The following is a 67,087-nucleotide window of genomic DNA, read 5'->3' as shown; positions in this document are numbered from 1 at the left end:
TGCGCAGTCACAAAAAAGGGCAGACATGCGCAGAAGTGACAATGGGCACCTCACTAACCCTCGTCAAAGTACACTACCCTGTCCCAATCATGACCCTAATCCGTACCCTAACCCTAACCCTGACCCTAACCCTGACCCAAACCCTGACCCTTACCCTAACCCTAACCCTGACCCTAACCCAAACACTAACCATGACCCTAACCCTAACCCTTACCCTAACCCTAACCCTAACCCTGACCTTAACCCAAACACTAACCCTAACCCCAACCCCAAATGTGTTAAAATTGTTGTTTTGGAGGCCTAGCTTTATCTCGGAAAGGATAAGTCTAGGAGGGTAACCGATTGGATTTTCGTATTAAGTTTTTTCACGAACTTCTCAAAAATCAGAGTTTTGGAGGGATGGGGGGTCAGGTTATGGTTTTTGGTACTTTTCATAGTCGATCTTTTCAATATTTCAACATGATCCTATGCTTCGTTCGGCTTGATGTTAAAAAATCGGCCCCATTAGGGGTAGTACTTTTCGACAATTAAGCCCCTGGTGAAGACCGCAAGTCTTTATCTTTTGTAGTTTGGGAGTTGGTGTTAATTTCGGGGTTAGGCTTTACTCTCGCACAAACGTTTCTTCAGTGAGGTCGGAAAGTGCGGTCGTACACTTCAGTGATACCAATAAGTTTTCATCCTTTAGATCGCCTTTCCATCTTTTAGGAACAGTTAACTTTATGAAAATATCTCTATTCAAATCCATTCTACATCTGTTTGAAGATTGAGGTCAAAGGCACTTTTCATACTCTGTACTTAGAAAAATTTTTTGAAATTTCTGACGCATGCGCAGTCACAAAAAAGGGCAGACATGCGCAGAAGTGACAATGGGCACCTCACTAACCCTCGTCAAAGTACACTACCCTGTCCCAATCATGACCCTAATCCGTACCCTAACCCTAAACCTGACCCTAACCCTGACCCAAACCCTGACCCTTACCCTAACCCTAACCCTGACCCTAACCCAAACACTAACCATGACCCTAACCCTAACCCTTACCCTAACCCTAACCCTAACCCTGACCTTAACCCAAACACTAACCCTAACCCCAACCCCAAATGTGTTAAAATTGTTGTTTTGGAGGCCTAGCTTTATCTCGGAAAGGATAAGTCTAGGAGGGTAACCGATTGGATTTTCGTATTAAGTTTTTTCACGAACTTCTCAAAAATCAGAGTTTTGGAGGGATGGGGGGTCAGGTTATGGTTTTTGGTACTTTTCATAGTCGATCTTTTCAATATTTTAACATGATCCTATGCTTCGTTCGGCTTGATGTTAAAAAATCGGCCCCGTTAGGGGTAGTACTTTTCGACAATTAAGCCCCTGGTGAAGACCGCAAGTCTTTATCTTTTGTAGTTTGGGAGTTGGTGTTAATTTCGGGGTTAGGCTTTACTCTCGCACAAACGTTTCTTCAGTGAGGTCGGAAAGTGCGGTCGTACACTTCAGTGATACCAATAAGTTTTCATCCTTTAGATCGCCTTTCCATCTTTTAGGAACAGTTAACTTTATGAAAATATCTCTATTCAAATCCATTCTACATCTGTTTGAAGATTGAGGTCAAAGGCACTTTTCATACTCTGTACTTAGAAATATTTTTTGAAATTTCTGACGCATGCGCAGTCACAAAAAAGGGCAGACATGCGCAGAAGTGACAATGGGCACCTCACTAACCCTCGTCAAAGTACACTACCCTGTCCCAATCATGACCCTAATCCGTACCCTAACCCTAACCCTGACCCTAACCCTGACCCAAACCCTGACCCTTACCCTAACCCTAACCCTGACCCTAACCCAAACACTAACCATGACCCTAACCCTAACCCTTACCCTAACCCTAACCCTAACCCTGACCTTAACCCAAACACTAACCCTAACCCCAACCCCAAATGTGTTAAAATTGTTGTTTTGGAGGCCTAGCTTTATCTCGGAAAGGATAAGTCTAGGAGGGTAACCGATTGGATTTTCGTATTAAGTTTTTTCACGAACTTCTCAAAAATCAGAGTTTTGGAGGGATGGGGGGTCAGGTTATGGTTTTTGGTACTTTTCATAGTCGATCTTTTCAATATTTTAACATGATCCTATGCTTCGTTCGGCTTGATGTTAAAAAATCGGCCCCGTTAGGGGTAGTACTTTTCGACAATTAAGCCCCTGGTGAAGACCGCAAGTCTTTATCTTTTGTAGTTTGGGAGTTGGTGTTAATTTCGGGGTTAGGCTTTACTCTCGCACAAACGTTTCTTCAGTGAGGTCGGAAAGTGCGGTCGTACACTTCAGTGATACCAATAAGTTTTCATCCTTTAGATCGCCTTTCCATCTTTTAGGAACAGTTAACTTTATGAAAATATCTCTATTCAAATCCATTCTACATCTGTTTGAAGATTGAGGTCAAAGGCACTTTTCATACTCTGTACTTAGAAATATTTTTTGAAATTTCTGACGCATGCGCAGTCACAAAAAAGGGCAGACATGCGCAGAAGTGACAATGGGCACCTCACTAACCCTCGTCAAAGTACACTACCCTGTCCCAATCATGACCCTAATCCGTACCCTAACCCTAACCCTGACCCTAACCCTGACCCAAACCCTGACCCTTACCCTAACCCTAACCCTGACCCTAACCCAAACACTAACCATGACCCTAACCCTAACCCTTACCCTAACCCTAACCCTAACCCTGACCTTAACCCAAACACTAACCCTAACCCCAACCCCAAATGTGTTAAAATTGTTGTTTTGGAGGCCTAGCTTTATCTCGGAAAGGATAAGTCTAGGAGGGTAACCGATTGGATTTTCGTATTAAGTTTTTTCACGAACTTCTCAAAAATCAGAGTTTTGGAGGGATGGGGGGTCAGGTTATGGTTTTTGGTACTTTTCATAGTCGATCTTTTCAATATTTCAACATGATCCTATGCTTCGTTCGGCTTGATGTTAAAAAATCGGCCCCGTTAGGGGTAGTACTTTTCGACAATTAAGCCCCTGGTGAAGACCGCAAGTCTTTATCTTTTGTAGTTTGGGAGTTGGTGTTAATTTCGGGGTTAGGCTTTACTCTCGCACAAACGTTTCTTCAGTGAGGTCGGAAAGTGCGGTCGTACACTTCAGTGATACCAATAAGTTTTCATCCTTTAGATCGCCTTTCCATCTTTTAGGAACAGTTAACTTTATGAAAATATCTCTATTCAAATCCATTCTACATCTGTTTGAAGATTGAGGTCAAAGGCACTTTTCATACTCTGTACTTAGAAATATTTTTTGAAATTTCTGACGCATGCGCAGTCACAAAAAAGGGCAGACATGCGCAGAAGTGACAATGGGCACCTCACTAACCCTCGTCAAAGTACACTACCCTGTCCCAATCATGACCCTAATCCGTACCCTAACCCTAACCCTGACCCTAACCCTGACCCAAACCCTGACCCTTACCCTAACCCTAACCCTGACCCTAACCCAAACACTAACCATGACCCTAACCCTAACCCTTACCCTAACCCTAACCCTAACCCTGACCTTAACCCAAACACTAACCCTAACCCCAACCCCAAATGTGTTAAAATTGTTGTTTTGGAGGCCTAGCTTTATCTCGGAAAGGATAAGTCTAGGAGGGTAACCGATTGGATTTTCGTATTAAGTTTTTTCACGAACTTCTCAAAAATCAGAGTTTTGGAGGGATGGGGGGTCAGGTTATGGTTTTTGGTACTTTTCATAGTCGATCTTTTCAATATTTCAACATGATCCTATGCTTCGTTCGGCTTGATGTTAAAAAATCGGCCCCGTTAGGGGTAGTACTTTTCGACAATTAAGCCCCTGGTGAAGACCGCAAGTCTTTATCTTTTGTAGTTTGGGAGTTGGTGTTAATTTCGGGGTTAGGCTTTACTCTCGCACAAACGTTTCTTCAGTGAGGTCGGAAAGTGCGGTCGTACACTTCGGTGATACCAATAAGTTTTCATCCTTTAGATCGCCTTTCCATCTTTTAGGAACAGTTAACTTTATGAAAATATCTCTATTCAAATCCATTCTACATCTGTTTGAAGATTGAGGTCAAAGGCACTTTTCATACTCTGTACTTAGAAATATTTTTTGAAATTTCTGACGCATGCGCAGTCACAAAAAAGGGCAGACATGCGCAGAAGTGACAATGGGCACCTCACTAACCCTCCTCAAAGTACACTACCCTAACCCTAACCCTAACCCTAACCCTAACCCTAACCCTAACCTAACCCTAACCCTAACCCTAACCCTAACCCTAACCCTAACCCTAAACCCTAACCCTAACCCTAACCCTAACCCTAACCCTAACCCTAACCCTAACCCTAACCCTAACCCTAACCCTAACCCTAACCCTAACCCTAACCCTAACCCTAACCCTAACCCTAACCCTAACCCTAACCCTAACCCTAACCCTAACCCTAACCCTAACCCTAACCCTAACCCTAACCCTAACCCTAACCCTAACCCTAACCCTAACCCTAACCCTAACCCTAACCCTAACCCTAACCCTAACCCTAACCCTAACCCTAACCCTAACCCTAAACCTAACCTAACCCTAACCCTAACCCTAACCCTAACCCTAACCCTAACCCTAACCCTTAAACCTATACTAACCCTAACCCTTAACTCTAACCCTAACCTTAAGAATTATCCTTAACCAGTGAATTGTCCTCAGATATCTACTTATCCTCAGACACAAAAAAAAATAACCCTTGATTTTTTTTAGAAATATACTTATCCTCAGATTTATACTTATCCTATGAATTGACGTCAGATATTTATTGATATAAATAAACTCATCATAGATACCAGGTTTGAAATTTTGTACGCCAGACGCGCGTTTCGTCTAAAAAAGACTCATCAGTGACGCTCGAATCAAAAAAGTAAAAAAGGCCAACAAAGTACGAAGTTGCAGAGCATTGAGGACCAAAAATTCCTAAAAATTTTGATATAATTCAATTATCCTCCGACTTATACCTAACTATTGTCCTCATACATATGTATGTTCAATTCAATTTTAATAGATTAGATTTCACTGCATAAAAATTGATCAAGATAATCGATTTCATAAGATGTTAAATGATGCCACTCCAATTATACATAACTGTCTTTCTTCTAAACGATTTGTACATTAATTTCTCTTTATGTAATTACATCATGCAGTACTCGTGGCTATAATATCTGTCAGGATCAAATAATTGAAAATAGTATATGAGGTCATTTTAAATGTATTTATTAATCAGTTTATTAATAAACTGGCAAGCATATCCTATCTCTATCACTTTTCTTAAACATATCCTTATATGCATTTTTTCGTATTTATTCTTATCCAACAGGTCTTAATTATCAAAAAAAAAAAAAGTATTTGAATTTTGTGTCATTTAGTCTAGGAAACATTTTTTGTACGTTTACTCACATCTCTAATCCTAACCAAATGATCTATACCAACTGAAATATCAATCTTGTCATCAAATCGTTTTAACATCTTATTTCCAAAATATGGATGTCCTAAAATTAGCTAACAATGAATCAATGCTGTAAGATTTTTTAATTTAACGTTTTTGAAAAAAGCGCCTACCTTCTTGCATCCTTTTCTTTGATATCCTAGATCAAAATGACTATGATCAACAAATACTCGTCCTTAAGTAGAGAATCCGCAGCTCCGCCTATTAAGAATCCTAGCAACGCCCCTTCTGGATCACATGACTATATTTTGACATTGACGAGTTGCAACTCAGTTGCAACTAGTAAAAACCCCCTAACCCTAGCCCTAACCCTAACCCTAACCCTAACCCTAACCCTTACCCTTTTTCTTACCTTATAACATATACAATACAAACAATATACCAAATCCCTAGACTAATACAAACAAATGGTCCTGAACAAAGCGATGGTTCACATACTGCATTACCAGAAAACTGGCAAAAAATCTATTATCCTATTTCGAAAACTTTAACTTCGGATTATGATATAAATCATATGATTTACCTTCTGTGTTGTTAATTTCCCTGCGCATTTGTTTTACAATAAGGATGAGATATTCCTAAATATATATATGGCACATCACGTCATCATTAAATGACATTCAAGTGAAGAGTAAGAAAATTTCTTTAACCCTAACTCTAACCTTAAACTCTAACTCTAATCCAAACTCGAACCTATATCCTAAACCTAACCCAAACCACGCCTTATTCTAATCACGTGACTATATTTTGACATTGACGAGTTGGCACAGCAAATGGCCTCGCAAATGTCTTATAACCCTAACCCTAACCCTAACCCTAACCCTAACCCTAACCCTAACCCCTAACCCTAACCCTAACCCTAACCCTAAACCCTAACCCTAACCCTAACCCTAACCATTCTTAACCCATGAATTGTCCTCGGATGTATACTTATCCTCAAACTAATATTAAACCTTTAAATTGTCCTCAGACATACTTATCGTTAGAATAATACTTAACCCTTCAATTATTTATCCTCAAAGTAACATCAAACCTTTTAATTGTTCGCAGACTTATACTTATCCTCGGATAAATGCTAAACCCATGAGTTGTCTTCAGACTTATACTTATCCTTAAACCTATACTAACCCTAACCCTTAACTCTAACCCTAACCTTAAGAATTATCCTTAACCAGTGAATTGTCCTCAGATATCTACTTATCCTCAGACACACAAAAAAATAACCCTTGATTTTTTTTAGAAATATACTTATCCTCAGATTTATACTTATCCTATGAATTGACGTCAGATATTTATTGATATAAATAAACTCATCATAGATACCAGGTTTGAAATTTTGTACGCCAGACGCGCGTTTCGTCTAAAAAAGACTCATCAGTGACGCTCGAATCAAAAAAGTAAAAAAGGCCAACAAAGTACGAAGTTGCAGAGCATTGAGGACCAAAAATTCCTAAAAATTTTGATATAATTCAATTATCCTCCGACTTATACCTAACTATTGTCCTCATACATATGTATGTTCAATTCAATTTTAATAGATTAGATTTCACTGCATAAAAATTGATCAAGATAATCGATTTCATAAGATGTTAAATGATGCCACTCCAATTATACATAACTGTCTTTCTTCTAAACGATTTGTACATTAATTTCTCTTTATGTAATTACATCATGCAGTACTCGTGGCTATAATATCTGTCAGGATCAAATAATTGAAAATAGTATATGAGGTCATTTTAAATGTATTTATTAATCAGTTTATTAATAAACTGGCAAGCATATCCTATCTCTATCACTTTTCTTAAACATATCCTTATATGCATTTTTTCGTATTTATTCTTATCCAACAGGTCTTAATTATCAAAAAAAAAAAGTATTTGAATTTTGTGTCATTTAGTCTAGGAAACATTTTTTGTACGTTTACTCACATCTCTAATCCTAACCAAATGATCTATACCAACTGAAATATCAATCTTGTCATCAAATCGTTTTAACATCTTATTTCCAAAATATGGATGTCCTAAAATTAGCTAACAATGAATCAATGCTGTAAGATTTTTTAATTTAACGTTTTTGAAAAAAGCGCCTACCTTCTTGCATCCTTTTCTTTGATATCCTAGATCAAAATGACTATGATCAACAAATACTCGTCCTTAAGTAGAGAATCCGCAGCTCCGCCTATTAAGAATCCTAGCAACGCCCCTTCTGGATCACATGACTATATTTTGACATTGACGAGTTGCAACTCAGTTGCAACTAGTAAAAACCCCCTAACCCTAGCCCTAACCCTAACCCTAACCCTAACCCTAACCTTACCCTTTTTCTTACCTTATAACATATACAATACAAACAATATACCAAATCCCTAGACTAATACAAACAAATGGTCCTGAACAAAGCGATGGTTCACATACTGCATTACCAGAAAACTGGCAAAAAATCTATTATCCTATTTCGAAAACTTTAACTTCGGATTATGATATAAATCATATGATTTACCTTCTGTGTTGTTAATTTCCCTGCGCATTTGTTTTACAATAAGGATGAGATATTCCTAAATATATATATGGCACATCACGTCATCATTAAATGACATTCAAGTGAAGAGTAAGAAAATTTCTTTAACCCTAACTCTAACCTTAAACTCTAACTCTAATCCAAACTCGAACCTATATCCTAAACCTAACCCAAACCACGCCTTATTCTAATCACGTGACTATATTTTGACATTGACGAGTTGGCACAGCAAATGGCCTCGCAAATGTCTTATAACCCTAACCCTAACCCTAACCCTAACCCTAACCCCTAACCCTAACCCTAACCCTAACCCTAAACCCTAACCCTAACCCTAACCCTAACCATTCTTAACCCATGAATTGTCCTCGGATGTATACTTATCCTCAAACTAATATTAAACCTTTAAATTGTCCTCAGACATACTTATCGTTAGAATAATACTTAACCCTTCAATTATTTATCCTCAAAGTAACATCAAACCTTTTAATTGTTCGCAGACTTATACTTATCCTCGGATAAATGCTAAACCCATGAGTTGTCTTCAGACTTATACTTATCCTTAAACCTATACTAACCCTAACCCTTAACTCTAACCCTAACCTTAAGAATTATCCTTAACCAGTGAATTGTCCTCAGATATCTACTTATCCTCAGACACAAAAAAAAATAACCCTTGATTTTTTTTAGAAATATACTTATCCTCAGATTTATACTTATCCTATGAATTGACGTCAGATATTTATTGATATAAATAAACTCATCATAGATACCAGGTTTGAAATTTTGTACGCCAGACGCGCGTTTCGTCTAAAAAAGACTCATCAGTGACGCTCGAATCAAAAAAGTAAAAAAGGCCAACAAAGTACGAAGTTGCAGAGCATTGAGGACCAAAAATTCCTAAAAATTTTGATATAATTCAATTATCCTCCGACTTATACCTAACTATTGTCCTCATACATATGTATGTTCAATTCAATTTTAATAGATTAGATTTCACTGCATAAAAATTGATCAAGATAATCGATTTCATAAGATGTTAAATGATGCCACTCCAATTATACATAACTGTCTTTCTTCTAAACGATTTGTACATTAATTTCTCTTTATGTAATTACATCATGCAGTACTCGTGGCTATAATATCTGTCAGGATCAAATAATTGAAAATAGTATATGAGGTCATTTTAAATGTATTTATTAATCAGTTTATTAATAAACTGGCAAGCATATCCTATCTCTATCACTTTTCTTAAACATATCCTTATATGCATTTTTTCGTATTTATTCTTATCCAACAGGTCTTAATTATCAAAAAAAAAAAAGTATTTGAATTTTGTGTCATTTAGTCTAGGAAACATTTTTTGTACGTTTACTCACATCTCTAATCCTAACCAAATGATCTATACCAACTGAAATATCAATCTTGTCATCAAATCGTTTTAACATCTTATTTCCAAAATATGGATGTCCTAAAATTAGCTAACAATGAATCAATGCTGTAAGATTTTTTAATTTAACGTTTTTGAAAAAAGCGCCTACCTTCTTGCATCCTTTTCTTTGATATCCTAGATCAAAATGACTATGATCAACAAATACTCGTCCTTAAGTAGAGAATCCGCAGCTCCGCCTATTAAGAATCCTAGCAACGCCCCTTCTGGATCACATGACTATATTTTGACATTGACGAGTTGCAACTCAGTTGCAACTAGTAAAAACCCCCTAACCCTAGCCCTAACCCTAACCCTAACCCTAACCCTAACCCTAACCCTTACCCTTTTTCTTACCTTATAACATATACAATACAAACAATATACCAAATCCCTAGACTAATACAAACAAATGGTCCTGAACAAAGCGATGGTTCACATACTGCATTACCAGAAAACTGGCAAAAAATCTATTATCCTATTTCGAAAACTTTAACTTCGGATTATGATATAAATCATATGATTTACCTTCTGTGTTGTTAATTTCCCTGCGCATTTGTTTTACAATAAGGATGAGATATTCCTAAATATATATATGGCACATCACGTCATCATTAAATGACATTCAAGTGAAGAGTAAGAAAATTTCTTTAACCCTAACTCTAACCTTAAACTCTAACTCTAATCCAAACTCGAACCTATATCCTAAACCTAACCCAAACCACGCCTTATTCTAATCACGTGACTATATTTTGACATTGACGAGTTGGCACAGCAAATGGCCTCGCAAATGTCTTATAACCCTAACCCTAACCCTAACCCTAACCCTAACCCTAACCCTAACCCCTAACCCTAACCCTAACCCTAACCCTAAACCCTAACCCTAACCCTAACCCTAACCATTCTTAACCCATGAATTGTCCTCGGATGTATACTTATCCTCAAACTAATATTAAACCTTTAAATTGTCCTCAGACATACTTATCGTTAGAATAATACTTAACCCTTCAATTATTTATCCTCAAAGTAACATCAAACCTTTTAATTGTTCGCAGACTTATACTTATCCTCGGATAAATGCTAAACCCATGAGTTGTCTTCAGACTTATACTTATCCTTAAACCTATACTAACCCTAACCCTTAACTCTAACCCTAACCTTAAGAATTATCCTTAACCAGTGAATTGTCCTCAGATATCTACTTATCCTCAGACACAAAAAAAAATAACCCTTGATTTTTTTTAGAAATATACTTATCCTCAGATTTATACTTATCCTATGAATTGACGTCAGATATTTATTGATATAAATAAACTCATCATAGATACCAGGTTTGAAATTTTGTACGCCAGACGCGCGTTTCGTCTAAAAAAGACTCATCAGTGACGCTCGAATCAAAAAAGTAAAAAAGGCCAACAAAGTACGAAGTTGCAGAGCATTGAGGACCAAAAATTCCTAAAAATTTTGATATAATTCAATTATCCTCCGACTTATACCTAACTATTGTCCTCATACATATGTATGTTCAATTCAATTTTAATAGATTAGATTTCACTGCATAAAAATTGATCAAGATAATCGATTTCATAAGATGTTAAATGATGCCACTCCAATTATACATAACTGTCTTTCTTCTAAACGATTTGTACATTAATTTCTCTTTATGTAATTACATTATGCAGTACTCGTGGCTATAATATCTGTCAGGATCAAATAATTGAAAATAGTATATGAGGTCATTTTAAATGTATTTATTAATCAGTTTATTAATAAACTGGCAAGCATATCCTATCTCTATCACTTTTCTTAAACATATCCTTATATGCATTTTTTCGTATTTATTCTTATCCAACAGGTCTTAATTATCAAAAAAAAAAAAGTATTTGAATTTTGTGTCATTTAGTCTAGGAAACATTTTTTGTACGTTTACTCACATCTCTAATCCTAACCAAATGATCTATACCAACTGAAATATCAATCTTGTCATCAAATCGTTTTAACATCTTATTTCCAAAATATGGATGTCCTAAAATTAGCTAACAATGAATCAATGCTGTAAGATTTTTTAATTTAACGTTTTTGAAAAAAGCGCCTACCTTCTTGCATCCTTTTCTTTGATATCCTAGATCAAAATGACTATGATCAACAAATACTCGTCCTTAAGTAGAGAATCCGCAGCTCCGCCTATTAAGAATCCTAGCAACGCCCCTTCTGGATCACATGACTATATTTTGACATTGACGAGTTGCAACTCAGTTGCAACTAGTAAAAACCCCCTAACCCTAGCCCTAACCCTAACCCTAACCCTAACCCTAACCCTTACCCTTTTTCTTACCTTATAACATATACAATACAAACAATATACCAAATCCCTAGACTAATACAAACAAATGGTCCTGAACAAAGCGATGGTTCACATACTGCATTACCAGAAAACTGGCAAAAAATCTATTATCCTATTTCGAAAACTTTAACTTCGGATTATGATATAAATCATATGATTTACCTTCTGTGTTGTTAATTTCCCTGCGCATTTGTTTTACAATAAGGATGAGATATTCCTAAATATATATATGGCACATCACGTCATCATTAAATGACATTCAAGTGAAGAGTAAGAAAATGTCTTTAACCCTAACTCTAACCTTAAACTCTAACTCTAATCCAAACTCGAACCTATATCCTAAACCTAACCCAAACCACGCCTTATTCTAATCACGTGACTATATTTTGACATTGACGAGTTGGCACAGCAAATGGCCTCGCAAATGTCTTATAACCCTAACCCTAACCCTAACCCTAACCCTAACCTAACCCTAACCCTAACCCTAACCCTAACCCTAACCCTAACCCTAACCCTAACCCCTAACCCTAACCCTAACCCTAACCCTAACCCTAACCCTAACCCTAACCCCTAACCCTAACCCTAACCCTAACCCTAACCCTAACCCTAACCCTAACCTAACCCTAACCCTAAGCCTAACCCTAACCCTAACTCTAACCCTAAACCCTAACCCTAACCCTAACCCTAACCCTAACCCTAACCCTAACCCTAACCCTAACCCTAACCTAACTCTAACCCTAACCCTAACCCTAACCCTAACCCTAACCCTAACCCTAACCCTAACCCTAACCTAACTCTAACCCTAACCCTAACCCTAACCCTAACCCTAACCCTAACCCTAACCCTAACCCTAACTCCTAACCCTAACCCTAACCCTAACCCTAACTAACCCTCGTCAAAGTACACTACCCTAACCCTAACCCTAACCCTAACCCTGACCCTAACCCAAACACTAACCCTAACCCAAACCCCAAATGTGTTAAAATTGTTGTTTTGGAGGCCTTAATCCACTTCGGGACGGATAAGTCTAGGAGGGTAACCGATTAGATTTTCGTATTAAGTTTTTTCACGAACTTCTCAAAAATCAGAGTTTTGGAGGGATGGGGGTCGGGTTATGGTTTTTTGGTACTTTTCGTAGTCGATCTTTTCAATATTTAAACATGATCCTATGCTTCGATCGGCTTGCTGTTCAAAAATCGTCCCCGTTAGGGATAGTACTTTTGGACAATTAAGCCCGTAGTGAAGACCGCAAGTCTTTATCTGTTGTAGTTTGGGAGTTGGGGTTAATTTCGGGGTTAGGCTTTACTCTCGCACAAACGTTTCTTCAGTGAGGTCGGAAAGTGCGGCCGTACACTTCAGTGATACCAATACGTTCTCATCCTCTAGATTGTCTTTCCATCTTTCAGGAACAGTTAACTTTATGAAAATATCTCTATTCAAATCCATTCTACATCTGTTTGAAGATTGAGGTCAAAGGCACTTTTCATACTCTGTACTTAGAAATATTTTTTGAAATTTCTGACGCATGCGCATTCACCAAAAAGGGCAGACATGCGCAGAAGTGACAAAGGGCACCTCACTAACCCTCGCCAAAGTACACTACCCTAACCCTAACCCTAACCCTAACCCTAAGCTCTCATTTTAAGTCATATTATGCATCAAAAGAAGAAAATGTTCATGCCGGCACAGAAGTATCACTAAAAAGGATAGATATTGGCACCATTTATAGATATACAACAAGATATAACAAATACAACAACCAGAAACCTTCATTTCTTCACTTTTGTGTCTGAGAATTCATCTAAACTCATAAATATTACTTCATTGTCAGAATATCATAAAAACATATGAAATTGGGTCGCTTAAAATTGTTTCGCGACATAAATGTAGACTTGTAAACCTCTAATTATTCATTTTTATAGTTGTCGACAAAGGTTTAGGAAACCGTAGACTTCAAGTCATAATAAAGATGAAATATTGTCGCTTTAAATTCTTTCGCGACATAAATATAGACTTAAAAACCTCAAATGATGCATTCTTACTGTTGTCGACAAAGGTTTTAGTAACCGTAGACTTCAAATCATAATTAAGATGAAATATTGTCGCTTTAAATTCTTTCGCGACATAAATATCAGTAACCGCATACTTATAAATCTCTTAATTTGTGTCAAACTATTCATTCTTACAATGAAAGAATGATGCCGGACCAGAAAAATCAGAGAGAAGGGAAGACATTGCCACCTTTTGTTGATACCGACAACAAATTTTGTGAGTTAAACGGGTTTTCATTCCCAATAATGTCAAAAATTCCATCAGGATGTTTTTAAAAGTACTCAATTATAAGGCCAGTACCAGAATATCATTCAAAAAGAAGAAATATTGGCATTTTCTATTCTTGTCGACAAAACTTTAGTATAACAGTAGACTTACGAAGCGCTTAACTTTTTAAAAACTTTTCATCAACACGTACATAAAGTACTAAATAATTATGTCGGTATAGAATATTCAAGAAATAGGGTAAATATATTGATGAATACAACAAATACAACAACTTAACACTTAAACTCCTTCATGGAAGGCTATCATTTATTAATTTATTAGGTGCAGCACATTGGACTGTTGTACCAGCAATTTCTGACATAAGCTTTAATAGATTATCTCCCCTGAATTTCAATATGCAAATTTTGTCATACCTTCTTGAGGAAATTGTTACAAAAAGCCTATAATATAAACAAAACAGTAAATGTAACCCTTAACTCTTACCCTAACCCTTAACTCTAATCGATATCACAAACTAGTCAAAACATTTACTAAATTTTATCATCGGTCCATTGACATCATTTCTAAAAATGAATCAATATGCATACATTTCACATCCAATATTTTATGGTAATATTCTTTACCAAGCACAAAATGTCAACATTCACCTCCAAAGCTAACCAAAACTTTAAATAGACTCATTCTGAAAGGGTATAGTTTCGATACTGTTGTCAAGTCATTAAGGATTGCATATTTTAATATTGATTGACATAGGGTCTTTGCATCGGAAATAAACACATGTATTCTAAACAAGTTGTTGCCATGACACGGGTTATGTTCTCCTCATATATATCATGGTATTATGATAATTAACCATCCTATTTCCAACCCAAATCACACCACAGAGCAAATTTCACCATAACCTGACCGTTTTCTAGCAAATAACCAATAGGTCAATGTACGGCCTTCAACAACGAGCAAAGCCCATACCGCATAGTCAGCTATAAAAGGCCCCGAAATGAAAAAGTAAAACAATTCAAACGAGAAAACTAACGGCCTTATTTATATAAAAAACGAAAAACAAATATATAACACATAAACAAACGACAACCACTGAATTACAGGCTCCTGACTTGGGACAGGCAAATACATACATAATGTGGTGGGATTAAACATGTTAGTGGGATCCCAACCCTCCCCTAACCTGGGATAGTGGTATAACAATACAACATAAGAACGAACTATAAAAATCAGTGGAAAAAGGCTTAACTCATTAGATGGACCAAAATACAAGTGAACGTGGCCGGGTACTTGTACATCCCGACAACAAAAAGACACTAGGAACAGATCTGTGACTACTCGCAGTTATCTGACAGTTAGTTCTAAGCCACTAACATCTAATAAAAAATCATGCATCTAAGACTAAGGTATCCTAACTCAACCCTGCAAATTACATCAAGTTTTTAAACGTTAAGTATACATGTATGATAGAGGCGACTTTCACTCATAGAAACTAGTTATCACTTGCTGACTGGGGTGTTTTATTTCAAACGACGTTGCTATAACAGACGAACTTATTGAAAAGTCAAATGAAAACATCCCAACCGTATTAATACATTCAGAAAAGGTACTGTTGATATCAAAAAGATGATTCGTAAAAAATCATATCCATAGGCAAAAACAAAACTAATTCTGCTCCGAACTGGAAAAAACGTCGATCATTTAAAAATAACTGAAATAACTGTCAACCAAACTTATATCTGAAACTCAGGGTTGTAAACAATTTTGGAGTTCTATTAAATCTTCGATGAAATGCGACTGATACTTTTGGCAACACAAGTAAGGCATTTGACAGAGTTTGACCTAGAGAATTGATGAGAAAAAAATAGAAGCTATTGACACAAAGGGTTCAATTTAGAATGGGTGAACACTTTTCTTTTCGATAGAAGGCAAAGGGTCGTAATTCATAATAATTATATCATCTGAGTAAGACATTACAAATGCTGAAAGTACCCCAGAGGTCAATCCTGTCACCTGTTATTTCATCAATATCATATCGGATATACAGTTTAAGTTATTTGCTAATGATACTAGTTTATATTTCATAGCAGATGACTCAAATAACTAGAGTAATGATCTGGTAGTTTTAATTAGAAGTGACCTTTAATCTCAGAAAACGTAGACCATAACAAACCTGATAGGTCGAAACCTAACATGGATAACGTAACTATAAAGGTCGAAACCTAACATGGATAACGTAACTAAGAAACCCCTTGGATAACATGTTTCCAATTATGACACATGGCACTAACAAATTATTGTAACAACCGCTCACAACCGATTGAATATTCTTCCACAATTCAAATTCATCCTTGACACTCGAGATAATGTACCCAGCATATACCACTCAATACAATGTACCCAACATATACCCCTCGAGAAAATGTACCCAGCAAATACCACTCGAGAAAATGTACCTAACATAAACAAGACCATTAAAAGGACAGACTACCACTCGAGACAATGTACCCAACAATTACCACTCGAGACAATGTACCTAACATATACCACTCGAGACAATGTATCCGACATAAACCACTCGAGATAATGTACCTAACATATACCACTCGCGACAATGTACCCAACATATATCATTTAAGACAATGTACTTAACATATACAACTCGAGACAATGTACCCAACAATTACCACTCGAGACAATGTACCTAACATATACCACTCGAGACAATGTACCCGACATAAACCACTCGAGATAATGTACCTAACATATGCAGGACTCTAAAGTGCGATGGGGACGCTAAAGTGCGATGGACACGCTAAAGTGCGATGGTATACGCTAAAGTGCAATGCTTCCATACGCTAAAGTGCGATGGTCCGCGAAAGTAAAGACTTAAGAAATGTAGTTGGATTATGACGTTAAGGGCTAACGATACAGTTTTGATCCCGTATTTACAGTTTGATGAAAATTTCCATATAGGCTATTTTTTGCCTGATTAAATCAAATATGTAATAAAAAACATACCTTCATGTACTACTTTTTGAGTTAAATGAGGTCGAAATTTTGTATATTTGCTCAAAATTCGGATTTGTGGCCGTATTTTCCCATTCGAAAGAAAGCCGTAACTTTTTTGTTTTATAAGATAAACACAAACTGTTTTTTTGTTAAATAATTTGTAATTTCTGCATTTTATAAGTATCCTAAAAAATTTTGCATTTTTTATTCAGAAATAACTCATATTTATCAAATGGTCATGAATTGAGAAAAAAACGTATTTTTTTCTGTATATTTATCAACATTAAAAAAATTGCACTATTTACAGTTTTATAAAATTTGGTTCACATTATCTCCGTGCAAAGTGAAACAAAATGTCGTTTTAAAAAATAGGGGTCCATGCACTCGTTTTCAAATTAAATCAGTTTGATTGATAAAAATCAGTCGAAAAATGCATTTTTTCCCGATATGTCACAGTTTGACGTCGCGAAAATAGCATTTTACGTTAGCAACGTCATTACCTCCCCTGTAACTGTATCGTATGCCCTTAACAGTCGTTTATACAAACTACAAATGAACACGCCGGAAAATAAACTACAGACATTTGATTAACAACTTTTAAACCAAATGTCAATGACTTAATTTATTTAAACCAAACCGTGCTTTGTCGGCTAAAGCAAAGGTGTTTTATTTTGGTGGCTTGAAGAAGAACTTGTATCCTGCTGTCGACCGTTTTACTATAGTCCCTGTCGATACAAGTAGTATTTGCATAAATATCCTGTATTCTGCTTTTATTGGAAGCGAACGGATGCATTTAAATCATTGTTTTTGTTGCAGTTTATTGTGTGATCTCCGTTAAAATGCTGTCGCTCTTATTGAAAAGCAACGTCGGAAAAATAAAGGGACATGTTTTCGTGCGTAAATTATAAATTTTCGGCTAAAACATTAGCATGCACATTGCAGGATAATATAACATGGATGTGTAGTCGCTACAAAAAAGGCGTAAATTAAGCTCGGCAAACATCGCCTTTCTCTCTCATTTAAATTAAACAAATAAATGTTACAAATAACATATTCCGATAATAATTGCATTTTGTATCTTTAATTATAAGGACGATTGTAAGGGGATGTGTTCAAATAAGTGATAGACTACGTGTGAACGGCAAGATACACCAATTATCACAATATTTGTAAATACGCCCAAATTGTAAAAAAATCATTGACTAGTACAAGAAATATAGTATTCTGTGCCACCTAAATTACATTTTTAGCAATTATTACGTGGTCGGTCTTTTAGAATAATTCACTTCAAACTATCGTTAAATTATAATGCCTTTCACATATGGTATATCTTATAATACTAGATTATACAAAAGGACTATTTTTACATTGAGTGTTCTTTAACGTTTTTTATAAAACCCTAGAACCTTACCCTATCGGTCCATCGCACTTTAGCGTGATATACAATCGTACTTTAGCGAACAAACAACCATTGCACTTTAGCGTGCGACACCATCGTACTTTAGCGTAGACCATCGCACTTTAGCGTGACCATCGCACTTTAGAGTACCATCGCACTTTAGAGTCCTACACATATACCACTCGCGACAATGTACCCAACATATAACATTGAAGACAATGTACTTAACATTTACCACTCGAGACAATGTACCCAACAAATACCACTCGAGATAATGTACCTAACATATACCACTCGCGACAATGTAACCAACAATTACCACTCGAGACAATGTACCTAACATATACCACTCGAGACAATGTACCCAACAATTACCACTCGAGACAATGTACCTAACATTTACCACTCGAGACAATGTACCCGACATAAACCACTCGAGATAATGTACCTAACATATACCACTCGCGACAATGTACTCAATATATACCATTTAAGACAATGTACTTAACATATACCACTCGAGACAATGTACCTGAAAAATACCACTCGAGATAATGTACCTAACATTACCACTCGCGACAATGTACCCACCATATACCACTTGAGATAATGTACTTAACATATACCACTCCAGACAATGTACCCAACATAACCCACTCGAGATAATGTACCTAACATATACCACTCGCGACAATGTAACCAACATATACCACTTGAGGCAATGTACTTAACATATACCACTCGAAACAATGTACCCAACAAATACCACTCGAGATAATGTACCTAAAATAAACAAGACCATTTAAAAGACAGACTACCACTCGAGACAATGTACCGAACAAATACCACTCGATACAATGTACCCAACAAATACCACACAGATAATGTGCCTCAAATTTACAAGACCATTAAAAGGACAGACTTCAACTAGAGCAAATGTTCTTAAAACAGACTTCTACTCGAGACAAAACAAAGCAAAAAGCCAACATTTTAAAAGAGGGACGAAAGATACCAGAGGGACAGTCAAACGCATAATTCGAAAATAAACTGACAACGCCATGGCTAAAAATGAAAAAGACTAACAGACAAACAATAGTACACAAGACACAACATAGAAAACTAAAGAATAAACAACACGAACCCTACAAAAAACTAGGGTTGATCTCAGGTGCTCCGGAAAAGTAAGCAGATCCTGCTCCTCACGTTGCACCTATCGTGTGGCTTATGTGATTACAAATCCGGTATATAGTCTAATTCGGTAGGTCACATTTATGAAAGGGAAAGGGATTGTAGTTACGACGTAAGGAACATATCCGATATCATTTGTGAAACGGTATTCCATAACGGTCAACCAAGTCAGCAGTTCCAATCAGTCTTTATTACCGAAACAGCAAACAATATGCCTGATAAAGGGCCAAGTCCCCATCAAGTCGTACCATCACTCACAATTACAACACCTGGCATAAAAAAACTTTTACACAACATCAATCCGCACAAAGCCACTGGCCCAGACAACATCAGTAGCAGAGTACTAAAACAACTTCAAAACATAACGGCACCGATTCTCACCATTATTTTCCAGAAATCACTTACAATTGGCTGTATACCATCTGACTGGAAACATGCAAATCTCACATCAGCATAAAAACTAGAGGCTCTAAAAAGCCTGTGTCGCTCACCTTGGTCTATGTGCATATTAAAGAAAGGACACTGATAGATTCATGACAAAATTTTGTTTCGGTGTTGGTGATGTGTTTGTAGATTTTACTTTATTGAACAATCTTGCTGCTAACAATTATCTCTATCAAGTTGATTTATTTGTTGCTTTTACTTTGCTGTGCATTATTGCTATTTACAGTTTAATTCTATCTATAATAATATTCAAGATAATAACAAAAAGCTGCAAAATTTTCTTAAAATTACCAATTCAAGGGCAGCAGCCCAACAACAAGTTCTCCGATTAGTCTGAAAGTTCCAGGGCAGACAGATCTTGACCTAATGAACAATTTCACTAAATGCTTTGGTTTAAGAGATATAAGCCAAAAACTGCATTTTACCCTATACACTTTTTTTGCCATGTCGGCCACCTTGGTTCACGGGCGGGGTCATCGGAAACATTTTTTAAACTAAATACCCTAATGATGTTTGTGGACAAGTTTGGTTAAATTTGTCTTAGTAGCTTCAGAGGAGAAAATTTTTGTAAAAGATTACAAAAATTTTCAAAAATAAGTTAAAAATTGACTATAAAGGGAAATTACTCCTGAGGGGTCAATTGACCATTTTGGTCATGTTGACTTATTTGTAGATCTTACTGAACATTATTGCTGTTTATCTCTATCTATAATAATATTCAAGATAATAACCAAAAATAGCAAAATTTCCTTAAAATTACCAACTTAGGGGCAGCAACCCTACATCGGGTTCTCTGATTCATCTCCAAATTTCAAGGCAGATAGATCTTGACCTGATAAACAGTTTTACCCCATGTCAGATTTGATCTAAATGCTTTGGTTTCAGAGATATAAGGCAAAATATACATTTAACCGTATGTTCTATTTTTAGCTATGGCGGCCATCTTGGTGGGCTGGCCGGGTCACCGGACACACTTTTTTTAACTAGATACCCCAATGATGATTGTGGCCACGTTTGGTTAAATTTGGCCCAGTACTTTCAGAGGAGAAGATTTTTGTAAAAAGTTAACTACGACGGACGACAAGTGATGAGAAAAGTTCACTTTGCCCTTCGGGCCAGGTGAGTTAAATAGGGGAAAATACAACGCAGTTAACTATAGACCAATCTCTTTCACCTGTATCAGTTGGAAACTAATGGAACATGTCATAACAAAACACCAGTTAACCACTTGGGATAAAAACCTTTTATACGACCTCCAGCACGGCTTCAGACACTAGATCATGTGAAACACAACTTCTATCTTTCATACAAGAACTGGCTTTAAATTTAGACAATAACATCCAAACAGACCTTGTAATTATGGACTTAGCCAAAGCCTTTGACAAAGTACCACATCAAAGACTCTTATGTAAACTACATTTCTATGGTATACAAAATGAAACACTTAACTGGATCGCTGCCTTTTTATCAAACCGCACACAATCAGTTGTCCTGAATGGCGAGTCATCAGATGTTGCTTCAGTTACTTCTGGTGTTCCACAGGGAACCCTGGGTCCCGTTCTATTTCTGGTTTATATAAACGACCTACCAGAATATTTGAAATCCAGTAAACACAGACTGTTCGCAGACGACAGCATCATTTACAAAAGCATCAAATCATAAAAAGATTGTGATAGCCTTCAGGAAGATCTTGATGCTGCTGCTATGTAGGAAGAAGACTGGCTGATGGCTTTCCATCCTCACAAATGTACAGTTTTCACTGCCTCAAACAAAACAAAAATACTATCAAACACGACTACATCCTTCGCAGCAATACCCTAGATCCTGTCTCTTCCGCTAAATATCTTTGTATAACACTGCAATCCGACTTAAAATGGACCCAGCATACAAACAACATCATGGGCAATGCTAATAAAAGGCTAGGCCTTCTAACAAAAATCTAAAAAGTTATTTTTATCCTACGCATGCTCAGATGTTAGTAATCAACAAACATTTGATGGATAACTGGATACCATAAAAAGAAGAAGAAGAAGAAGAAGAAGAAGGAGATAATGTACCTAAAATATACAAGACCATTAAAAGTACAGATAAACACTCAAGACAATGTACCCAACAAATACCACTTCAGACAATGTACCTAGCATATACAACTCGAGACAATGTACCCAACAAATACGACTCGAGACAATGTACCCAACATATACCACTCGAGACAATGTACCCAACATATATCGCTTGAGACAATGTACCTAACATGTACCACTCGGGACCATGTACCCAACAAATACCAATCTAGACAATGTATCCAACATATACCAATCTAGACAATGTACCCAACATATACCACTTGAGACAATATACCTAACATATACCACTGGAGATAATGTACCCAACAAATACCATTCATCAATGTACCTAACATATACAACTCGAGATAATGTACCCAAAATATACAAGACCATTTAACGGACAGATTAACACTCTAGACAATGTACCTATCATATACCATTCGAGACAATGTACCTAACACATACCATTCGCGATAATGTACCTAAAATATACAAGACAAACTAGAGGCTCTAAAGAGCCTGTGTCGCTCACCTTGGTCAATGTGAAAATTAAACAAAGGAAGCAGATGGATTCATGACAAAATTGTGTTTTGGTGATGGTGATGTGTTTGTAGATCTTACTTTACTGAACATTCTTGCTGCTTACAATTATCTCTATCTATAATGAACTTGGCCAAGTAGTTTCAGTGGAAAATGTTAGTAAAAATTTACAAATTTTATGAAAATTGTTAAAAATTGACTATAAAGGACAATAACTCCTTAGGGGGTCAATTGACCATTTCAGTCATGTTGACTTATTTGTAAATCTTACTTTGCTGTACATTATTGCTGTTTACAGTTTATCTCTATCTATAATAATATTAAAGATAATAACCAAAAACAGTAAAATTTCCTTAAAATTACCAATTTAGGGGCAGCAACCCAACAACGGGTTGTCCGATTCATCTGAAAATTTCAGGGAAGATAGAACTTGACCTGATAAACAAATATACCCTGTGTCAGATTTGCTCTTGATGCTTTGGTTTTTGAGTCATAAACCAAAAACTGCATTTTACCCCTATGTTCTATTTTTAGCCATGGCGGCCATCTTGGTTGGAAGGCCAAGTCACCGGACACAATTTTTAAACTAGATACCCCAAAGATGATTGTGGCCAAGTTTGGATTAATTTGGGCCAGTAGTTTCAGAGGAGAAGATTTTGTAAAAGATTACTAAGATTTACGAAACATGGGTTAAAAATTGACGATAAAGGGCAATAACTCCTAAAGGGGTCAACTGACCTTTTCGGTCATGTTGACTTATTTGTAAATCTTACTTTGCTGAACATTATTGCTGTTTACAGTTTATCTCTATCTATAATAATGTTCAAGATAATAACCAAAAACAGCAGAATTTCCTTAAAATTACCAATTCAGGGGCAGCAACCCAACAACGGGTTCTCCGATTCATCTGATAATTTCAGGGCAGATAGATCTTGACCTGATAAATAATTTTACCCTTGTCTGATTTGCTCTAAATGCTTTGGTTTTTGAGTTATAAGCCAAAAACTGCATTTTACCCCTATGTTCTATTTTTAGACGTGGCGGCCATCTTGGTTGGTTGGCCGGGTCACCGGATATATTTTTTAAACTAGATACCCCAATGATGATTGTGGCCAAGTTTGGTTTAATTTGGTCGAGTAGTTTCAGAGGAGAAGATTTTTGTAAAAGTTAACGACGCAGGACGACGACGGACGACGCCGGACGACGGACGACGCCGGACGACGGACGACGCCGGACGACGGACGCAAAGTGATGGGAAAAGCTCACTTGGCCCTTCGAGCCAGGTGAGCTAATAAAAGGACAGATTAACACTCGAGATAATGTACCTTACATATACCACTCGAGACAATGTACCCAACAAATACCACTCGAGACAATGTTCCCAAATATACAAGACCATTTAAAGGACAGATTAACACTCGAGACTATGTTCCCAACATATACCACTATGTACCTAACATATACCACTCAAGCAATGTACCCAACATATACCACTCGAGACAATGTACCCAACATATACCACTCGAGACAATGTACCCAACATATACCACTCGAGACAATGTACCTAGGATATACCACTCGAGACAATGTACCCAACATATACCACTCGAGGCAATGTACTCAACATATACCTCTTGAGACAATGTACCCAACATATACCACTCGAGACAATGTACCAAAAATATACCACTCGAGAAAATGTGCCTAACATATACTACTCGATACAATATACCCAAAATTTACCCAACTTTTAAAAGGACAGATTAACACTCAATACAATGTACTTAACAAATACCACTTGAGACAATATACCCAACATATACCACTCGAGACAATGTCCCCATAAAAATTCCACTCGAGACAATGTACCCAACATATACCACTATAGAAAATGTACCCAACTATACCACTCGAGACAATGTACCCAACATATACCACTCCAGACAATGTACCTAACATATACCACCTGAGAAAATGCACCCAACAAATACCACTCGAGACAATATATCCAAAAAATACCACTCCAGACAATGTACCCAACATATACCACTTGAGACAATGTACCAAACATATACCATTCCAGACAATGTACCTAACATATACACACTTGATACAATGCACCCAAAATATACCACTCGAGACAATGTACCCATTATATACCACTCCAGACAATGAACACAACAAATACCACTCGATACAATTTACCCAACATATACCACTCGAGACAATGTACCCAACATATACCACTTGAGACAATGTACCAAACATATACCACTCGATACAATGTTCCCAAAATTTACAAGACTATTAAAAGGACAGATTAACACTCAATACAATGTACTTAACAAATACCACTTGAGACAATGTACCCAACATATACCACTTGAGACATATCTAACATATACCACTCGAATGGTATACCCTAAAAATACCACTGCAGACAATGTACCCAACATATACCACTCGAGATAATGTAACCAACATATACCACTCGAGACAATGTACCCGACAAATACAAAACCATTTAAAGGACAGATGAACATGCGAGACAGTGTTATTCAAGCTTCATAGGCTGGAATTAAAGTTATGCAATTAACCTACAGGACCTGGTCAGTTATTTTATAATCCTGTCAACTTTGTTGTATCAGGAAAATATCAACTGTACCAACTCAATATGAAAAATTATAATCCTGTCAACTTTGTTGTATCATGAAAATATCATCTATACCAACTCAATATGAAATTAAAGGGCTTTGAGCACCCAAAGACTGCACTGAAGGGTAAAGATTTCTTTCATTTGGCAATTTTCTGAATTTTTAATAAAAGATAAAATTGTATTTTGCTACTTATAAAGTATTAAAAAATTTAAAATTGAAATATGTTCATGATTGTACATTTATAGTTGATCACAGATTCATAAACCATGCATATCTTATGTAGTATTCAACAAAAAAATATCTTTTTTTGACAAGTAAGGTAATTCAAATGCATAACATATTGTAACCTTAGTTATCAAAGTAAAACATTACACCAATAAATTGCATAATATTGACCTTGTAGGATCTTAATAATTTAATCATCACTTCACTGTGCCTTTTTGTTTGAACTATCAAAGCTGTTGATATACCTTGGAAGATATGAGATCTGTGTTTTATAACATTATCATTCTGTATGAGATTCTAAACATTTGGTTGAGGCAAACATAAGTTAGAAGATGGAAATAAAAAAATCATTAATTTTTCCATTTGTAAAGGGTCATAACTTTAGAAAGGTATAAGTGATGCCACCTAATTTCAAACTCGATCTGTGTTTTGTGGTAATAATTATTGGATGAAGTTTCATTAATTTGGTTGGGGCAAACTAAAGTTAAAGAACAGAAACCAATTTTCAGACATACAGATGTACATAAAAAATATAAACCAAGTTTTGTCTCACAACACAGAGATTTTTCTAACACATTTTTGCATTTTTCTTGATGTATTGGTATAAAATATTTTGTTATTCCGTAATATGGATAAAATTTACTTGATTTTCTTTTGTTTTACTGCAACAAGATAAAAATTAAGCTTTCTTAAAATTTGGACCAAAAAACACAATGGGAGACCAATGTAATAAACTCCAAATTAATTTTTGGACCTTAAAAGTCAAACCCTTGGTGTACAGGAGGCATCAGTTGAGATTGTCTCATTATAGATTGCTCTGAAAGATCAAACAGTCAAACAGGAACACAATTAGCATGTAACCAAGTGTGTAAGAATTTCAAGATTTTTTTTAAATGTCTGCAAATGAATGACAAATTGTAAGATGAATTTTAAAAGGCTTATATCAGTGATATGAATTTATAAATTTTTCATTGACTTTAAACATTGCTTTTTCCATTCTTTAAAAACTTGTCACAACTGTTTGTTCATTCTCAATTACATTGATAAACCAATTAGTCCTTAAAAAGCATGAAAATCCATAGTTTGTCTGTCACTGATTACAAATAATTCAAAAATTTGATTATCCCTTTTTCCCCCCAAGCAATAACTGTAAAGGCTAATATGTCTTATTTATAGATAGTTAAAATCCATTTACAGTTTAAAGAACCTATCAACATTCAATAGAAGTTTTTTCTAAATAAAAAATACTTTTTTTTTCATTGACTGTAATCCTCACAAAAAATCTTCAGGCTAAAAACATTTTTTATATTGTAAAATATTAACCAGGTATTCAGAAAAATATTGCACTATCAAGGACTTGAACACATATGTTGTAAGAAAATGTTTGCTTTAAAAAAAAGAAGAGGAAATATCAATGTGACTTCTTTATTATTTTTAATTAAAATAATCCATGTATGATCAGACTTATGTACATTTGTTTTAAATGAGGACATAAAATACAATGCAATACTACACAAGAAATGAGTGAGTTGGTTTTTTGCCTGGCCATGCTTCCTTGGCATATTTCTTCTTTCTGGGTTCCTTTGATCCCTCCTCTACTTGGAACACCACCTGTTGATTAGCATCTATGACAGGCAGAGTTGTCGGTTCTTCCTCAATGTCAGGAGCCAGATTGGGTAAATGTATTCCCATTTTACTAGCTATACTTGCTGTAGTGTCACTAGATGGCAAATCACCATATAAATTAGGATTAGAGTACGAGAAACTTTGTAGTCTTTTTGTAATATTGTCTGTCATTGAACCTGAAGATGATAGTAAATTCCCATCTAATTTCTGTCGCTGTAACAAAACAAAAACATTTTAGATACTTGCAGAAATTAAAAGACTTAATAAGAAAGATAGTGTTTTAAGCTGTTGCTTAGGCTTAAACATAAAAGATAATACATGTCAAATCCTTCCAAGGAGCAGACAAAAAGTCAATAAAACTTCTTGATCAAGTAATATCTTATTCATCAACTTCACATATTTAATCCAATGCACTATATATAGCTTAATATTGACTGTTAATCCTGATTAACAATGTTCAAAATGGTTTAGGTTTTAAAAATAATCTGTATTCTTTGGATTTGGTACATTTCTAACTATATTACATTAACTTTGAGTTTCCCCTCCCTAACATTGACATTGTATTACATTATCTTTGGGTTTCCCCTCCCTAACATTTACATTGTATTTCATTAAAGTCTCCCCTCCCTAACATTGACATTATATTACATTAATGTTGAGTCTCCCCTCCCTCACATTGACATTGCTTAGAATTACCTGAGTTCCCCCTCCCTAACATTGACATTGCTTAGAATTACCTAAGTTCCGCCTCCCTAACATTGACATTGATTAGTATTACCTGAGTTCCCCCTCCTTAACATTGACATTACTTAGCATTACCTGAGTTCCCCCTCCCTAACATTGACATTGCTTAGTATTACCTGAGTTACCCGTCCCAAGCATTGACATTGCTTAGAATGACCTAAGTTCCGCCTCCCTAACATTGACATTGATTAGTATTACCTGAGTTCCCCCTCCCTAACATTGACATAACTTAGCATTACCGGAGTTCCCCCTCCCTAACATTGACATTGCTTAGTATTACCTGAGTTCCCCCTCCCTAACATTGACATTACTTAGCATCACCTGAGTTCCCACTCCCTAAAATTGACATTGCTTAGCATTAACTGAGTTTCCCCTCCCTTACATTGACATTGCTTAGCATTACCTGAGTCTCCCCTCCCTAACATTGACATTGCTTAGCATTACCTGAGTCTCCCCTCCCTAACATTGACATTACTTAGCATTACATGAGTCTCCCCTCCCTAACATTGACATTGCTTAGCATTACCTGAGTCTCCCCTCCCTAACATTGACATTTCTTAGCATTACCTGAGTCTCCCCTCCCTAACATTGCTTAGAATTACCTGAGTCTCCCCTCCCTAACATTGACATTACTTAGCATTACCTGAGTTCCCCTTCCCTAACATTGACATTACTTAGAATTACCTGAGTCTCCCTTCCCTAACATTGACATTGCTTAGAATTACCTGAGTTCCCCCTCCCTGACATTGACATTACTTAGCATTACCTGAGTCTCCCCTCCCTAACATTGACATTGCTTAGAATTACCTGAGTTCCCCCTCCCTAACATTGACATTGCTTAGCATTACGTGAGTCTCCCCTCCCTAACATTGACATTGCTTAGCATTACCTGAGTTCCCCCTCCCTGACATTGACATTACTTAGGAATACCTGAGTCTCCCCTCCCTAATATTGACATTACTTAGCATTACGTGAGTTTCTCCTCCCTAACATTAACATTACTAAGCATTACCTGAGTTCCCCCTCCCTAACATTGACATTACTTAGCATTACCTGAGTTCCCCCTCCCTAACATTGTCTTTGCTTAGCATTACCTGAGTTCCCCCTCCCTAACACTGACATTGCTTACAATTACCTGAGTTCCATCTCCCTAATATTGACATTACTTAGCATTACGTGAGTTTCTCCTCCCTAACATTAACATTACTAAGCATTACCTGAGTTCCCCCTCCCTAACATTGACATTATTAAGCATTACCTGAGTTCCCCCTCCCTAACATTGACATTACTTAGCATTACCTGAGTTTCCCCTCCCTAACATTGACATTACTTAGCATTACCTGAGTCTCCCCTCCCTAACATTGACATTGCTTAGCATTACCTGAGTTTCCCCTCCCTTACATTGACATTGATTAACATTACCTGAGTTCCCCTCCCTAACATTGACATTACTTAGCATTACCTGAGTTTCCCCTCCCCAACATTGACATTGATTAATATTACCTGAGTTCCCCCTCCCTAACATTGACATTACTTAGCATTACCGGAGTTCCCCCTCCCTAACATTGACATTGCTTAGTATTACCTGAGTTCCCCCTCCCTAACATTGACATTACTTAGCATTACCTGAGTTCCCGCTCCCTAAAATTGACATTGCTGAGCATTACCTGAGTCTCCCCTCCCTAACATTGACATTTCTTAGCATTAACTGAGTTCCCCCTCCCTAACATTGACATTACGTAGCATTACCTGAGTTTCCCCTCCCTAACATTGACATTACTTAGCATTACCTGAGTCTCCCCTTCCTAACATTGACATTACTTAGCATTACCTGAGTTCCCCCTCCCCAACATTGACATTACTTAGCATTACCTGAGTTCCCCCTCCCCAACATTGACATTACTTAGCATTACCTGAGTACCCCCTCCCTAACATTGACATTGCTTAGAATTACCTGAGTTCCCCCTCCCTAATATTGACATTACTTAGCATTACATGAGTTTCTCCTCCCTAACATTAACATTACTAAGCATTACCTGAGTTCCCCCTCCCTAACATTGTCATTGCTTAGCCTTACCTGAGTTCCCCCTCCCTAACATTGACATTGCTTAGAATTACCTGAGTTCCCCCTCCCTAATATTGACATTACTTAGCATTACCTGAGTTTCCCCTCCCTAACATTGACATTACTCAGCATTACCTGAGTCTCCCCTCCCTAACATTGACATTACTTAGCATTACCTGAGTTCCCCCTCCCTAACATTGACATTACTAAGCATTACCTGAGTTCCCCCTCCCTAACATTGACATTGCTTAGCATTACCTGAGTTTCCCCTCCCTAACATTGACATTGCTTAGCATTAACTGAGTTTCCCCTCCCTAACATTGACATTGCTTAGCATTACCTGAGTTCCCCCTCCCTAACATTGACATTGCTGCATTACCTGAGTCTCCCCTCTATAACATTGACATTTCTTAGCATTAACTGAGTTCCCCCTCCCTAACATTGACATTACTTAGCATTACCTGAGTTCCCCCTCCCTAACATTGTCATTGCTTAGCCTTACCTGAGTTCCCCCTCCCTAACATTGACATTGCTTAGAATTACCTGAGTTCCCCCTCCCTAATATTGACATTACTTAGCATTACCTGAGTTTCCCCTCCCTAACATTGACATTACTTAGCATTACCTGAGTTCCCCCTCCCTAACATTAACATTACTAAGCATTACCTGAGTTCCCCCTCCCTAACATTGACATTGCTTAGCATTACCTGAGTTTCCCCTCCCTAACATTGACATTGCTTAGCATTAACTGAGTTTCCCCTCCCTAACATTGACATTGCTTAGCATTACCTGAGTTCCCCCTCCCTAACATTTACATTACTTAGCATTACCTGAATCTCCCCTCCCTAACATTGACATTGCTTAGCATTACCCGAGTCTCCCTACCCTAACATTGACATTACTTAGCATTACCTGAGTCTCCCCTCCCTAACATTGACATTGCTTAGCATTACCTGAGTTCCCCCTCCCTGACATTGACATTACTTAGGAATACCTGAGTCTCCCCTCCCTAATATTGACATTACTTAGCATTACGTGAGTTTCTCCTCCCTAACATTAACATTACTAAGCATTACCTGAGTTCCCCCTCCCTAACATTGACATTACTTAGCATTACCTGAGTTCCCCCTCCCTAACATTGTCATTGCTTAGCATTACCTGAGTTCCCCCTCCCTAACATTGACATTGCTTAGAATTACCTGAGTTCCCGCTCCCTAATATTGACATTACTTAGCATTACGTGAGTTTCTCCTCCCTAACATTAACATTACTAAGCATTACCTGAGTTCCCCCTCCCTAACATTGTCTTTGCTTAGCATTACCTGAGTTCCCCCTCCCTAACACTGACATTACTTAGCATTACCTGAATTCCCCCTCCCTAACATTGACATTACTTAGCATTACCTGAGTTTCCCCTCCCTAACATTGACATTACTTAGCATTACCTGAGTCTCCCCTCCCTAACATTGACATTGCTTAGCATTACCTGAGTTTCCCCTCCCTTACATTGACATTGCTTAGCATTACCTGAGTTCCCCTCCCTAACATTGACATTACTTAGCATTACCTGAGTTTTCCCTCCCTAACATTGACATTGATTAATATCACCTGAGTTCCCCCTCCCTAACATTGACATTACTTAGCATTACCGGAGTTCCCCCTCCCTAACATTGACATTGCTTAGTATTACCTGAGTTCCCCCTCCCTAACATTGACATTACTTAGCATTATCTGAGTTCCCGCTCCCTAAAATTGACATTGCTTAGCATTAACTGAGTTTCCCCTCCCTAACATTGACATTGCTGCATTACCTGAGTCTCCCCTCTATAACATTGACATTTCTTAGCATTAACTGAGTTCCCCCTCCCTAACATTGACATTACTTAGCATTACCTGAGTTTCCCCTCCCTTACATTGACATTACTTAGCATTACCTGAGTCTCCCCTCCCTAACATTGACATTACTTAGCATTACCTGAGTTCCCCCTCCCTAACATTGCCATTTCTTAGCATTACGTGAGTTTCTCCTCCCTAATATTAACATTACTAAGCATTACCTGAGTTCCCCCTCCCTAATATTGACATTACTTAGCATTACGTGAGTTTCTCCTCCCTAACATTAACATTACTAAGCATTACCTGAGTTCCCCCTCCCTAACATTGACATTACTTAGCATTACCCGAGTCTCCCCTCCCTAACATTGACATTACTTAGCATTACCTGAGTCTCCCCTCCCTAACATTGACATTACTTAGCATTACCTGAGTTCCCCCTCCCTAACATTGACCTTACTTAGCATTACCCGAGTTCCCCCTCCCTAACATTGACATTACTTAGCATTACCTGAGTCTCCCCTCCCTATCATTGACATTGCTTAGCATTACCTGAGTCTCCCCTCCCTAACATTGACATTACTTAGCATTACCTGAGTCTCCCCTCCCTAACATTGACATTGCTTAGCATTACCTGAGTTCCCCCTCCCTAACATTGACATTACTTAGCATTAACTGAGTTTCCCCTCCCTAATATTGACATTACTTAGCATTACCTGAGTTCCCCCTCCCTAACATTGACATTGATTAGTATTACCTGAGTTCCCCCTCCCTAACTTTGACATTACTTAGCATTACATGAGTTTCTCCTCCCTAACATTGACATTACTTAGCATTACCTGAGTCTCCCCTCCCTAACACTAACATTACTAAGCATTACCTGAGTTCCCCCTCCCTAACATTGACATTACTTAGCATTACCTGTGTTTCTCCTCCCTAACATTGACATTGCTTAGCATTACCTGAGTTCCCCCTCCCTAACATTGACATTACTTAGCATTACCCGAGTTCCCCCCCCCCCTAACATTGATATTACTTAGCATTACCTGAGTTTCCCCTCCCTAACATTGACATTGCTTAGCTTTACCTTTGTGGGTATAACTGTTGTAGATACAAGATTTCTGAACCTGCCAACTGATGGATCAATATCCTCTAAAACAGAAAAAAACAAGCTGTTACAGTCATTAGGAGCAAAAATATTTCTTAATATCTGTCAAGTTACTCTTGGACCTACTACTTGGTGTACAATAGAGAATATTTATCAAGTTTGTTTCCAGGTATTGCAGTTTACACTTGTTTTCACCTCATTTCAGCAAACACTGTATATACAGGATATATGTTACATTAAAATAGAAAATATCCTTAGCTTATTATTTCAAAAAAATATATTGATCAATAAACTTGGCTTTACAATTTTACATCACATGATTTTTCAACAAAACATGGTTAATTTTTTCCAATTATTAGATAAAAAAAAACATGGATATTTGATTTCATTGTTTTGTATCTGTATACAAGGTGTACAAAGCCTATAGAAAACTTGAGATTTGTTGAACATTTAAATTCCTGATTCACCTCTACTGATGAAACACATGAACATTGGTATTATAATGAATCAAACAAACCTAGGTATAACATTCAAATCAATATATTAATCAGCAAAAAATAAAATGACAAAAATAACTCTAAGGAAAATTCATAACAGAAAGTCCATCATCAAATAAAAAAAATCAAAAGCTCAAACACATCAAACCTTGATTTATTATTTTCAATTAATAGATTAAAATCAACTACACTAGTTTTATTATTTCAAATCAACATATAACTCCCTGTACTCTACAAACCTGGATTTATTATATCTTCCTCATCATAAAAGAACACATGGGCATTTTTATGTTTCCTCTTTAATGGATTAGGGGCTGGGCCATCCTCTTTCATTGATGCTATTCTTCTGTTGTGGGCTGTGTTAAATTCTGTTAAATTCTACAATATCAAAAATACATATATTTTTAAAATGTTCTGTGCTGTTTTACATCAGATAATTATACATATAAAAGTGTATTTCTGTTGTGTGCTGTTTTACTTTGATCAGATAATTATACATATAAAAGTGTATTTCTGCTGTGTGCTGTTTTACATCAGATAATCATACATGTAAAAGGGTATTTCTGTTGTGTGCGGTTTTACATTGATCAGATAATCATACATGTAAAAGGGTATTTCTGTTGTGTGCTGTTTTACATCAGATAATTATACATATAAAAGTGTATTTCTGTTGTGTGCGGTTTTACATTGTTCAGATAATCATACATGTAAAAGTGTATTTCTGTTGTGTGCGGTTTTACATTGTTCAGATAATCATACATGTAAAAGTGTATTTCTGCTGTGTGTTGTTTTACATTGATCAGATAATCGTACATGTAAAAGTGTATTTCTGCTGTGTGTTGTTTTACATTGATCAGATAATCGTACATATAAAAGTGTATTTCTGCTGTGTGTTGTTTTACATTGATCAGATAATCAGACATATAAAAGTGTATTTCTGTTGTGTGTTGTTTTACATTGATCAGATAATCGTACATGTAAAAGTGTATTTCTGTTGTGTGTTGTTTTACATTGATCAGATAATCAGACATATAAAAGTGTATTTCTGTTGTGTGTTGTTTTACATTGATCAGATAATCAGACATATAAAAGTGTATTTCTGTTGTGTGTTGTTTTACATTGATCAGATAATCAGACATATAAAAGTGTATTTCTGCTGTGTGTTGTTTTACATTGATCAGATAATCGTACATGTAAAAGTGTATTTCTGTTGTGTGCTGTTTTACATTGATCAGATAATCATACATATAAAAGTGTATTTCTGCTGTGTGTTGTTTTACATTTATCAGATAATCATACATATAAAAGTGTATTTCTGTTTATATTGATCAAATAATCATACATGTAAAAGTGTATTTCTGTTCTGTGATGTTTTACATTTATCAGATAATCATACATATAAAAGTGTATTTCTGTTTATATTGATCAAATAATCATACATGTAAAAGTGTATTTCTGTTGTGTGTTGTTTTACATTGATCAGATAATCATACATATAAAAGTGTATTTCTGTTGTGTGTTGTTTTACATTGATCAGATAATCATACATATAAAAGTGTATTTCTGCTGTGTGTTGTTTTACATTGATCAGATAATCGTACATGTAAAAGTGTATTTCTGTTCTGTGATGTTTTACATTTATCAGATAATCATACATGTAAAAGTGTATTTCTGCTGTGTGCTGTTTTACATTGATCAGATAATCATACATGTAAAAGTGTATTTCTGTTGTGTGCTGTTTTACATTGATCAGATAATCATACATATAACAGTGTATTTCTGCTGTGTGTTGTTTTATATTGATCAGATAATCATATACATATAAAAGTGTATTTCTGTTGTGTGTTGTTTTACATTGATCAGATAATCATACATATAACAGTGTATTTCTGCTGTGTGTTGTTTTACATTGATCAGATTATCATACATGTAAAAGTGTATTTCTGCTGCGTGCTGTTTTACATTGATCAGATAATCATACATATAAAAGTGTATTTCTGCTGTGTGTTGTTTTACATTGATCAGATTATCATACATGTAAAAGTGTATTTCTGCTGCGTGCTGTTTTACATTGATCAGATTATCATACATGTAAAAGTGTATTTCTGTTGTGTGCTGTTTTACATTGATCAGATTATCATACATGTAAAAGTGTATTTCTGCTGCGTGCTGTTTTACATTGATCAGATAATCATACATGTAAAAGTGTATTTCTGCTGCGTGCTGTTTTACATTGATCAGATAATCATACATGTAAAAGTGTATTTCTGTTGTGTGCTGTTTTACATTTATCAGATAATCATACATATAAAAGTGTATTTCTGTTGTGTGCTGTTTAACATTGATCAGATTATCATATATATAAAAGTGTATTTCTGTTGTGTGCTGTTTAACATTGATCAGATAATCATACATGTAAAAGTGTATTTCTGTTCTGTGCTGTTTTACATTTATCAGATAATCATATATATAAAAGTGTATTTCTGTTGTGTGCTGTTTAACATTGATCAGATAATCATACATATAAAAGTGTATTTCTGTTGTGTGCTGTTTTACATTGATCAGATAATCATACATGTAAAAGTGTATTTCTGTTGTGTGCTGTTTTACATTGATCAGATAATCATATATATAAAAGTGTATTTCTGCTGTGTGCTGTTTTATATTGATCAGATAATTATACACATAAAAGTGTATTTCTGCTGTGTGTTGTTTTACATTTATCAGATAATCATACATGTAAAAGTGTATTTCTGTTGTGTGCTGTTTTACATTGATCAGATAATCATATATATAAAAGTGTATTTCTGCTGTGTGCTGTTTTATATTGATCAGATAATTATACACATAAAAGTGTATTTCTGCTGTGTGCTGTTTTACATTTATCAGATAATCATATATATAAAAGTGTATTTCTGTTGTGTGCTGTTTAACATTGATCAGATAATCATACATATAAAAGTGTATTTCTGTTGTGTGCTGTTTTACATTTATCAGATAATCATACATATAAAAGTGTATTTCTGTTGTGTGTTGTTTTACATTTATCAGATAATCATACATGTAAAAGTGTATTTCTGTTGTGTGCTGTTTTACATCAGATAATTATACATATAAAAGTGTATTTCTGCTGCGTGCTGTTTTACATTGATCAGATTATCATACATATAAAAGTGTATTTCTGGTGTGTGCTGTTTTACATTGATCAGATAATCATACATATAAAAGTGTATTTCTGCTGTGTGCTGTTTTACATTGATCAGATAATCGTACATATAAAAGTGTATTTCTGTTGTGTGCTGTTTTACATTGATCAGATAATCATACATGTAAAAGTGTATTTCTGCTGCGTGCTGTTTTACATTGATCAGATAATTATACATATAAAAGTGTATTTCTGGTGTGTGCTGTTTTACATTGATCAGATAATCATACTTATAAAAGTGTAGTTCTGTTGTGTGCTGTTTTTCATTAGGGAGCTATCATTTGATTTTTATGGGGGGGGCTAGGATGAAAAATTTTGTCCTGCATTTTTTTTAGCTGTAATCTCTGTCCTGCCTTTTTATTTTTCACCCTGTTCGGTCCTGCCTTTTTTTTAGTTTATCCTGACTTTTTTTAACTAAATTGTCGTCCTGACTTTTTTTTTGCAAGTGTCTCATCCTGCCTTTTTTTTTACTCAAAACTCCTGTCCTGCCTATTTTTTTCAAATTTCATCCAAGCCCCCTCCCCCCCCCCATAAAAATCAAATGGTAGCTCCCTTACAAAATCATACATATAAAAGTGTTTTTCTATTGTGTTTCATGGCAATACTACACAAATGTTGTGAGAGTGCAAACAAAGATTTTTTTTATAAAAATTAACATTTCTTAATGACACAAAACTCAAAAGATAATTGATCAGTGATATTCAGCACTGGGCACAAACATTAAGAAGATATGAAGTATTAACTTAACTCAATTAAATCTCTTATAATTTGTTAAAATAAGCACTAAAGAGTACAAATACAATACTGATATTAGTTGTTATTTGATATTATCTTACATCTAGTTCTGTTTCAGTTTCTGGTAATCCTAACAAACTGCCTTCTAAATCCTCGCCTCTTTTATCTTTATCATCATTCATTTGTCCAGATATTGGCTGTGGTCTTTCTCGTATAATATAGAGTCTAGTGGATGCACCAAAATGAATTTCACTGTCTATAGGAACTTGTTGTGGCTTCTTTGATTCTAACCGTATTCTGCCAATGAAGGTGCCATGTGCTGTAAAACACCATAATAAATTAGTGAAAAAAGAGGCTCCAAGGATCTATATTCGCTATAGCCTCTGTCACACCTTACTGGCTAGCATGAACGGACGCCTAACGGATGAAAATAAAAGTTGTCCGTTGACAAAATTGTTATCCGTTGGGAGTCCGTTGATGTACTGACCGAATAAAACAGACGTGTAACGAATGCATAACATACACTCACCGGATATGCAACGTACAAGAAAAGGAAATGTACCGGACAAAACGGATGTCAAACGTACATCCAACGGACGAGTACCGCATAAAACGGACACCTAACGGAAGCGTACCATATAAAACAGATGAACAAGATATATGGAAAAATTAAAGGTTTCAATAATAGTACATGTAAATCTGTGTAATTGGTTTTGGTTTGTTCTTCAAAATGCCATCAAAGGGCAGTGTCTGGCCTGAATAAGAGCTGCTTGATTGTGAAGACGTGCCCTTACTCTATAAGATTAATTATGAATAATAAGAATCCATGAACCTTAAAAAATTTGACATACCAATAATTGGCATTTCTGACGCAAAATTTTCAATTAGCATTTATCCGTTTCAAATCCGTTCATCATCTGTTTTATCCGTTATACGTCTGATAGAAGTCCGTTTCTCATTCGTTCAACATTCGTTTTATCCGTTTAAACGTCCGGTAGAAGTCAGTTGGTGAATTTTTCCTCCAGACCTTCAACGGATGTATAACGGACATGTAAAGGATACAAAGCAGAAACAAAACGGACGAGTACCGTACAAAACTGACACCTAACAGACATTCAACGGACATTTTATCCGTTGGACGTCCGTTCAAAGTTTTGAACATGCTCACAAGTTTCCGACGGACAGAACGGACGTCGATGGATAAAACGTACGCTTAACGGACATGCAACGGATATGGACGGACGTCTAAAGGATAAGAACGGATGTCTAACGGACATGAACGGATTGAAAAAAGTTTACTGTTAGGCGTCCGTAAGAGCTATCTGGTAAGGTGTGACCGAGGCTTAAGTAAAACACAATAATGTTTTCAGTGAAAAAAGAGGCTCCAAGGATCTATATTCACTATGTAAAACATCATAATGAATTCAGTGAAAAAAGAGGCTCCAAGGATCTATATTCACTATGTAAAACATCATAATGAATTCAGTGAAAAAAGAGGCTCCAAGGATCTATATTCACTATGTAAAACATCATAATGAATTCAGTGAAAAAAGAGGCTCCAAGGATCTATATTCACTATGTAAAACATCATAATGAATTCAGTGAAAAAAGAGGCTGCAAGGATCTATATTCACTATGTAAAACATCATAATGAAATCAGTGAAAAAAGAGGCTCCAAGGATCTATATTCACTATGTAAAACACCATAATGAATTCAGTGAAAAAAGAGGCTCCAAGGATCCATATTCACTATGTAAAACACCATGATGAATTCAGTGAAAAAAGAGGCTCCAAGGATCTATATTCACTATGTAAAACACCATAAAGAATTCAGTGGAATCAGAAAAAAGAGGCTCTAAGGATCCATATTCACTATGTAAAACACAATAATGAATTCAGTGGAATAAAAAAAGAGGCTCCAAGGATCTATAATCACTATGTAAAACATCATAATGAATTCAATGAAAAAAGAGGCTCCAAGGATCTATATATTCACTACGTAAAACATCATAATGAATTCAGTGAAAAAAGAGGCTCCAAGGATCTATATTCACTATGTAAAACATCATAATGAATTCAGTGAAAAAAGAGGCTCCAAGGATCTATATTCACTACGTTAAACAACATAATGAATTCAGTGGAATCATAAAAAAGAGGCTACAAGGATCTATATGAATTCAGTGGAATCAGAAAAAAGAGGCTCCAAGGATCTATATTCACTATGTAAAACACCATAATGAATTCAGTGGAATCAGAAAACTAGAGGCTCTCAAGAGCCTGTGTCGCTCACCTTGGTCTATGTGCATATTAAACAATGGACACAGATAAATTCATGATATAATTGTGTTTTGGTGATGGTGATGTGTTTGTAGATCTTACTTTACTGAACATTCTTGTTGCTACAATTATCTTTATCTATAATGAACTTGGCCCAGTAATTACAGTGGAAAATATTTTCTAAAAATTTATGAAAAATGCTAAAAATTAACTATAAACGGCAATAACTCCTTAAGGAGTCAATTGACTATTTTGGTCATGTTGACTTATTTGTAAATCAAACTTTGCTGAACATTATTGCTGTTTACAGTTTATCTCTATCTATAATAATATTCAAGATACCAATTCAGGGGCAGTAACCAAACAACGGGTTGTCGGATTCATCTGAAAATTTGAGGGCAGAAAGATCTTGACCTGATAAACAATTTTACCCCATGTCAGATTTGCTCTAAGTGCTTTGGTTTTTGAGTTATAAGCCAAAAACTGCATTTTACCCCTATATTCTATTTTTAGCCATGGTGGCCATCTTGGTTGGTTGGACGGGTCACGCCACACATTTTTTAAACTAGATACCCCCATGACAATTGTGGCCAAGTTTGGTTTAATTTGGCCCAGTAGTTTCAGAGGAGAAGATTTTTGTAAAAGATTACTAAGATTTACGAAAAAATGGTTAAAATTTGACTATAAAGGGAAATAACTCCTAAAGAGGTCAGCTGACCATTTCCTTTGCATTGAGGTATTTGTAAATCTTACTTTGCTGAACATTATTGCTGTTTACAGTTTATCTCTATCTATAATAATATTCAACATAATAACCAAAAACAGCAAAATTTCCTTAAAAATACCAATTCAGGGGCAGCAACCCAACAACAGGTTGTCGGATTCATCTGAAAATTTCAGGACAGATAGATCTTGACCTGATAAACACTTTTAACCCGTCAGATTTGCTCTAAATGCTTTGATTTTTGAGTTATAAGCCAAAAACTGCATTTTACCCATTTGTTCTATTTTTAGCCATGGTGGCCATCTTGGTTACTTGGCCGGGTCACGCCACACATTTTTTAAACTAGATACCCCAAAGATGACTGTGGCCAAGTTTGGATTAATTTGGCACAGTAGTTTCAGAGGAGAAGATTTTTGTAAAAGATTTCTAAGATTTACAAAAAATGGTTAAAAATTGACTATAAAGGTCAATAACTTCTAAAGGGGTCAATTGACCATTTTGGTCATGTTGACTTATTTGTAAATCTAACTTTGCTGAACATTATTGCTGTTTACAGTTTATCTCTATCTATAATAATATTCAAGATAATAACCAAAAACAGCAAAAATTCCCTAAAATTACCAATTCAGGGGCAGCAACCCAACAATGGGTTGTCGGATTCATCTGAAAATTTGAGGGCAGAAAGATCTTGACCTGATAAACAATTTAACCCCATGTCAGATTTGCTCTAAATGCTTTGGTTTTTGAGTTATAAGCTAAAAACTGCATTTTACCCCTATGTTCTATTTTTAGCCATGGCGGCCATCTTGGTTGGTTGGCCGGGTCACGCCACACATTTTTTAAACTAGATACCCCAATGATGATTGTGGCCAAGTTTGGATTAATTTGGCCCAGTAGTTTCAGAGGAGAAGATTTTTGTAAAAGTTAACGACGACGGACGACGACGACGACGACGACGACGACGGACGACGGACGACGGACGACGGACGACGGACGCCAAGTGATGGGAAAAGCTCACTTGGCCCTTCGGGCCAGGTGAGCTAAAAAGAGGCTCCAAGGATCTATATTCACTATGTAAAAAACTATAATGAATTCAGTGGAATCAGAAAAAATCTATATTCACTATGTATATTCACAACATTGTGTTTAAGTCAGATTATTTACGAAACATGTGCTAGGTATCTGAAAAGCTCTCACGAAGTAAATACCATTTTAACATCAATTTTTAAAAAGATTAAACAGTGGTGCCCCTTTATAAAAGCTTGTCTTATTAGATTTATTCCTTCCAAAAGACTGGACACATTGATAATTACTGGTTAGATTGGAATTATTCACCAATAAACATGAGACAACTTGCCAAATTGATAATGACTAGCTTAACATGATCTTAATGATTTGACAGTACTGATTTCCCACCAAAATGTCTCCCTTCAATTTGAACTTCCTATTGACAATATGGCTGTTTCAATAAATTATTTAATATTATTTCAAATCCAAGCCATAAGTGTTGATCAAAAATATTATTCAATAACTTTTCATCGAAGATTGGTTAACATACTTAGATATTATGATATTTACAACTAGAGGCTCTAAAGAGCCTGTGTCGCTCACCTTGGTCTATATATGTCATGTATGTGCATATTAAACAAAGGACACAGGATTCATAACAAAATTGTGTTTTGGTGATGATGTGTTTTTAGATCTTACTTTTACTGAACATTCTTGCTACTTACAATTTTCTCTATCTATATAGACTTGGCCCTTTAGATACACAGGAAATATTTTGCAAAAATTTACAAAAATTTACCAATTAATGAAAATTGTTAAAAATTGACTATAAAGGACAACAACTCCTTAAGGGGTCAACTGACCATTGTAGTCATGTTGACTTATTATTAGATCTTACTTTGCTGAACATTATTGCTGTTTACAGTTTGTCTCTATCTATAATAGTATTCCAGATAATAACCAAGAACCAAAAATTTCTTAAAAAATTACCAAATGGTGGCAGCAACCCAACAACCAGTTGTCCAATTCATCTGAACATTTCAGGACAGATAGATATTGACTTGATAAACAATTTTACCACATGTTAGATTTGCTCTAAATGCTTTGATTTCAGAGTTATAAGCCAAAATTTACATTTTACCCCTATGTTCTATTTTTAGCCATGGCGGCCATCTTGGTTGGTTAGCCGGGACACCGGACACATTTTTAAACAAGATACCCCAATGATGATTGTGGCCATGTTTGGTTAAATTTGGCCCAGTAGTTTCAGAGGAGAAGATTTTAATATTTTCCCGCGTTTCGATCAGTATAGCGGGAAAATGTTGTATTCTCGATATGGGAATCGTCAATTTTCGGTAGGCCGAAGAAAATCTATCCAATCAGAGGACTGAGTTGTGGTCATATACAAGGTGTTTTTTCTGTGGTAGCTTCACTTCTAGCCGTCGTATTGACCGTGTAAACCAATGGACGCCGAATTACAGCACGTTATCCAGACAGAAGTACAGAATGCCGTTCAATCCACACAGGACCAGATGTTGAACAGTATGACGACGTTACTGGATTCACGTTTAGAAGGGTTCCAAAGAAGGATACAGGACAACCAGAAAGTGCTGTCGGCCACACAAATAGCTAGGATGGACGAATCACTGACCGACAGTTATAAATTCCGAAAGAGGGGGAACGAAGAACAACACAAACATAACCAGAAAGTGTACGCCAAAATCAGAGAAGTACATGCAGAATTTGAGATGGACAACTTGACGCAGTCCAATATTAACAGTGCAAAAAGAAAAATTTCAGAAGGTATGGACTTGATAAAAAATCGACAAAAGCTTATCAAACTTGCCGATTCTTCAGACGCGGGTTGGCGCGTGGTAGAAGAATACCAACCCACTCGCTGAAGATTCCGAGGACGAGAAGAAGATGTATAAAGCGCAGAGTAGAGCAGAAAGCAAGCTGAAAAAGGAAAAGTTAAAAAGACGCCCAGACCGCAAGAGCGTGCCATACACACAACAGGCCCCAGCAAATGTCTGATGTACGACCCGGTAGATGTTTCTATTGTAATGAGTACGGGCACTGGATTAGGAATTGTCCAAAGTCTGCTGCTGAGCAAAAACATAAGATAAGTATTGATACTACTATATGTAAAATTGATAAAGTAGAAATGTATACTCACCCAAAAACAGATCTAGCATCGAGTGAACTCTATTCAATGAGGAATGTTAATTCAATAACACAGACATCACGTGATGTCCAGTCAATGAGCAATACACATACTACTACTATAGTAAAATATAACGGTACAGGTGTAGGTCATTTAAAAGAAAGCTTGAGCGAATGGAAGAGAATAGGTGCCACGGATTTTGTATTAGATATTATAGCAAACGGGTATAAAATTCCTTTCAGCACCATTCCATGCATGGTTGAATTACAAAATAACAAATTATCAGCAAGAGACAATCCCGAATTTGTTAAGAGCGAGATTGAAAAATTGCTAGAAAAAGGATGTATTACTCAAGTGTCTCGTAAGTCTTATGTAGTTAATCCCCTAACTGTAGCTCATAATAGAGGTTCAAAATTCAGATTAGTATTAGATGCAAGACATATCAATCCACATGTAGTTAAATTTAAATACAAATATGAAGATGCAAAAACTGCTAGACAACTATATGATCAAGGAATTTTTTTATTTTCTTACGATTTAAAAAGCGTATATCATCATATAAGCATTTTTGAAATGGATACTACATATTTAGGTTTTAAATGGGAGCATGAATATTATGTGTATAATGTTTCGCCTTTTGGGTTGTCAACCAGCGGATATATTTTTACAAAGGTAGTCAGGGAAGTTATAAAATATTGGAGAAGTACGGGTCTAAAAATTGTCATGTATCTAGACGATGGCCTCGGCGGGGGCAAAAACATGAAAGAGGCCATGTTAGCGAGCGAAAAAATCCATTCCGATTTGGAGAAATTTGGGTTTGTTCTTGAATCAGAGAAGTGCAATTGGGTTCCTATTCAAGGTCTAGACTGGTTAGGTTTTCATTGGGATATGATAGAAGGGGTTATAAGAATTACCGAAAAAAGAATAGAGAAGCTTTTAAGAATTTTGGAAGTTTTCAGGATACAATTTCACTACGGAATTAGGCTTTTCCGGGTGAAATTTATTGCAAGTCTTGTAGGACAGATCATATCAATGCAGCCTGTATTAGGAGATCAGGCACGTTTAAGAACAAGGTATTTATACCAATGTATATTGCAAAGGGCAAGTTGGAACGCCATTGATGTACTAGTTAGTAAGGAAGCATTCGATGAGTGCATTTTTTGGGAACATCTATACTATTAAACGAGAAGACCTCATTTTTGGTGTCGCTTCTCTTCTTTCCACAATTAATTAATCAACACGCCTCTGTGTCCTATAGGTACAGTGCATAGTCGCATTTGTCATCCATTCATATGATTATTCAGATTGAGTTATTTTAGGAGAAAAACGAGAAAAAAGGCATCCGGGTATTGTCCCGTCATTGTAAGAAATTTTAAGTCAGATTAGACTTCCGGTTTGCGTTTTTCTGTATACTTTGAACATACATATACTACGAATAAAGTGTATTTTCAGAATTCTATCTGCTATCATTTTCAAGTTTACTATCCACGGCAGTCACAGAGTTTATTAAATAGAGAGGGTCTGTATACTATATCAATGATCACCATGGATCGATTAGTAAACTTAGAATTGAAAGTAAATACGCTTTATTTATATAGTTATGAATGTTCATAATATACAGATAAGCGCTAAAATTATTCATGTGAACTTTTGATACTTTTTCTGAAATTCTCCAGTCATTAAATCTTTTCCAAAATTCATTGATTACAAAAAAAAAAGAAGATGTGGTATGATTGCCATGTTGAGACAACTCTCCACAAGAGACCAAAATGACACAGAAATTAACAATTATAGGTTACCGTATGGCCTTCAACAAAGAGCAAAGCCCATACCGCATACTCAGCTTCAAAAGGCCCCGAAATGACAATGTAAAACAATGCAAACGAGAAAACTAGCGGCCTTATTTATGTACAAAAAATGAACGAAAAACAAATATGTAACACATAAACAAACGACAACCACTGAATTACAGGCTCCTTACTTAAATAAATGTTCATAACATACTAAATGTATGTTCATATTGAAATTGATAGAAAACCAAAAATTGGGAACTTTGGAAATAAAGGTGGAGGGTAAAAAAAAACATTTTCCTGTCCCCAATAACCTATGACTTATGATACTTTTGCTGAAATTTTCCAGTCATTCTGTATTTAACAAAATTCTTCCAACAACACTTTACATACAGATACTTTAAACTACGCTCTGAATGCCCGCGATTTCGCGGGTGTGTTCTAGTAAAGTTGAAAGCTTTAACGAGATAGGATCTCGGTTAAGTCAGTTGACTTATAATGTACCACAAGATTATTATGTGTTCAGTGATGCATCTGGTACAGGTTTCGGTGGTTTTGTTACCACTGGTTCAGAGGACGAACCTTTGGAAATGTTTGGTAGTTGGTCAATGGGGGAACAGGCCAAAAGTTCGACCTGGAGAGAGCTCGAGGCTGTAAAAAGATAATTGATGAATTTTGTCAATATCCTCTCTGGTAAGACTATCAGAGTTTTCACAGATAATCTGAATATCACACATATACTTAATATTGGTAGTAGGAAGATGGTTTTGCACAAGAATGCTTTGTTCGTTAATGAATTTTGCAGAGAGAATGCAATTAAGTTGAGCTTGGTTTGGTTACCAAGAGAATCAAACCAATACGCAGACACTTTAAGTAGGGTAACAGATTGTGATGACTGGGAAATACAAGATGAGATTTTTCTGTATCTTAATCACGTTTGGGGTCCACATGACATAAATAGGTTTGCACATGATTACAATGCCAAGTGCAAGCATTTTAACTCAAAGTTTTGGTGCCCCGGAACTGCTGGGATAGACTCATTTACATTAGTATGGGGTGGACATAATAATTGGATAGTTCCACCACCAAGTTTCATTCCAAAGGTTATTAATAAGATTAGAATAGAAAAATGCAATGGCACTTTAGTCATCCCGGAATGGACATCGGCACCATTTTGGCCTATGTTGGTGGATCGATTTGGAAATTTTAAGGATTTCATAGTTGACAGAAAGTTTTTTCAGGGGGAAAATCTGACTAAAAGAGGCAGAGGGCAGTGCGGAGTATTTGGACAACAGTGTTTCAAATTTAGATTGATTGCTTTAAGAATAGAATTTTAGTTTTCAATATACTTATGACGTTATTTATTTCAACAGGGATTACATTAGACAACACAGTGAAGGAGGCGGTCCAGGACAGTGGTATAGAAGTTGGCAGTTATATGTACGAGCTTTATCCGAAGATGTGTGAACTGTTGATAAACTCTAAAAGTGACAATACCGTTAAATCATATTTTAATTCTTACAAACTATGGGAACGTTTCATTATATAATTACTTTACAAGGACACAAATCTTTGCCAGCTCAGCCAGTTCATGTTGCACTGTATTTAACACATTTATTGAACAATAATTCTACTTGTCACCCTATTTCGAACGCAGTGTATGGTATAAAATGGGCACATGAGATAAATGGTCTAAACGATCCTACATCAAACACTTTTGTAACATCAATTCTTGAAGCATCTAAAAGAGTAGCACCAAAAAAGACAGAAAAGAAAGATCCAATTACTCCGGAAACTTTAATCGAACTTTGTGATATGTTCAAAAATTCTTTAGATTTACTTGTTATAAGGGATTTGGCAATGATGATTTTGAGTTTTTCAGGATTTCTTAGATATGATGAGATCAGTTCATTACGCTTTTGTGATGTAAAAGTACACGAATCTCATTTAATTTTGTGTATCGAAAAAAGCAAAACAGACCAATATAGGCAAAGTTCCGAAGTCTTGATTTCCAAGGGTAATTCATCTGCTTGTCCTTACACAATGTTTCTAAGGTACACTAGGTTAGCAGGTTTCAGTGATTCTTGCCAAAAAAAATTTTTATTTGTTTCGGCCTATTTATAGATCTCGTAATACATGCAAGCTTATTACTAAAGATAAAAAGCTAAGTTACACGGCGGCTAGAGAGTCCATTCTTAAGAGAATTCGAACAATTTGTCCAGAGGGAAACATAGGTCTTCATTCATTCAGATCCGGTGGGGCCACAATGGCGGCAAAAGCCAATGTTAGTGACAGATGCTTAAAGAAGCATGGTGGATTGAAGTCTGACTCTAGTAAAGACAGTTACATACTAGATTCCACTGAGAACCGTTTGAAGATATCTAAGGTATTAGGCCTATAGATTACCCCTTTCTTTGGTTTTCTATCACGTACAACGGGCTGTAGGCAAATTTGAATTTGTGTTTGAGTTTTATTTCTTTTACTGCCATGTGTACAAAGAAGGTGTTGTTGGTGTGCTGTCAATGGCAGAAAAGGGTGTCATTTGAGTGTCTGTCGTGTGTAGTATAGAGAATACTTGTAAAAGTCTACGACGACACCAACAACTGACGCCAAGTGATGAGAAAAGCTCACTTGGCCCTTTGGGCCCGCCGTGAGTTAAAGATGTATTTATGAGATTTTGATTTTTGTTTTTTCATTGAATAACAAGTTGTGTTAACAAGTTTTTGTCAAAAACGGACTTGTAATGACTCCCTGAACAACTGGGGTGTATCTCTGAAGCAATTCTGATTTAACAGCATAACAAAAACACTTATAAATAATGAATTACCGGTAATCAGAGAAACTTTAAAAATAAATAAGAATAAGTGTTTAGAGAAAGGGTATTCATGAGTCAAATCATGACTTTGCATCAAAAACTTAGTTGCCTGACTGTATTTTGGTTAAAAATGTCCTCAGTTCAATCTTCCAGCTTTAATTAGACAAGGCCTAAATTAAAATATTCTTTGTTTGCCCTTAAACAGTGTTAAAGGGTATAACCTATAGTAAACATTATATACTCACTACTGCCTAGATCCAATATAAAGGGTCTTGATAAATGTTTATGCCACACTAAAGCTGCATGTACACGTGAACAAGACTGATGGTCTATACAGAAATCACACATCTGTTTATTTCTCCCAAAGAAGTAACATTTCTTGGTGTCTATCATTAATTTCTACAACAAAAAGGCAATGCAAAAGATGAAATAAATGACTACTTTAACCTCTTACGTTAATTAAAATATACTAATATCAATACTGTATGTCTGAAGCTGTAATAACACAATACTGTATCTTCCAAGCACCATGCTGATAAAACTCATATTAATATTGCACCTATGTTAAAATGAACCTCACACCACTGTAAGGACACTTTCTGTTCTAGTGCTTTTATAACAAATATCTCATCACAGTGACCTATTGTTGCATGGACATGCAAATTTAAATTACCATCCACTACCTTTGATTTTCATGTGCTTTTAAATATTAATGTTGGCAATTTAGATGAAAAACCAGATGCTTCGCAGGGTGCAGCTTTATAAGACCGCAGAGGTGGAACCCTGAACAGTTTGGGCAAGTATGGACATGATGGACACAACATTAAAGCTTGATACAGCTCTGAATTTGGATTGTGATTAAAAAGTTGACACAGCATTTCTGACACCGAATGAATGTGGTCTAATGAACTTTTTTTTTTTTTTTTGCTTTTGAGAAATACACTTTGCTGTTGAATATTAATCCCCTCAACAAAAGTATTTGAAGAAATTTTCTTTTTAATTTCTGAAATCTGAAATGAGCAAATTTGTAACCCCCCCCCCCCCCTTTTTTTCTCCTAACCTTTTCCTAATTTCAAAAATAATCTCAATTCAAATTTTTGATTGCAACAATAACTACTCCTTTATTACATAATAAAATATTCAAATTAATTTTTATTAATTTTTATATTCTGATTTAACGAACGTAAAGCAGTAAAACATGTGAAAATGGCAGACAGTTTTTTTACACTGTTGTCTGTACTGCCAAACCCTTCCCTATAGGCTCAATGTTAATATCATTGTGAAATCAAATATCATATATAAAAGAATATTTGGCATATCGGATAGGAATATTCAGGTAGATTTGTCAAAACCATGTGCAATCGAACATTTTCATGTACCGGTATTCTGACAGGAAATGGATCTGGAAGTTGCGAATTTACAATCTTGCAAGAAGATTTTGTTTTTACCAAATAAAAAGGAACTATTTCTTAAATTGATAAATTGTTGTCTTTAATTATAATCTTCCTTTATCCTGTGAATTAGATGCCCTTTTATTCAAATAGTTCAAATTTACAAGTTTCAGTTGACAAGATCAGTACGTTGCTGTTAGGAGATTTGATAAAATGCTCATTTGACAGAATCAGAAATATAATCTAAACTGAATGTACGTCCTTCTGAATAATTTATTGCAATATAGATATAAATCCCTTTTGACAAGAGAAATCTGACTTTTGTCAGAAATATTTTTTTTTTAACATGTCTTTAAATTCATGGCTCTTCAAAGGTTTGACAGAATAAAAAGATATAATGTTTTAATATTTTCATGCAAATTCTGATAAAAAAAAAGGATTTGCTACCTACCTACCCACACCCTATAGTCATCATGGGTCAGGTTTGGGAAAACTGAAATATTTTTAATTGTGGCCCTACCATCAAGATGAGTATCCATGTGATAAGTAGTAATTTTGAAAACTTAAAAATAACACTGATTCCTTAATTTACAATGTCAATGAATTAAAATATCAAAAACACAGTATATCACCAAGAAGGAGATAGAATTCCTCTTATCTGGATTACAATGGTGACATAGTTATAATTACGTCCCCTAGTATATAGATACAAAATGTCTATTACCTGATACCATCATTTTGACCATGAATGGCATTGAGGCACTGCCTTTCTATATTATTCCTGAAATTTCAGAATATAAAATTTTGATATATATATAGGGTTAGGGTTAAATGGGTTAGGGATAGGATAATAATCTCAGTGATGACAAACTTTAATGCACTCATCCTTAAAATTAAGGTTTTTTTATTCTTTTTACCGTAGTTCATAATAGTAAAATCTAGCTTACCTGAACCATTTTGTTTTCTTTGACAACATCCAAATGGAGGCCTGGTGGTGGTTTACCTGCCCTAAAAGTATATATCCCATATCATCATGATCATACATGTCATGTTAATCAGCAAATTATATCTATTTTTTTATTATGATTCTGAATTTAGCAGGAGATGTCATATATAATTAGTGAATCATAAGAAAATTAACATTCCTCATAATATATGAGACAACAATCTGTGAAAACAGATAATGGAACATTTTCTCTAAAATTGGGACTGTATTACTTTTCATTTCAAAATTTCAAATTTACAACAAAAGCTAACTATATTTTAAAAATTAACAGAAACATTACAGTAAATTCAGAAATTATTGCGATGCTTTTATTATTGCAAAAAATGTGACAGGGTAATACATGTAATCCCAATAATTTGAACTCGCATTTTTTTACATTTTTTTATGGATTATACCATGTTTACAGATTTTTCACAATATCGCAAAAAATAAAATCGCATTTAAGTCCAAAATGACAAATTGCCAATAATAAGTGAACAAAATAATTTCTGAATTTACAGTACTTGTAAAGACTGCTAAATAAACGTCTGAACTTGTAATGGCTGTTTATATGATTCATTGGTTGATATTTTCTGTCCAGTGGCAGGTACATGTACAAATGTATACGATATGAAAAGTCAAGTTTTGAAGTGAAACAATGAATACTGCTGATCATGTGGAATTCAATTATTCCCTAAAAACACTGTTGTAAATGTTTGTATTTCTTAAATAGAACCTCCATGACCATGTCAGTCAGACATGTCAGATAGATATTTTCTGGGTCTAACACATGACTTGTTGAAGATTTTTGGCATTATGCTTGTTGTTGGTAAAAAAAACAATCATTGTCAAGAACAATATAGGTAATTATTGTACATGTTTATGACAATAAAATTTGCTTAATTGTTAAATTATGATTATTATCTTGGCTTGTCTTGTCTTTGTATGAGTCTCCTTTAATTAGGAGCACCACCATGAGTTATGGCGTATAAAGAAGGACATTTTGGAGCCTGTATCCGTACAGATTAATGTGAGCATTTGCCTACCCAATTCCCCAGCCAGGCCGTGACAGGTCTTATTACCAGAAAGTTAACTTTCCCCAAACATAATACAATATAACAAAATAAAACATACTAAACTCACACACTCACCTGATTCGCTCAGTCCTCAAAGTATAAAAAAGTACAAAACTATATATATAAAATGGAACAAGGTCACCCTGGATGCCCCACAAATATGCTGTGGCAAAATACGCTAAGGTAATAACGAGGAATCTGTTAGCGTTAGGACAAAATACATATCAAAACGGACACTGCCAAATGCCCTGCTTTATCATAGTAGAGGGAAGCCGAAATTCCTACTGAAAAGGATCTCGGAAAGAAACTACCGATCCATTAGGAAAACAGCAAGAACTCTCAGACTTCAAAAGATAGGTCTGATAGTTTCCAAAGGAAACTACTAATGGATCCCAAATGGGGAAAGCACATGTCTCAAACATACCTGAAAATATCTGCAGAGGTTTTCCTCAACAAGAAAATGATGACCGAAAATGAAAGTATATAATCTATGGATAATAAAACGCATCCAAGAAAACAATTTAGAAAAACTAATTTGGATGATGTCAATGGATTCTCTCTGCAAAAATTTCATGTCTGTTCTCATCGACATCTGCAACTTCTTATGTTTATTTATCTTGGCCTAAGTTTGTTTTGTGTGGCCTTACAAGATGTTTATTTACAGCATAATGTTATATTTGTTCAATTAAGAAATCACTGGACCAATAATAGATACTTTTGCAGTGTTCACAATGATTTTCTGGCTCGATCAATCATTTTCACAGGGCTGTGTCAATACCCTTTCCTGACAGTCAGGGGTACTACTTGCACAAGTAATTTTTATTTCCTTGAAGAAGTAAAAAGAAATATATACATAAGTAAATTATAATGTTTGAATAATCTCCCCTTAATTTTCTCAAAAATTTTAAGTAACTTCTTTTTCCAATCCCACCAAAATTCTCAAGTTTTGAGATAAAAAATCATGCCTTTAATGATTTTTCTCAAGTAAGCTTATAATTTTTTAATATATTTATTTACTTATATGTGTATATTTTTATTTTACTTCTTCAAGTAAATAAAATACACTTGTACAAGTAGTACCCCTGACTGTATGTAATCTCTAAAATTAATAAAAAAATTAAAAATTAATATCACAACTTGTTTACATATCAAGTCTAGCATGTCTCATGTGTCTAGTGTTATAAATCTTTTTTTTTTTTTTTTTTTTAAATATATATCCTATTTGTCACACATAATACGTTTAAAGGTCTCAGCTGTGGTTGGTTCTGGTCAATTTTGTATTCTGTGTTTTCAAAGGGGATGTTGATTAGATAAGCTAGAAATTGGACGTCGATTAGATAGGCATTCAATTAGCCGTTGAGTTGGAAAGATATTTTATTGTAACGTAAGATTTGGACGTCCATTTGGGGAACGAAGTTGATTAGAGACCAGGCCTTGAAGCCATAAAACTTTGCTCAGTGCTCGGAGCACAAAAATCATGCTCGAAACATGAAATTCAGCAATTTGATTGGTTGATTTTCGAGTCTGAGTACTAAACATGCTAAAATCATGCTCGAAAGTTTTATGACCGTGAGGCCTGACGTCGATCTCAGTCTTACAAGTATACTTTTTTTACTTCTTCCATGTAAATAAAAATTACTTGTACAAGTAGTACCCCAGACCTCAGCCCTGTGCCCTTTTTGAAAGGCTTTTGTTGTCTTATTATTTTGATGAAATACTGCCCGTCTTCATGCATGTTTCTATTAGGTGTATGACCCTCAGCTGAATAACATTTACAGCAGGTGTTATGAGTTGTGATTCTCTTATAATCAACATCAGATGCACCATTAATCAACTAATTCATAAATCTCATAATTGACCATTATAATTATTTTTGGCTGTATAAAACGTTGCATGAAAATAACACTTTACCACCCTCTTATAAATTTAATACCAAACAGAAAAAGATAAACTTGCAGAAAAGACTGTATACCGCAAAAATTTATATACCATATCCAGATTTAACAATTAATGTCACTTCAGTGATGTTAGGGTTCGAAACAGTAGTAGGAAGGCAAAATAATTCTTGAACGAGGTTGGTAAAGGATTATTTTGGTGCAACATGTTTTGCCATTTTTATTTCACTTGTAGCCTAGAAAAAGGTTCGTTAATCACTGTGTTTTGTGAAATCAGTAAAAAGATCAACCATGTCAACCTGCAAGAAATTTTTAATTGTTCGTTCATTGTGAAATGGCAATTTTATTTCCATTCTTCCATGCAGATACCCCCCTTTACCATGTTTACGTCCCTCTTGAATTGTTTGATTTGTCGTTTTTACCCGATGACAGCTGACAATTTGGACCTGGTTATTTTAGTATTCCCTGTGAGTATGACCTGTGTTTATCAGTCAGGGGACTTACTTAAATGCCATATTAACCATTTAATGTAAATGTGTTTGTGCGAACAAAATATTGTCTATTGTCTATTGTCTATTGTCTTAAATGAGTGATTTTCTAAATCACTGGTTTAAGTAACATTATTTCCATAAAAGTTGGAAGTAAGAGTTGTCTTTCTTTAATAATCACCTATTTAAGTAGTACAAATTAATCACTAGAAGAAGTGATTTAATCTTATTGTAAATGTAGCTTTAAATATAGAATACAAATGATCCAGGGAGTAATTATGTTTCTAAACTTATCAGAACCAACATCTGTGTTGTCTATGATGACCAGGTCATTTCAGGTGATGACCTTCTAGGATAATGACATTAAAATCACTTGTTTAAGTATCATACCTCAATTTCCTTCCCAAAAATCACTTATTTAAGTATCATTATTTTAATAACCCCCACTAATTTCAACACCCTGAACAGTGAAATTTTTATCGCGAACAGTAGAATTATATTACATAATCTGAAAGATGAAACCTTGAACTTTACAGGAAAAATACTCCCACTGCTGGAAAAAATCTGTTAAAAAAGTATAAGTTCATTATGTAAAGCCATTATTATAGCATTTTTTCAACTAAAATAGAATTTTCAGCTAAATGATAGCACCAAAGGCATAAACCTTGCTACTTAAAAGAAGCAAACAGTTCATTTTTTTCAATTTTACTAATTAAAGATATTATTTTAACCTATGTGTTTAAAATTTTGAAAAAAAATACAAAATCCCAATTTGTGACAAAACTTTGAATTTGCTACTTAAATTAGTGATTTAAAAATCACTTATTTCAGTAAGTCTCCTGACTGTTTATAGCAAAATCCTAAATACACCGTTTGGTGGTGCGCCTGTCAGATGCGGAATGTTCAGATAAGGTAATAGGTAACAGGTGAATATAATATTGGTATCTGTATCAGATTCGACCCGGAACTTGTTAATTATTGGCAATATTAATTATGTGGAAAACAAAAGGGCCTGGAGTGGTGTAATTTTTAATCTACACCATTGTCCTATATAAAGTTCATATTGACTGGTCTATACCTCAGGTCATACCTGGTAAACCAGATGCTGAACATCACAATAAACTTTTAGAACTACTGGAAAATTTTAACCTTCAACAAATAGTTAACAAACCAACTAGAAAAGAAAGAATACTAGACCATTGTAGACTTAATCTTAGTTAACAATCCAACAACTGTCAACAAAGTAAACACACTACCACCACTAGGACTAAGTGACCACGACATCGTCTACATAGAAACAGACACTTGGCTTCGAAAAGTTAGACAACATCCCAGAAAAGTACTAAAATATGACAAAGCAAACTGGGAAAATATAGAAGCAGACCTACAAAAAACACTAGAAGAGCTTACTATTATGAACAATAACAACAATAGTACTATCAATGAAATGTGAGATTTATTTTAAAACAATATCACAAAATCAATAGATACAAACATCCCACATAAAATGTTAACGTATAAACATCGACTTTCCTGGGTGCACAACAAACTCAGAAAAATGATAAATAAAAAGAATAAATTGTACTCTAAAATGAAAAAGGACAAAAAGCATATAGTAAAATATAAAAAACTAAAACAACAAGTCCAACAAGAACAGAGACGTGCCTATTGTACATACATAGAAAAAATGATCCTTGACCTTCCAACAAATGACCCGGACCTAAGTTACAGCAACCAATCAAAACCAAAGAAACTCTTTTCTTATATAAAATCAATCAGAACTGACAATAGTGGAGTTTCTCCCCTAAAAAAAGAGGGCCAATTAACAACTGATACAAAACAAAAAGCCAACATTTTAAATGAGCAGTTTCAATCAGTCTTTACCACTGAAACAACAGATAATATGCCTGATAAAGGGCCAAGTCCCCATCCAGTCATACCATCACTCACAATTACCACACCTGGCATACAAAAACTCTTACACAACATCAATCCGCACAAAGCCACTGGTCCAGATAACATCAGCGGCAGAGTACTAAAACAACTTCAAAACATTACGGCACCAATCCTCACCATTATTTTCCAAAAATCACTCACAACTGGATGTATACCATACGACTGGAAACATGCAAATGTCGCACCAGCATACAAACCAGATGCTCCGCAGGGCGCAGCTTTATACAACCGCAGAGGTTGAACCCTGAACGGTTGGGGCAAGTATGGACACAACATTCAAGCTGGATTCCGCTCTAAATTTGGATTGTGATTAAATAGTTGACACAGCATAGGTTTCTGACACAGAATGAATGTGGTCTAATGAACTTAAAATATTTTTTTTGCCTTTGAGCAATTCACTATGCTGTTGAATATTAATCCTCTCAAAAAAATGTTTGAAGAAATTTTCTTTTTATTTATGAAATCTGAAATGAGAAAAATTTAACCCCCCACCCCCATTTGTTTTCACATCCCCCTTTCCCTTTTTCCAAAACTGATCTCAATTCAAATTCCTAATGGAGTTTGCAACAATAACTACTCATTTAAATACATCATAAAATATTAAAATGTAAAATAAAGTGCTTGTTATCACTGAATGGTAAAGATTGTTTTAATTTATCAGTTGGTAGAAAAAGTGAATATACATTGTATATTGTATAAAACAATGATTTAAGTTGATTCAACTACTATTCTGGACAAAGAAAGATAACTCCAATTGAAATATTAATTATATATCTGTATTGTATAAAACAAAGATTTAAGTTGATTCAACTACTATTCTGGACAAAGAAAGATAACTCCAATTGAAATTGCAATTAGATATTTCTTGCTATTGCGCAATACTGAGTAATTGAAAATATTTGCTATTGCACAATACTGTGCAATTGAAGATTTCTTGCTATTGCGCAATACTGTGCAATTGAAAATTTCTTGCTATTGCACAATACTGTGCAATTGAAGATTTCTTGCTATTGGTGAATACTGTGCAATTGAAAATTTCTTGCTATTGTTGTTGTTATTGGTTTTGGTAGGCGACTTACTTATGTAGTAATTGTGCCTTAAATTCATATAACATAAGTATTATGTATATATACTTTCAGTCCTTAATTTATTTTTAGTATTACGTTTTGGCGAGTTTTATGTCAAACTTTGGCGAACATGGTTGACTGAATTACTCAGAAATATATATATATGTTGAGAGACAAAAAACAAAACAAAAAAACACATAACAGAAGATACATGTAATAGGAAAATGAAAAAAAAAAAAGCAAATGATAGTCCCTAATGAAATGCTTTATTTATAGAAAGGTATCATAAAATTGTTTAGAAATGTAATCTGGTTATTCACCTTTGTGTCGTCTGTGATATACTTATATAAAAAAAAAGTATATTTAGAAACATGTAACAAGACATGTGCTAGTTAAATGCAACCAATGTTAGGACGTCTCCCTCAATTGATGTAGCAAATAATGAATCCTTAAAGTAAGGATTGGTTGAAGTTATTCCTTTTCCATAACGGCAAGTTGCGTCAATTTAATCCAAATAAATTTCCAAAGACATACTGGTATTTAGTGATTCCTCATTCCCTGACGAGAAAAAAATACTTCTGTCATTGAACGAGGAATCACCCCTACCTACACCCTTAATCGCCTATTTAGATATATATATATATATATAATATATATATGGAGCAAAAATAGAAAAATATGAAAAAAAATTATACCAGTATATTATTAAAACAATGACATTGTTTGATTTTGTTGTAAGTACAGAGAATGTCAGCGAAACAGAAGTGCTGGGATGTGCATATATATAATTGTAAAATAATCTGTGTGTGTTTGTCTAACTGACATCCTCTAGTACAAATTTTAGATTTTATCATTTTATTGTTATAGAAAAGGATTTAACTCTTGTTACTATTCTAATAATGTATGAGCGTAGTGATTGTGTTTGTGTTTGTTTATTTTTCTTATTTCTATCAATATGAATATGACTATAGTTGTCAGTTTATGAAAATCGGAGAAGACATATTGTATTTTCCGTTAATCTTTAAACATATAACATTAAATATTTAAGATAAATGTTAGTGGCACTTTCATAAAAAGAAAAGCCTGTAGCAAATGTTTCTATTGTTAAATATCTGAGCATAGTGTGTTGTGTTTGTTGTCTTAAAAGATATGACTGCAATTTTCATTGTAGAGAATTTTAAAGTGATGTTGTATTATCCCTCAATATGCACTGTTAACTTATCTAGTATACTAATCTTCAAAAGATCAGTGTTAAAATTGAATGTTGATACTTGTTAAAATTAAATGCATGGATTTCATGGTCAATTAGTACTGGTGTTTGAAAGGTGAATGATTTACTGATGTATGACACAGGTAGAAAAAGTCTGTTTGATTACGCTCAATGGACTGACACAAAGGTGAAGTGTGCATTGCACTTGTGACTTGCTTGCGATTATTATATATATATTTAAAAAGGAAATTATTTCATATTCGGGTGAGTTTTTCATTTATCTTTAATCTTGCTGGTTGTATACTGACTTTATGAAATAATTTAATTTAGGGACCGTCTGAGAAATAATTCATATACACTAGTTCCAAATACATAATTATTTGTTTTATAATCTCTAAACTAAAGCTAAATGACACTTATACATGTAGTTGAGAGTCTTCCTATTTTCTTATAAGTATATTAGTTTCCCGTAGATAGTTATGCACGGGACTAAAGGTGTGTGTGTAACCGGATAGCAGGTGTTTCAAAGAGAGATCTACGACTCCATTATTTTTAAGTTGATCAAACATCTGTTTACGTTGCGCATCATATTTTGAGCAGACTAATAGAAAGTGTACAACATCGTCTGTGACTTTGCAGTTTTCACAAATTTCACTCGGGCTTTTCCCTATTTTGTGAAGATATTTATTTACATTTCTTGCTATTGCACAAAACTTAATATAATAATTTTGGATCCTGATTTGAAAACTGGGCCCATAATCAAAAATCTAAGTACATGTTTAGATTCAGCATATCAAAAAGGCCCAAGAATTCAATTTTTGTTAAAATCAAACTTAGTTTAATTTTGGACCCTTTGGACTTTAATGTAGACCAATTTGATAACGGGACCAAAAATTAAGAATCTACATACACAGTTAGATTTGGCATATCAAAGAACCCCAATTATTCAATTTTTTATGAAATCAAACGAAGTTTAATTTTGGACCCCGATTTGGACCAACTTGAAAACTGGGCCAATAATAAAAAATCTGAGTACATTTTTAGATTCAGCATATCAAAGAACCCCAAGGGTTCAATTTTTGTTAAAATCAACCTAAGTTTAATTTTGGACCCTTTGGACCTTAATGTAGACCAATTTGAAAACGGGACCAAAAATTAAGAATCTACATACACAGTTAGATTCGGCATATCAAAGAACCCCAATTATTCAATTTTTGATGAAATCAAACAGAGTTCAATTTTGGACCCTTTGGGCCCCTTATTCCTAAACTGTTGGGACCAAAACTCTCAAAATCAAACCCAACCTTCCCTTTATGGTCATAAACCTTGTGTTTAAATTTCATAGATTTCTATTTACTTATACTAAAGTTATTGTGCGAAAACCAAGAATAATGCTTATTTGGGTCCTTTTTTGGCCCCTAATTCCAAAACTGTTGGAACCAAAACTCCCAAAATCAATCCCAACCTTCCTTTTGTGGTCATAAACCTTGTGTCAAAATTTCATAGATTTCTATTCACTTAAACTAAAGTTATAGTGCGAAAACCAAGAAAATGCTTATTTGGGCCCTTTTTGGCCCCTTATTCCTAAAATGTTGGGACCAAAACTCCCAAAATCAATCCCAACCTTCCTTTTGTGGTCATAAACCTTGTGTTAAAATTTCATTGATTTCTATTCACTTTTACTAAAGTTAGAGTGAGAAAACTAAAAGTATTCGGACGACGACGACGACGCCGACGCCAACGTGATAGCAATATACGACGAAAAATTAAAATTTTTGCGGTCGTATAAAAATGGAATAAATACAACGCAGTCAACTACAGACCAATCTCTCTCACTTGTATCAGTTGCAAACTAATGGAACATGTCATTACTAAACACCTAATTAACCACCTAGAAAAAAACAACCTATATATATATTCATATTCCTATAATATTTGAAATCCAGTAAACTCAGAGTCAGACTTTTCGCAGACGATAGCATCATATACTAAAGCATCAAATCTCAAAAAGATTGTGATAGCCTTCAGGAAGATCTTGATGCTGCTGCAAAGTGGGAAGAAGACTGGCTGATGGCTTTCCATCCAGACAAATGTACAGTTCTCACTGCCTCAAACAAGAAAAATACTATCAAACACGACTACATCCTTCACGGCCACACTCTAGAATCTGTCTCCTCCGCAAAATATCTTGGAGTAACACTGCAATCAGACTTAAAATGGACACAGCATACAAATAACATCATTGGTAATGCTAATAAAACCCTAGGCTTTCTAAAAAGAAATCTGAAAACATCCATTACAAACATTAAGTCTCAGGCATATCTAGCACTTGTCCGACCTAAACTAGAATATGCTTGTTCGGTTTGGAACCCTCATACTGTTGAACAATGCAATAAACTTGAGATGGTTCAAGGTTGGGCTGCTAGATATGCCTGTAATCGTTATCACAACACCAGTAGCGTACAGACATGCTCAATACTTTAAATTGGCCTACCTTACAACAACGCAGACTTAAAACAAGACTTATAATGTTTTATAAAATTGTTCACCATATTGTCGCTGTACCATCAACATTACTCATACCAACAGACAATAGAACCCGACAATTTCATCCACAAACTTACAGACATATACTTACATTTAAAGATTGTTACAAATATTCATTTTTCCCGTATACTATTACACAATGGAATGTACTACATCCAAAGGTAGTACTTTCTCCCACTCTTAATATTTTTAGAGAACAGTTGACACCTACTGTTCTCTACAATATAGAACAGTAAACCTAGTAGTTATCATGGTTATGTAAATAGTTTTAACCACATGTCATGTTAGTATTTGTTTATTTTTTGGCACTTTTATTTTGTAAATATTTATTTATTATTATCCTACACATGCGCAGCAGTTAGTAATCATCAAAAATCTGATGGATAACTGGATACCATAAGAAGAAGAAGAAAGTTAAATTCTTTGATTTGTCGTTTTTACCTGATGACGGCTGACAAATTGGACCAAATTATTTTAGTATTAGGAAGCTACCATTTGATTTTTATGGGGGGGGGGGGGCTAGGATGAAAAATTTTGTCCTGCATTTTTTTTTAGCTGTAATCTCTGTCCTGTTTTTTTATTTTTCACTCTGTTCATGCTGTTCGGTCCTGCCTTTTTTTTTAGTTTATCCTGACTTTTTTTACCTAAATGGTTGTCCTGACTTTTTTTTTTGCAAGTGTCTCATCCTGCCTTTTTTTTTTACTCAAAACTCCTGTCCTGCCTATTTTTTTTCAAATTTCATCCTAGCCCCCCCATAAAAATCAAATGGTAGTTCCCTTATAGATATACAAGTCTAAATTGAAATCAACGTTTAATCCTATGATTGCATTTTATCAAAACTACAATTGTATACATGTTCCACAGTTTGGGATGCAGTAACCTGATTCAAGTCTATAACAGCACATGGTCAACATATAGTCCAAATAATTATGACGTCTTGAAAGGCTATTATAATTTTTTCTTCTTACTTCGAAGTAAGGCGTCAAAGAAAAAAATTATAATAGCCTTTCAAGATGTCATAATTATTTGGACTAGGTCAACATATAGATGTACATGTACTGTAGATCAGATTGTTAAATTAGTGTTACCTGGGCGACTTTTGACTTGAACATGTAGTCTAGAATGCATACCAGTTGACACTGGTTGACATATATTCCAGACTAAATGCATCTATTGTGGAGTACGCCGGTTACGTACAATTTTGTTGTCAAATGGTTATGAGTAACTTCACATTTCAGACGAAACATAATTATATCAGAAAAAGTGGTGTAATTAAAAAAAAGTACAAAAAAATGTATATACAGAGACGTGCAAAAAGTATTCGGTCACAATGGCGTCGTGTTTACGTTTGTACAGGTGACTGACTTTTAAATGGCCTTGCCCCACGTCAATCACGTCACTGAGTATTACTGTACTAGTCTTTTAGCGTTGTGCATCACATGGGCTACCGTCATGTGACGTTTGTTGTCGTCTGCCATTGTAGTTTCGTTAAAACAAGTAAAATAACAAGATGGGTAGAAAAGGTCAGGAACTGTCAACAGATGTCAAAAACATGATTGTGGAAATGTCCCAGAATGGATTTTCTCGCCGAAAAATCGCTGACATACTTAGAATTCCCAAGTCAACAGTTATTGACAATGTTCGAAAATTTTTAGACACGGGTTCTGTGGAGAATAAACCCAGAAGTGGCCGACCATTGTTTGTAAAACCACGCGACTACCGCAAGCTTGAACGCATTGTAAAGACAAGTCGGAGGAGCTCTTTATGTGACATAACAAACAAGTTTAATGAGGAAAATTGTGTTCCCGTGTCTAAACGTACCATCCAGCACCATTTACATAAACATGGGTATCACAGGTGTGTAAATAAGAAAAAAATCGTGATCCGGGAAGTCAATCGAAAAAAAAGACTTGCATGGTGCAGAGAAAAAAGGAGATGGACGGTTAATAACAACTGGAAAAAGGTTATTTTCTCTGATGAAAGTAAAATCATGATTGGACATGATGAACGTGTGTACGTATGGCGAAAAAGAGACGAGGGATGGAGACCGGACCTTGTGCAACCGCGGACTTCACAAACTAAATATCAAGTCATGATTTGGGGTTGTATTTGCTGGAATGGCGTCGGTACACTTACTCCTGTAGAAGGCAATATTAATGCTGTCAATTATCAAGAAATACTTGATGAACATTTGTGGCCAGTGATAGCTCGGCATTTTCCGGGAGGAAATTATTTATTCCAGGATGACAACGCCCCTGTCCATCGTGCACGGTCCACCCAAGAGTTTGTAGCTCGAAACGGAATAACCGGTATGAGCTGGCCTGCACAGTCCCCCGACTTGAATATAATCGAAAACGTTTGGTTACATGTAAAAAGAAAACTTCAAACACGTACTGGGATGATTAAATCTAAAAATGAATTATTCCAAGAAATCCACCGTATTTGGGTCAGTATTACCCCTGCCTATATTCAGTGCTTATACAAGTCGATTCCGAAAAGGATATTAAATGTAATCAGGCTAAAAGGACACTTAACAAAGTATTAAAGGTAAGTTTTTATTTTTGTTGTATTTCATTGGTTGATTTGTTTACAGTGCAAGCATGAACTTTACAACTTTCGTTTTGAAACGTAAACATGACGCCATTGTGACCGAATACTTTTTGCACGTCTCTGTATATACAAAGAGAAAATGCCCGAGACTGAATAAACAGTGAATTACAGACACTCGGTTTGGCCTCTTTATGTTGTGCACTGTCAAAATTAAATTTATATGCATAAATAATGAATAACATATGTTTCAGTCACAATTTCAAATACGTTATTAGTTACACACCATGACGGTACTTCGAAATTATTGACCAGCGGGCCATCATTCTGTTGGATGTGTTGATTCTTCGCCATGTTTTTATAGTAAGCTGTGGTCAACTCGCCCCACTGGAAAATCGACCCACACCAGCTCCGCTTTTTCACCAAATCGCCCCAACTCGCCCCTCTTTTTAAAAAATCCCGCCCCAATTTACCTATATTTGCGGAAATAAAAAAATAATAATAATAATAATAATAAGACTCATTCTATATGCCACACCGGAACATGGAACACATAAAGGAATTAGATTTATAAATCATTAGACCATATTTCAAACAAAAATCAAACCATCATACTAACTGGAGATTTCAACTGCCCAGACATAAACTGGAACACCATGTCCGTAAACCAAAATGCACAAGACAAGGAAATCCAAAGAGCTCTAATGGAAGTTATCATACACACTCACTTCCACAGATACACGAAACACCAACAAGAGGCAATAACTTACTGGACATAGTGCTGACTTCAAACCCGTCACTTATCAAAACATCTTCTAATGCTCCAGGAATATCTGACCACGATATGATTGTAACAGACTGCGACAAAACCACATTATCAGAGTAAGAAGCCACGCAAATGCTACATATAATCCAAAGCAAAATGGGAAGATCTACACAAAGACCTGACTATCCTTTCAACCAACACCATTGAAATGTACCATACAGGCGCCACAGTACAGGAATTATGGGACAAGTTCAATCAAGACAGACCTTTATTCGAACCTTGACAACCATATACCATCAAAACTCATCCGATCTAAAAACCAGTCTACCCTGGATCAATCATAAAATTAGGAAAATGTTTAAAAAGAAAACAAGGCTATATCAACAGGCAACGAAACCAACAAACTGGACCAACTATAAACATTTTCAAAAAGAATGTAAGAGGCAAATCAGGAAAGCTGAGTATAACTACATCAACACCACAATCCTAGAAGGGTTAGAGAACAACAACTCAAAACCCTTCCGGAAATATGTTAAATCAAGAAAACAGGACAACATAGGAATAGCACCCCTTAAAAGCAATGGACACCTAATCAATGAAAGCAAAGGGAAAGCAGAATTACTGATTAAACAATTCAGTTCAGTATTCACAAGAGAAAAACAAAACTCTGCCGACAACATCAAAGCATATAAAAAGCACAATACCGCCTTTAGACATAAGACCAGATGGAGTCGAAAAGCTGCTGAAAAAAATGAATACATCCAAGCCATCAGGACCAGACGGCATACCAAACCGTATATTGAAAGAATGCTCAAAACAACTAGCACCTGGACTTACAATGATATTCCCAAAATCCATCAACACTGGTACAATACCAAGAGACTGGCTAAACGCAAACATATCAAGTGTCTTCAAAAAGGGAGATAAACATGCACCAGAAAACTACAGACCAGTATCACTAACATCTGTACCATGCAAGCTACTGGAACATACTATCTGTAGACATATACTTAAACATCTAGAGAAGCACAGCGTACTTACATCACTAAACCATGGCTTCAGGTCAGGCTATTCCTCTGAAACCCAACTGCTAGTCACACTACATGACTTCATGAAAGCCTTTGACGCAGGAAAACAAATTGATGTAGCTATCCTGGACTTTTCCAAAGCATTTGACACTGTGCCACACTACAAACTGCTGCACAAAATGAATAAATACGGTATAAGAGGACCACTAAACAAATGGTTGGAGATGTTCCAAACCCAAATGAAAATGAAAGCTGTCGTAGATGGGGAGGAATCAGAAGAAGCTTCAGTTGACTCCGGTGTAACACAACTTGAAGGTACAGTACTAGGACCCTTTCTCTTCCTCTGCCACATTAAAGACCTTCCAGATTCAGTACAATCATCTGTCAGACTTTTCGCAGATGACTGGCTCCTGTACAGGAACATAAATAGTCAACATGACCAAACACTCCTACAGCGAGACCTCCAAAACCTAGAAGTATGGGCCAAAAACTGGGGCATGCGCTTCAATACAAAGAAGTGCTATATACTTAGCATCAAGAACAAAAGCCAGATGATGTACAGCCTAGACGGACATGTACTACAACAAGTCCAACACAACCCATACATAGGCTTACAAATATCAGAAGACATAAAATGGACCACGCATATCTCAAATGTAGCCAAGAAAGCCAATTATGTATATCTGTTATATTCATTTGATAAAATTTACTGTTTGCAATAGCATTAATTGTTCTAAATAATTAGGATGTTCTTATCCCAAGCATACATATATACTTAGCCGTATTTGACACAACCTTTTTCAACTTTTGATCTTCAGTGCTGTACAACTTTGTACCTTTTTTTCGCTTTCGATCTTTTATATCTGGGCGTCACTGGTGAGTCTTGTGTGGACGAGGCGCGTTTTTGGCGTATTAAATTTTAAACCTGATGCTTTTTGTTATTCATTAATCATGTGTTTCTTTGTCTAATACGTTTTCCTATTTATTTGTATTGTAGTCCTGTAATATTATGTTGTCATTTCTATGTTATATTTAACATTGCCATTAAAGTGCGAGTTTTGGCATGCCACAAAACCAGGTTCAACCCACCATTTTTTCTTTTAAAAATGTCCTGTACCAAGTCAGGAATATGGCCATTGTTATATTATAGTTCGTTTCTGTGTGTGTTACAATTTAACGTTGCGTCGTTTGTTTTCTCTTATTTTTGAGTGTAAATTGACATTGCGATAAGACGTGTCACGGTACTTGTCTATCCCAAATTCATGTATTTGGTTTTGATGTTATATTTGTTATTCTCGTGGGATTTTGTCTGATGCTTGGTCCGTTTCTGTGTGTGTTAGTTACATTGTAGTGTTGTGTTGTTGTTCTCCTCTTATATTTATGCGTTTCCGTCAGTTTTAGTTTGTTACCCCGATTTTGTTTTTTGTCCATGGATTTATGAGTTTGAACAGCGGTATACTACTGTTGCCTTTATTTACACACTCGGCTTTCTAAGAAGAAATCTACACTTCTGCCCAAAAGATTGCATAAAGACCGCATATATATCATAAGTACGATCAACTATGGAATATGGTGCCATAATATGGGACCCATATACACAACATGATATAAATCAATTGGAAAGAATACAATGCAAAGCAACTAGATTCATTACAGGCGACTATAGGTCTAGAGAAGAGGGGTTGGTAACCAAAATGCTAGCCGAGTTGGAACTAGACAACCTACAAACGAGAAGAACAAGTCAACGCCTGGTATTTCTGTACAAAGGGGTTGAGGGGTTGGTCCCAGCTATTAATCCCGACGATTTTCTTGTAAACCTAAGAGAAAAATCAAACCCAAAACATTTGACAATTTTGTTAGTGCCAATATAGACTAAGTGACAAATTCAGTGAAGAACAATTCTAAAGGCACTAGAAACTATTCCTAGCAACACCGATCCATATAAGAACTCTTTC

General features: G+C 35.4%; 1 protein-coding gene across 1 annotated transcript; it reads right to left on the bottom strand.

Moving 5' to 3' along the window:
• Positions 1-26,994: 26,994 nt before the first annotated feature.
• Positions 26,995-63,777, bottom strand: LOC143060667 (nuclear inhibitor of protein phosphatase 1-like). Its single transcript, XM_076233623.1, has 7 exons — positions 63,625-63,777; positions 50,515-50,575; positions 48,422-48,575; positions 37,500-37,717; positions 33,698-33,836; positions 32,941-33,005; positions 26,995-27,424 (listed from the first exon to the last, which is right to left on the bottom strand). Exons 1-7 carry the CDS (start codon positions 63,690-63,692, stop codon positions 27,095-27,097), a joined length of 1,035 nt encoding a protein of 344 aa, XP_076089738.1. The 5' UTR covers positions 63,693-63,777; the 3' UTR covers positions 26,995-27,094.
• Positions 63,778-67,087: the final 3,310 nt, after the last annotated feature.

The sequence above is a fragment of the Mytilus galloprovincialis genome, chromosome 1 (genome assembly GCF_965363235.1).
Source record: "Mytilus galloprovincialis chromosome 1, xbMytGall1.hap1.1, whole genome shotgun sequence".
NCBI lineage: Eukaryota > Metazoa > Mollusca > Bivalvia > Mytilida > Mytilidae > Mytilus > Mytilus galloprovincialis.
Note: the sequence above shows the minus strand (reverse complement) of the source record. Positions and strands in the feature narration are given on the sequence as shown.

Coding starts and splice junctions, on each gene's coding strand:
- LOC143060667 (XM_076233623.1), bottom strand. CDS start 63,692: ATGGCGAAGAATCAACACATCCAACAGAATGATGGCCCGCTGGTCAAT. Junction 50,576..63,624: donor AATTTCGAAGTACCGTCATG/GTGTGTAACTAA, acceptor ATATACTTTTAG/GGCAGGTAAACCACCACCAG. Junction 33,006..33,697: donor GGAAGATATAATAAATCCAG/GTTTGTAGAGTA, acceptor TTTCTGTTTTAG/AGGATATTGATCCATCAGTT.